The sequence below is a fragment of the Rosa rugosa genome, chromosome 2, assembly GCF_958449725.1.
Source record: "Rosa rugosa chromosome 2, drRosRugo1.1, whole genome shotgun sequence".
Taxonomy (NCBI): Eukaryota; Viridiplantae; Streptophyta; class Magnoliopsida; order Rosales; family Rosaceae; genus Rosa; species Rosa rugosa.
The window spans coordinates 53,241,232-53,309,452 of NC_084821.1; the positions used below are offsets into that span (position 1 = coordinate 53,241,232).

General features: G+C 40.4%; 9 protein-coding genes across 26 annotated transcripts; 4 read left to right on the top strand and 5 right to left on the bottom strand.

The window, feature by feature from the left end:
* Positions 1-6,436: 6,436 nt before the first annotated feature.
* LOC133728302 (receptor-like cytoplasmic kinase 176) lies at positions 6,437-10,306 on the top strand. Of its 3 annotated transcripts, none has more exons than XM_062155698.1 (9): positions 6,437-6,559; positions 6,722-6,787; positions 7,073-7,317; positions 7,610-7,661; positions 8,092-8,378; positions 8,642-8,777; positions 8,891-9,033; positions 9,124-9,286; positions 9,698-10,306. In XM_062155698.1, exons 3-9 carry the CDS (start codon positions 7,084-7,086, stop codon positions 10,039-10,041), a joined length of 1,359 nt encoding a protein of 452 aa, XP_062011682.1. In that variant the 5' UTR covers positions 6,437-6,559; positions 6,722-6,787; positions 7,073-7,083; the 3' UTR covers positions 10,042-10,306. The 3 variants fall into 3 exon arrangements, with proteins under 3 accessions (XP_062011682.1, XP_062011680.1, XP_062011683.1); XM_062155696.1 differs by having other exon boundaries at positions 6,443-6,587; XM_062155699.1 differs by having other exon boundaries at positions 6,443-6,587; positions 9,124-9,280.
* A 540-nt stretch (positions 10,307-10,846) lies between these two features.
* On the top strand, positions 10,847-25,382 carry LOC133728303 (receptor-like cytoplasmic kinase 176). Of its 2 annotated transcripts, XM_062155701.1 has the most exons (8): positions 10,847-11,115; positions 11,299-11,535; positions 16,089-16,312; positions 16,615-16,750; positions 16,878-17,020; positions 17,112-17,235; positions 24,333-24,741; positions 24,934-25,382. In XM_062155701.1, the coding sequence occupies exons 3-8, from the start codon at positions 16,253-16,255 to the stop codon at positions 24,935-24,937; spliced, it is 876 nt and encodes a 291-aa protein (XP_062011685.1). In that variant the 5' UTR covers positions 10,847-11,115; positions 11,299-11,535; positions 16,089-16,252; the 3' UTR covers positions 24,938-25,382. The 2 variants fall into 2 exon arrangements, with proteins under 2 accessions (XP_062011685.1, XP_062011684.1); XM_062155700.1 differs by having other exon boundaries at positions 24,333-25,379.
* Positions 25,383-27,046: 1,664 nt separating this feature from the next.
* On the top strand, positions 27,047-31,478 carry LOC133728305 (E3 ubiquitin-protein ligase CCNB1IP1 homolog). 6 transcript variants are annotated; one of them, XM_062155702.1, is made up of 10 exons: positions 27,059-27,216; positions 27,347-27,501; positions 28,354-28,455; positions 28,582-28,654; positions 29,167-29,212; positions 29,356-29,386; positions 29,549-29,804; positions 29,897-30,060; positions 30,254-30,557; positions 30,631-31,478. In XM_062155702.1, exons 3-10 carry the CDS (start codon positions 28,386-28,388, stop codon positions 30,635-30,637), a joined length of 951 nt encoding a protein of 316 aa, XP_062011686.1. In that variant the 5' UTR covers positions 27,059-27,216; positions 27,347-27,501; positions 28,354-28,385; the 3' UTR covers positions 30,638-31,478. The 6 variants fall into 6 exon arrangements, with proteins under 6 accessions (XP_062011687.1, XP_062011691.1, XP_062011689.1 ...); XM_062155704.1 differs by having other exon boundaries at positions 30,293-30,557; XM_062155706.1 differs by having other exon boundaries at positions 30,323-30,557.
* Positions 31,479-31,610: 132 nt separating this feature from the next.
* On the bottom strand, positions 31,611-34,285 carry LOC133728307 (NADH kinase). Its single transcript, XM_062155708.1, has 5 exons — positions 34,115-34,285; positions 33,253-33,495; positions 33,002-33,082; positions 32,267-32,418; positions 31,611-32,138 (listed from the first exon to the last, which is right to left on the bottom strand). Exons 1-5 carry the CDS (start codon positions 34,205-34,207, stop codon positions 31,763-31,765), a joined length of 945 nt encoding a protein of 314 aa, XP_062011692.1. The 5' UTR covers positions 34,208-34,285; the 3' UTR covers positions 31,611-31,762.
* Positions 34,286-34,946: 661 nt separating this feature from the next.
* LOC133728308 (zinc finger BED domain-containing protein RICESLEEPER 1-like) lies at positions 34,947-39,518 on the top strand. Its single transcript, XM_062155709.1, has 4 exons — positions 34,947-35,222; positions 36,966-38,960; positions 39,048-39,112; positions 39,207-39,518. The coding sequence occupies exons 2-3, from the start codon at positions 36,992-36,994 to the stop codon at positions 39,101-39,103; spliced, it is 2,025 nt and encodes a 674-aa protein (XP_062011693.1). The 5' UTR covers positions 34,947-35,222; positions 36,966-36,991; the 3' UTR covers positions 39,104-39,112; positions 39,207-39,518.
* Positions 39,519-44,956: 5,438 nt separating this feature from the next.
* Positions 44,957-46,894, bottom strand: LOC133734674 (receptor-like protein EIX2). Its single transcript, XM_062162293.1, has one exon. The coding sequence runs from the start codon at positions 46,006-46,008 to the stop codon at positions 45,262-45,264; it is 747 nt and encodes a 248-aa protein (XP_062018277.1). The 5' UTR covers positions 46,009-46,894; the 3' UTR covers positions 44,957-45,261.
* A 622-nt stretch (positions 46,895-47,516) lies between these two features.
* Positions 47,517-49,048, bottom strand: LOC133731000 (receptor-like protein EIX2). Its single transcript, XM_062158484.1, has 2 exons — positions 48,880-49,048; positions 47,517-48,562 (listed from the first exon to the last, which is right to left on the bottom strand). Exons 1-2 carry the CDS (start codon positions 49,046-49,048, stop codon positions 47,517-47,519), a joined length of 1,215 nt encoding a protein of 404 aa, XP_062014468.1.
* A 780-nt stretch (positions 49,049-49,828) lies between these two features.
* On the bottom strand, positions 49,829-52,114 carry LOC133732348 (uncharacterized). Of its 10 annotated transcripts, none has more exons than XR_009857063.1 (4): positions 51,800-52,114; positions 51,500-51,580; positions 51,256-51,422; positions 49,829-50,050 (listed from the first exon to the last, which is right to left on the bottom strand). XR_009857063.1 is itself a non-coding variant. In XM_062159883.1 (3 exons), the coding sequence occupies exons 1-3, from the start codon at positions 51,959-51,961 to the stop codon at positions 49,912-49,914; spliced, it is 423 nt and encodes a 140-aa protein (XP_062015867.1). In that variant the 5' UTR covers positions 51,962-52,113; the 3' UTR covers positions 49,829-49,911. The 10 variants fall into 10 exon arrangements, 1 of the variants encoding a protein (XP_062015867.1); XR_009857061.1 differs by having other exon boundaries at positions 51,256-51,404; positions 51,500-51,675; XR_009857064.1 differs by having other exon boundaries at positions 51,256-51,377; positions 51,500-51,617; positions 51,800-52,113.
* Positions 52,115-60,063: 7,949 nt separating this feature from the next.
* On the bottom strand, positions 60,064-61,668 carry LOC133734296 (adenylate isopentenyltransferase-like). Its single transcript, XM_062161917.1, has one exon. The coding sequence runs from the start codon at positions 61,364-61,366 to the stop codon at positions 60,413-60,415; it is 954 nt and encodes a 317-aa protein (XP_062017901.1). The 5' UTR covers positions 61,367-61,668; the 3' UTR covers positions 60,064-60,412.
* Between the last annotated feature and the right edge of the window lie 6,553 nt (positions 61,669-68,221).

Genomic DNA, 68,221 nt, shown 5'->3' on the forward strand with positions numbered 1-68,221 from the left:
ATGCATTCAGCCGTAATCACATATTTCCTCTCATAGCGATTTGAGGAAGAATTGGTGGATCAAATCTTAGGTATGGCTTGGAGAAGATCATCAAATTGGTGGAATCTGACATTGATTGGAGAGGTCGGGATTTGTTTTCTTGATTTTGGGAACAAATCGCATGAGCATCAGTTTGCTTGGATGGGTATTTTGGGAATATTTGCTGGGTTTAATAAATATTTTAAATATAAATAAGTAGCTAGGTATACATAGAAATTTGCTGGGTATATTTAGAAAGACCATTTTTTAAGTATTGTTAGAGAGAATAGTGCAGTGGCTACAATCTAGCATCAGTTTTGATTAGTTGTATATTTGTTGTAAATGCATATCAGTTTCTGATTTGCTGTAATTACTATTTATTCTCTTTGTGTAACATCAGCAAATAGGCTGTTATATAACTGTATACTTGTAATGAGAAAGATAATGAAAATCATATTCAACATGGTATCAGACTAGGATCCTTACCTGTTTCTTCTTCTCTTTCTGCGTCTCTATCTTCTAGTGTCCTCCTTCTTCCTTTTTTTCCTTTTCCAATATTCCTGCTTCTTTCTTTTCCAAAATTCCATGGCTGCCACACCTCCCACCATTGCTCCTTCTCAAACCACTGCCCAATTATGTCAGCCCCTTCATTCTCCTCCATGGGCCGTACGGCTTCCTTGGGCTCAAGGACTGCTTGGTCCAGCACCCAAATGGTGTCACAATTGCCACACCTCTCAACATGGGCTGCACCAATGTCCTCACAAGTTTAGCTTTCATCCTACCTCTCTTTTTGTTGTGCCCACTTTTCTAGTGATCCAAATTGGTATCCTGACACTGGAGCAACGCATCATATGACAGCTATGCCTGTCAACAATCCACAATCTTATGGTGGGCCTCATAATATATATATGGGTAATGGGGACTCCATGCCCGTTTTCCATACTGGTAACCTCCCATTTTCATTAGGTTCTTCCAATTTTTCTTTACAAAATGTCTTTCGCATTCCGTCAATTCGTAAAAATCTTCTCTCTGTTGCTCGTTTCACGAAGGACAATCTTGTTTTCTTCCTATTTGCTCCAGATTTCTATCAAATCTATTGTTTACGTACTGGTCGTTTGTTGTTTCAAGGCCCATGCAAAGATGGTCTCTATCCGCTTTGCTTGTCTTCCAAGTCTACAATCCCTCATGCACTCTCCTCTGTTTACTCGTCTCTTTGGCACAATCGCTTAGGTCATCCATCCTCTTTCGTTTTAGCTCGTTAAGGATCTACTCTTCGCTCCACACTTTCTTCTAATTCCTTTTGTAATAATTGCGCACTTAGCAAGTCCCACCAATTACCTTTTCCACCCAAAATTTTTTTTGCTTCTTCTCTATTTTCCATAATTCATAGTGACGTATGGATGTCTCCTACCTTGTCTGTAACTGGTTTCAAATATTATGTTCTTTTCACAGATGAATACTCTCGTTATACATGGGTTTACCCTATGCGCTGGAAAAATGAGGTCCTTACTCACTTTCAAAAATTGGTTGCCATGATTAGCAATATTTTCCACAGTTTTGTACAATACCTCCAAAGTGACAATGGTACAGAATATGTCAACAATGCCTTCTCCCAGTTTTGTGACTCTTCGGGCATCCAACAACGATTTTCTTGTCCATACGTACACCACAACAAAATGGGTTTGCTGAAAGAAAACATCGACATATTGCCACTATGGCTCGCACTCTACTTCTCACCTCGGGTGCTCCTCAAAATCTTTGGGTTGAGGCTGTTCTCACATCTGTATATCTCATTAACCTTCTTCCCACTCCTACTCTAAATTGGGATGCTCCTCACACACGTCTCTATGGTCATCCTTCTTCTTATTCCTCTCTTCGTGTTTTTGGTTGCTCATGCTTTCCTTACCTAGGTGCAAATGTTCCCAACAAATTGTCTAGTTGTAGTGTCGAATGTGTCTTCCTTGGTTATAGTCCCCACCACAAAGGTTATCGTTGTCTCGATCCAAACACCGGTCGTGTCTATGTCTCGCGTCATGTTTTATTTAACGAAACCAATTTTCCCTACAAAAACTTGCAGGTACACACTAATTCATCTTCAGATCACTTCGAGTTCACTCTTCTCTCCAACCGAGTTAACATTGCACCTCCACAGGCCATCCTGCCGAGCCCATTGCCATTACCCAAGCCTAACTAATCACCAAATTGAGCAATCTGCCCTTCCTTCTCGCACAGATCAAGACATCTGCTCTCCTCTACCTTCACCCAACTCGTCCACGATATCATTGCCTCCTCTGCCTATCATCGCGGCTCCTAATCATCAATCTCCGACCACTGCATCTCCATAGACCACAACCGCTCCAAATTCAATCCCAAAGTTTAGGTGCACAGCCTTGTCTCAACCTCCAGAGGTCGTTCTCAATCTGTCGCTCCCTGCGACTTCGGCTCCGCCGCCACAGTCCACAGCCTGTTCCACCTAGTTCGTCCCCATCCATTGCTGCGACCACATCAGCAGCTGCTCCATCCTATACCCTTTCGCTATCAGCAGCTGCTCCATCCTATACCCTTTCGCTGTCAGCGCGCAGCTGCTCCATCACAGACCTTTCCGGCGTCGTCTCCACCTCAACCGTCTTCTCCAGCACCGGCCGCCCCTACTCCGGCCGCTTCCCAACCTGCTGCGACTCCACCGGTCACTTCCTCCACTCACCTCATGACAACTCGGCTCCATGATGGCATCACACAGCCCAAAATTTGAACTGATGGCGTAATTAGGTGCCCCATTCCTCGAGCTCTTCTCACTGTTATTGAATCGGCTGAACCTACATGCTATACTCGGGCTTCTAAACATGAGGTATGGCATGCTGCAATGACCGATGAGATTAATGCCTTGCTCAAGAACAATACATGCACGGACTCTGGTTTCCCACTCCCCTTCACAACATGTTGTTGGCTGCAAATGGGTATTTCGCATCAAGCGTAAATCCGATGGCTCAGTGGAACGGTACAAGGCATGACTTGTTGCCAAGGGATTCCATTAGCAGCAAGGAATCGATTACAGTGAAACCTACAGCCCTGTCATCAAGCCAGCAACTATTCGCACAGTTCTGTGTCTTGCTGTATCTCGGAGTTGGCCTCTTCATCAGCTTGATGTGAAGAATGCATTCCTCCATGGCTATCTCCAAGAAGATGTGTACATGTCACAGCCACCTGGGTTTGTTGATCCCTCTCATCCCTCTCATGTTTGCAAGCTCCATAAGGCACTATATGGCCTCAAACAAGCTCCTCGCGCCTGGTTTCACCGCATGAGCTCGTTTATATTATCAGTTGGTTTCTGTATTAGTAAGGCTAATTCTTCTTTGTTCATCTATCAACATGGCTCGCATATCATATATTTCTTACTATATGTTGATGATATTGTGGTTACGGGCAGTAATGATCGGATTCTACAGCACTTCATTGATACCTTAGTTGTGGGTTTGATATCAAGGATCTTGGTCCTCTGCATTACTTTCTTGGTTTACAGGTCACATCTCATTCCAACAAAATTCACGTAAATCAAGTCAAGTATGCCCATGACATCCTAGTCAAGCATAATCTGTTACTCAACAAACCCATCATCACACCCATGTCTACCAAGTCTCTTCTCCGCACCAATGATGGGGTTTTACTTGACAATCCCACTGTGTTCCGCGAGATGGTTGGCTCCTTACAATATCTCACCATTACTCGCCCTGACATAGCCTTTGCAGTCAATTCAATATCTCAATTTATGAGCAAGCCCGTGTTCCACATCTTATCGCTGCCAAACGTATCCTTCGTTACATCAAAGGAACACTGGTTCATGGTTTGTCTTTCAGTTCTCAACGACAACCTGTTCATCTCTTGGCCTACTCGGATGCAGATTGGGCTGGCTGTCCGGACTCATGTCGTTCCACCTCTGGCTACCTCATCTATCTTGGCAGCAACTTAATCTCATGGTGCTCCAAAAAGCAGCCTACCATTGCGCATTCGAGTGCGGAATCTGAATATCGCTTTCTTACTCATTCCAGTGTCGAAACCACCTGGTTAGGCTTCTTATTATATATATGAACTTGGTGCTCATATTCAGTTTCCTATCTTGCTTCACTGTGACAACCTTAGTGCAACCTACATGGCATCGAACCCAGTTTTCCATGCCTGTACAAAACATATTGAGTTAGATTATCACTTTGTCCGTGAAAAAGTAGCACTTGGTAGTCATCGTGTTAACTATGTCCCTTCGGTGGATCAACCTGCTGATCTTCTCACAAAACCACTTCATAAGCATCGTCATCTTCTCCTCCGTACCAAACTTGTGCATCCAGAACTGCCCAGTTTAAAGGAGGGTGTTAGAGAGAATAGTGCAATGTCTACAATCTAGCATCAGTTTTGATTAGTCGTATATTTGTTGTAAATGCATATCAGTTTCTGATTTGCTGTAATTACTATTTATTCTCTGTGTAACAGCAGCAATTAGGCTGCTATATAACTGTATACTTGTAATGAGAAAGATAATGAAAATCATATTCAACAAGTATAGATATGAAAGTTAATAGTCCAAAAAAATTCAGACACTGTTTGAACGATTTTTCATTTCTTTTTATACCAGCAGAATTGTCTTACTAATTGATGCAAATTGTCATCAGACGTCAGACATTGAAGAATTGGTCGTGCTTGACTGCTTGTACAGCTTGTATTTATGAATATTAATATTGTTTTTGGGATGGAAAAAAAAAAGGGAAAATTACTGGTCCCCCCTTTAACTTTTGGTGTGTCGACAGTTCAGTCCCTGTTATTCCAATTTTAACAGATAACTCCCCAAACATTCAAATTTCACACAATTTGATCCAAAATTACCATTTTACCCCTCACTTATTTTTTTTTGTTTTTTTTTTTATTCTTCTCTCTCTCTTTTATACATATGTATATATATGTGTGTGTGTATGTATATATATTTTTTATTCTTCTCTCTCTCTCTTTATATATATATGTATGTGTGTGTGTGTGTGTGAGTATATATGTATGTATATATGTATGTATATGTGTGTGTATATTTTTATTCTTCTCTCTCTCTTTTTATATATATTTATATGTATATATGTGTGTGTGTACATATACATATGCAGATATATACATACACATATGCATATATATATATATATATATATATAATGTGTTTATGTATTTGGTAAGTCTATATACTATGTTTATGTTTCATATTATAAAAAAAATTCACAACTTTTATATATCTAATGTGTGTGTGTATATCTATATATATATATATATATATATATATATATATATATATGTATATGTAGATATATACATACATATATATATATATATATGTATGTATATGTATGTATACATATATATCTAATACTATGTTTATGTTTCATATTATAAAAAAAATTCACAACTTTTATATATCTAATGTGTGTGTGTATATCTATATATATATATATATAGGGTTATTATCACAAATGGTACCTGAACTTTTCCTCTATTTTATCGATGGTACCTGAACTTCAATTTTGATCACAACCAGTACCCGAACTTTTCGATTTCATTTTAAATGGTACCTAAGGTCACCTTCGGTCACTATTCCGGCCAAAAAACCCAAATCTAAAAAAATAAAAAACAAAAAAACAAGTTCAAGGAAAGTTTATTACCAAAAAATCATCACTATATATGATCGCAACCCTTGAAATCATCAAAAATCATCACTATGATCGCCTCCCTTGCCGTTTTTAGTCAGAATAGTGACCGGAGGTGGCTCTAGGTACCATTTAAAATGAAATCGAAAAGTTCGGGTACTGGTTGTGATCAAAATTGAAGTTCAGGTACCATCAATAAAATTGAGGTATAGTTCAGGTACCATTTATGATAATAACCCATATATATATATATATATATATATATATATATATATATATATATATGTATGTATATGTATGTATACATATATATCTAATGTGTTTATGTATTTGGTAAGTCTATATACTATGTTTATGTTTCATATTATAAAAAAAATTCACAACTTTTATATATCTAATGTGTGTGTGTATATCTATATATATATATATATATGTATGTATATGTACATGTATATGTAGATATATAAATATATGTATAATTTTATACATATGTGTGTGTGTGTATATAATGTATGTGTGTGTGTGTGTGTGTGTATATATATGTATATATATATATATATATATATATATATATATGTGTGTGTGTGTGTGTGTGTGTGTGAAAAAAGTAAGTGAGGGGTAAAATGGTAATTTTGGATCAAATTGTGTGAAATTTGAATGTTTGGGGAGTTATCTGTTAAAATTGGAATAACAAGGACTGAACTGTAGACGCACCAAAAGTTAAAGGGGGGACCAGTAATTTCCCCAAAAAAAAATCATTCTTTGGTTGACGTCTGGACCTCTTTCTTCTCCGCTTTCCAAGAGCTTTCTGTGTCTGTTTTCGATCTGGTTCCATAGTTATGAAATGTCCCACATTCCTAATCATCTTTGTAAGACTTGTGTTCATTCATCAGCCTTGTAAGTTTGTACTGTGCATATTTACAGATTTCTAAGCTGGGCTTGGTAGCTTTCTAGTACGTTTTATTATATAATCATCTCATCCTTGGTTTAATTTACCTAATTATAGATTTTTTTGTTCTCTTCATTTCCAGGTTACTGTCCCTTATTGAAGTACCGGAGCTTCAGTACTCAGTGTTGTATTCTGAAGTAGTTACTTGGTAATTTTCTTCTTTTGTTGTACATGTCCCGGTTAAATAGATGGAAACACCGGGTCAAATTAATGGTTTCATGTAGTATAATTGATTTGCGAAGTAAATGAATCCTGATATATATAGCCTGCACTTTTAGTTGTTTTTTTTTATTAACAGCTCTATGTAGCCTTTATTACAAGCTTCTGATACTGCTATTGCCTACTTGGTAACTAGTTCATTTTCTGATCATATTGTTTTTAGCAAACATTTTGTGATGGATTGGTTTCAGTTGTTAACGATATTGTTTTCCAGCAACTGAGACTATGAGCGGAGGGATTCGGACAAGCGTGAAGGGGTACCTTTTAGCGCAACGCCTCACTTTGGCCTTGGACCCATTGTTGGAAAATGAGAACATCAACAACAATGTCACAGCTCCCCTAGATCCACCTCCACATCCAGTTGAGGACAGTCAGGAGACGACAATGGATTCAACTACATATGGGCTCGGTATCTGTGACGGTAACATTCCTTGCTTCCCAATGTTGAACTCTGCAAAGGTACTCAAATTAAATCAAACTCTAATTTATGTGTTTTATATGCATGTTTATGCCACATATTCCAGCTGTCCTTGATTTTTGTAGTAGAGCACTACATAAGTGAATCAGTGTTAGTATACCTGTATTATCCCTAAATTCTTCATAAAGAAGCTTCTTATGATATTCCAACTTGGCTACTGGTCTGCTGACAGAACTGTTGTTCTCCAATTGATCTTCATTAAAGAGTTTTCAGTATATCACTATTCTGAACTTTCCAGCAGAACTTTAATGGATTGTATTCGTCGACCTGCAGAGCATGGCTTCATACAGGACTAGAACCAGAGCTGAGAGCCCCCCTCCCCAAGGTTCTTTGGCACTTCAATATTTTCAGTAGTATGTTAAAACTTAAAAGTTCTTAGCTGCTGAAGTTAGCTTCTTTCTCCTTTGATACATGGCGGGATATCAAAAATTTATGAATATCAAAAATTTATGAGCTTTTCTAATCAAACCGCAGCCTTTTATCCATTATCATCTTTAATTCAGATTTTGCATGAAAAGTCGGTTTTCATTCATTGCACCCTTTAATTGTTACTGCCACTACACCATAGACGGTATATCAACTTCGTTATTCTGCTTCGTGCAAACTAAAAATAGTATTGCAATACTGTGTTACCGTAATGGATACTATAGAATTCTTTCTCTAAAACTCTGTCATATTATGAGGGTTGACTATGCACTCCATTTTAGGCATTGCCAATTAATACAAGTTATCTGTAATTTACATTACATGTCTAGGTGTGAATTTGAATAGCAACATACCATCTGTGTCGGTGCCTTTATCTCCTCAGACGGAGGGTGAGAGATTGCAGTCCTTCAACTTGAAGAGCTTCCACTATAATGAACTGAAAACAGTCACCAGGAACTTTCGTCCTGATGGTATTCTGAGTGGAGGTTTTTGTTCTTTCTATAAGGGGTGGATCGATGAGCGATCGTTCACAGCTGCCAAGCCCGGTTCCGGCATGGCCGTTGCAATAAAGAGGCTTAACCAACAAGGCACCCTGCAGAGTCACAAGGAATGGATGGTGAGTATCACTTCTATTCTTGCTCAAACGCACTTTTATTACTTAGCACTGCTTCAGCTAGTTGAGTATTTGCACAATCAAGCAGTTGAGAATCTAAGTCACATTCACGTTTCAAAAAGCTCCTCAAGGAATTGATGATCAACATTGAAAAGGCCTAAACCTTGATAGAAACTATCTTAATGGATATTCCTCAATTGTTTCCAAATAGATATTGTTTTTCCGGAAATATATAGTTCATTGATGGGGAGCCTCTTGATTTATAGGAAGAAGTTAACTGCGTTGGACAGCTGAGTCACCCAAATCTTGTAAAACTTATTGGTTACTGCCTAGAGGATGACAAGCGGCTTCTGGTGTATGAATTTGTGCCTAAAGGCAGTTTGGAAAATCATATTCTTAGAAGTGAGCTACGAACTTCCCTAATTTTTTTACCATATATATGACCTTTTAATTGAATCAATTTCATAAGGAGCTCCTTAGGGACATTTTTTTTTTTTTTTTCATATTTGCAACAGAGGTTTCTTCTTGCTTTCAAATACTGTCATGGAACCTGCGCATGAAGATTGCACTCGGTGCTGCTAAGGCTCTAGCATTTCTTCATGATGAGGCAAAATGCATATATGTGGACTTTGAGACATCTAAGATCCTTCTTGATTCAGTATGTGAAACATTCTGCTATTGAATTTTTTAACTCCCAGGAGAGTTGTGTTACATTTGCTCACATCATATCTTCATTTTGAAATAACAGAACTATAATGTCAAAATATATGGTTATGGTTTAGCCCAGGAAGGGCCTGAAGGTTATAGAACCCGTCTCTTGGATATGGATAAACTTCCTTGGTATGAGGATAAATTGATTGAGCACAACGGCGGGCCTTATACAGCTCCTGAGTATATATTTGCAGGTGCAGGTAATCTTCTATCACAACCCTAGAAACTGAGTAACATTTAGACAAAGCATATATAAGAGCCTCTTAGCAATATTAAATGAAGACCCCATTCAATTTACTGGAACTTTTGAACTGTCCAGTTATATATTTAACTGCCACGTAACTTTGTCTACCCAGAACAATGACTTATCATGATCCTCAAACTGTCAAATTCACTAGGGAACTTGACCATACCTGTTTACTAAATCCGTGGCATATAGCTTCTCTATAGCCACAAATGTGTACTTTGGATTGTTTGCTGTTTTTTTATTTGCCAGTAAGTTTCAGCCACTTTATATCATCGTCACCAATAGTACTATAGCATCCATGATGTGATCATTTCATGCACACTCTAATTACCCTATCTAACCTCTGTCATCTTTTCATGTGAAGATCACTTGACCCCCAGAAGCGATGTGTACAGTTTTGGAGTTGTTCTGCTCGAAATCTTGTCAGGCCGACGAGCAATTGACATAAGCCGGCCAGTGGCAGAACATGATTTAGTTCGGTTTGCTTTTACCAAGGTTCCCAGGAAACAAATAGTTCACCAAATTATTGACATTCGTATGGAAGGCCACTACTCTAAGTCTAGAGCTGTCAAAGCACTTAAACTTGCAAGACAATGCCTGTCAGTGGACTCCAAGCTTAGGCCAGACATGCATCAGGTGATAGAAATATTGGAGAACCTTCAGTCCTCTGGTGACAGGGAAGCCAGCCTCTGGGACCTCTCAAACTGAATCTGGCCAAAATCTTCATGGAAATTCTTGCAATGATCCCAACTATCACCGGAGCAGAATCAATCGCAGGCCCAAAGCAACAGCTGCTTCTCCTCCCACGGCATCTGTTTCGTGAACTCTTTATTTCCGGTTTTCAGCAGTTTCATCATTCAAGTAAAATGGGAATTGAGGCAAAAAGGAGGGAATATAATTAAGAAAAAAGATTAAGAAACAATGCATTACTGTAACGAATACTACCGCAACAAATGATTCTTGGTTTGTCTAATGTCTTGATGATTACTCTTTTCTGTAGCAATTTTCTTTACTGCATGGAAAGAGCAGAGGAAACATGATGCTTAACCTCCAAGATGAAACCACTCAGCACTGTAATAAAGACATATCTCAAAAACTGTTATGGGCTTGAAAGAACTTGGGCCTAGGCCCATAAAAGTCCAACAATTGTAGTCGACGTTTCAGCTATTCCCTCGCTGCTCTGTTTCTTCATCATCTTCTTCAATTCTTCATTTGAAGTAGCGCCAAAACCAATCATTACAGCCAAAATAACGACGCTTATTCGGCGCGTGTGCTCCCCCTCGCGTGGCAGCCAACACCATTATCACTCCAAGCATGAACCACCGGACTATAGTTAGGTAAAAGAAACTAGCTTTAGTTGTTCTGTTTTCTGTGTGCCTAAATTTGAAGTATGTATGTGTGCCCTCCAATCAAATAAAGTCACTACCAATCAATTGAAACACCCAGTTTTGAATTGGTTGGGACTATACTAGCTTTATCAAGACGTAATCGAAGTGTTAACTTTGATCCCTCACATTTTTTTCCCAGAACTTTCTCCGTGACTAATTTGAGCTTTTACAAATATTATTCGTTACAAAAGCGTGTTAATTTGGTCAAACACCCGCGTTAATTTATCTCTTCTATTCTTCTAGAAGAGGGATTTGCCAGGTTTCTTTTAATTTTGTTATATCATCTCACATTTGATGAAAACCTCCTTAGTTGATGAACAATTCTCTGTTGTCTTCATCTCGGGATTTACTTGAAGAGCGGAATCAGCTTTCGTGCTCAGAAGCTGTCAACTTGGTACTTTTCTTGCTTCAATGGCTTCATACTTTCCATGATTGAATTGAGTGCATGGTTAAATACTTAATAGTTAAGTTCATGTTTTGGTTAACAACTTTATGGAATTCATTACAAGCTTATGAGATATCATACTATTGTTGCCTACTAGTACTAAATACTTGAGCTTCTCATGGGTTTAACTAGGTTTCAGTTGTTAATCATACAATTTCTTGGCGGCGGATACCATGAGTGGAGGGCTTCGTTCAAGCGTGAAGTCGTACCTTAATGCGAAACGCCTCCCTTTCTCTGGGGAAATAGATACAGTGAATGAGACAAATGAGACCATCAATCGCAATTTCAGTGCACTCCAAGCTGCTGTTGATTCCGTGGATAAGAAGAAACCGCAAGAGAAAAGCATTGCTTCGACTTCATATCAGCTCAGTATGTATGACGGTAGCTGGCCGGCCAATGTTGAGCTCTGCTCCAGAGCTTTGTTTTTTTTTTTTTTTTTTGAAATAAAGGGCTGGTGCGGCTGCCCTCAAGCTTTGTTTATAGGCCTTGTTTTTTTGTTTTTTTGAAAAGAAAGGAATTTATTAATGAATACGATGAAGATCGTACATGAGGGCATCCAGTATTAAGTCTGGAGCATTTACAAACCATTCATGATGAACATTAGAATCGAAACTATGACTAGCAAGCCTATGGGCTACTGTATTAGCCTGACGAGAGGCATACCTAATACATATATCATCACTAGAAAGTACCAGACCCTTAACCTCAGCGATTAAAGCACTAAGAGGAGATAGGTCATCCACATCGTTGTTGGTAGCCTGCACTGCTACTAGGCAGTCACTTTCAACCACTGCTTTTGTTACTTGCATGACTTGCAGGAATAGCAAACCTTGTTTTAAAGCCAGCAGCTCGGAATGTAATGCAGAACTAACAAAGTTCATCCTGTAAGAGAAAGCAGCAATGAATAGCCCTTGCGAGTTCCTAAGGACACCCCCATTGCCACCATAAGGAACAGAGGGCATAAAAGCACCATCTACGTTTAGTTTCAACGTGTCACCAACAGGAGGGCTCCATTTTTTATCTAACCTCTGTCGACTAGGAGAAGAACACACTAACAAATTAGCTTGCAAATATTCCTCATACCAAGCCAAGGAAGAGGCCACCAGACTTGAGGTAGCTTGAGCATGATTCCGCCACAGAATATCATTTCTATTTCTCCAAACACTCCATAGGAGAATGAGCAACTTATCGAAAAGAGTGGAGGCTAGAGAATTAGCCCTCTCCAGGAACCATTCTTTCCATGGTAGACTTGATGACTGAATAAAGAAAGGTGAGGTACTCCACATAGCACGAGCAGGATAACAATCACAGAACAAGTGTTCAAGTGTTTCAACTGCCTGTGAACACACGACACAATTCAACTCACCCGTATAGCCTTTCAAAGTCAAAGCCACCCTAGTGGGAAGAAGGTTGTGAGCTGCTCGCCAACCAAATATAGCCACCTTGTTGGGAACCTTAGCTTTCCACAAGGCCTTCCATAGTGGGGCATAAGGGTCGCCAGTTGATGATGAAGCAAATATGTTACCAATGGAAAACTCACGAGCAATCGTGTACGCAGACTTAACTGAGAAGTAACCTCTCTTGTCAAGTTTCCATGCAACCCTGTCCGAAGCAAAGCGTCTACTCAAGGGAATAGAAAGAACATTCATAGCTACATCATTGTCAAAACAAGCATGAACAGCCACAGGCTCCCAGGACCATGAACTTGTATCCAACAGGTCTGAAACTGTCTCAAACACAGTATCAGGCGGTCTAACTAGTGAGTAAGCTGCAACATTTGGAATCCACTCATCATCCCAAATTTTCACAGAAGTACCATTACCAATTCTCCAAAATAATCCGGCTTGGAGTATTGGTCTTGCCTCCATAATGCTACGCCAAGAATAAGAAGGCCTATCTCCCATATCAGCAGTAAGGAAAGACCCATTAGGGTAGTAGACCGCTTTGAAAACCTGAGCTATAAGTGAATGAGGATTAGACAGTAACCTCCACCCTTGTTTTGATAACATGGCTAGATTATGGGCAAAGAGATGCTTAAACCCCAAGCCACCCTGTTCTTTGGGGAGGCACATTCTTTCCCAATACCTCCAGTGAATCTTTCTTTTATCAGTACTGCCCCAAAAAAATTGAGAGCAGAGCTGCTGAAGATCATCACAGAGAGATTTGGGAAGCAAATAACAATTCATAACATAGTTAGGTAAGGCCTGAGCAACAACTTTAATGAGAAGTTCTTTACCTCCAGCACTGAGGAGTTTTGATCTCCAACTTATTAGTTTCTTGGTGAGCCGCTCCTTCAAATAGGCAAAAATGGCTGTTTTGTTGTGTCCAACATGTATAGGTAAACCCAAATACAGACCATGTTCCTTGACGCATTTAACACCCAAAACTGTTGCTAAGTGATTCCGAGATTGCAAGTCCACATTACCACTGAAAACCACACTAGATTTTTCCAAATTAATCTTTTGACCTGAAGCCCGAGCATAGATAGCAAGAATGTTCTTATAGGCTTGGCACTCTCTAACAGAAGCTTCCCCGAACAAAAAGCTATCATATGCAAATAACAGATGGTGTATGGTCGGAGCAGAAGGTGACATAGTAAGGCCTCTGATAATCCCATTCTGAACAGAAGAAGAAATCAAAGCATAGAGACCCTCAGCACAAAGGATGAAAAGATAAGGGGATAAAGGGTCCCCTTGTCTGATACCCCTTGTAGGCAAAATAAAGCCAGTAGGAGTGCCATTTATTAGAATAGAGTAGCTTACAGACTTAACAGTAGCCAAAATCACGTCCACCCATGCTCTGCAGAAACCAAGTTTCCGTAGAATAGCCTCCAAATAACTCCACTCAAGTCTGTCATATGCCTTAGAGATATCCAGCTTTAAAGAGAAAAAACCGTCTACCTGACTTCGAAGCTTCTTCATAAAATGTGCTACCTCAGTAGCCACTAAAGTATTGTCAGAGATAAGTCTTCCTGGGACGAAAGCACTTTGTAATGGAGAAATGATATCAGGGAGTATCCTTTTCAACCTGTTGGCCAAAACCTTAGAGGCAATTTTATAAACCACATTGCACAAAGCAATTGGTCTTAAGTCAGAAGCTAACTTGGGCTCTTTTATTTTCGGAACCAGAGTCAAGTGAGTGAAATTTGATTCCTGGGAAATATGTCCCGTGTTGAGAACCTCTCTAACTGCCTTACACACATCAAACTCTACAACATGCCAAAACTTCTGAAAGAAGCAAGGAGACATACCATCAGGTCCTGGGGATTTTGAGGGATGCATCTGAAATAAAGCTCTTTTGATCTCTTCATCAGAGTAAGGAGCTAAGAGCTCATCATTCATACTGTCCGTAACTCGAGGTTGCAGACAATCAAGAATTATTCCTGTAGCCAAAGGATCAAACTGTTCTGAATGAAAGATAGATTCATAGTACCGGATTAGAACATTAGCCACTTCATCCGGTTCACTGGTCCACTGTCCATCTTCAGTCAACAAACCCTTCACTCGGTTACGACTTCTTCTGTTGGACGCTCTCCTGTGGAAGAAGGCCGTATTGCGGTCCCCCTCCCTGAGCCATTGAATTTTTGAGCGTTGCCTCCAATATGTCTCATTGATGGAGAGCAGCTCATTCAGTCTATATTGAAGTGCTTTTTGCTCATCAAAATGTGAGTCCTGATAGTCTTGCTTCATCAAGTCATCCAACTTACCTTGGATTAATTTCAACTCAACCTGTCTTTGCTGAAATACTCCTTCATGCCAACTAAAAAATAAGGTGCCGGTATGTTGGATCTTTCTGCTGACCTGTAGCATCGAATCACCAGTAGATGGCAGCATCCAGCCTTGTTGCACAATATTACCACAACCAGAATGGTGCAGCCACATTTCTTCAAACCGAAACCGTCTGGGGGATCGACGTAGTGTAGGTAACTCTGGATTAACCTCGATAAGTAGTGGACAATGATCAGACCTGCTGAGAGGGAGAGTGATAACCCGGGAGAAAGGATACATCTCCCTCCACTGTACATTCTGACAAGCTCTGTCCAGCCTTTCCTTTGTAAACCGGTTAGCCCAAGTGAATCGAGAACCAACAAAACCCATGTCCATCAGTTCACAGTCAACCAGAGCTTGTCGAAATCGCGTCATCTGAGCTACACACCTAGCCGGACCACCAGATTTGTCCGCCAAATACAGAATTTCATTAAAATCCCCAGCGACTAGCCAGGGGAGATTGATCTGTGCTGCTAGGGTTCTTAACAGATTCCACGTAATATTCCGGTTTGAAGTTGTAGCCACCCCATAAATCCCGGTGAATCGAAATACACCTTCAGAACCGATAGCTCCTACTTCTGCATCAATATGGTTTGCAGAATAATTCCGGAGACGCACCGGAATCTCATTCCTCCAGAAGAGTCCCAGACCACGACAATCATCTTCTCTCGGTGAACAAAGAACACCATCAAACCCTATACGTCGACGAACCTCATTTAGCAAGTCTGGTGTGGCTAGGGTTTCAGATAGGAATACGATGCTAGGGTTTTGTTGTCTAACAATATTGACAAGGGCATCTTGCGTCTCTATATTATTAAGACCACGACAATTCCACGTTAGGATTTTGAATCGCTGCATGGAGTAAGCGAAAGCCGCTGTGGATTTCCGGAAAAATGGAAATGAAGAACACCGAAAAGGTTCTCAGATCTAGCTAGGGGTTTCTAGGGTCGAGAGGGAGGCTCTCTCTTGGGACAACCAGCCGAGTTCTTATTATGGCCTTGTTTTTTTGTTTAATTATGTATAACCAATTTAAACATAGCCTTCCTGCAATGTGATATTATAAATTTTTTTTTTTTTTTAAACTCTTTTTATTCTTGCAAATTTTTGTTACATGTCTAGGATCAATTCTAATAACAACGCTGTCATCTGTCTCAGTGCCTTCAACTTCGCGGAGAGAAAGGATCTTGCTAAAAAGATTCCTCTTTAATGAACTGAAAGTAGCAACCTAGAACTTTCATCCTCATAATAAGCTGGGTGAAGGTGGTTTTGGTTCTGTTTTTAAGGGGTGGCTTGATGACAATACATTCCCCGGTACTGGCATGTTAATTGCTGTGAAGAGGATTAACCGAGAAGGTTTACAGGGTCACAAGGAATGGTTGGTGAGTTTCACGCATACTTCTTTTGCTTACATTCAATTTCAATATGTCTTGCTGGTTCGTTTTCAATATGCTGAACCTGGCCTCTGTTCAAATTAGTCGAGTATGGTACACATTTGAGAATCTAATACACACTGATGTTCAATTCCTGAAAGTGAAGATTAAAATGGTTAATTACCAGTTGTCATAGAGGGCATCGTTCAGTTTCATGAACAAGTTCTGTTACTTAATATGTGTTACAGATGAATGATGTTACATATTTTATATTCACAGAAATTTATTTTGTACTGCCTCTTGAACTACAGACAGAAATATACTACCTAGGAAGGCTGCGCCATCCAAATCTTGTGACATTGTTGGGTTATTGCTTCGAGGATGATTGCCGGCTTCTGGTGTATGAATTTATGGCTGGTGGTAGCTTGGATACTCATCTGTATGGAAGTGAGTCACAAATGACCTTCACTCGTTAGCCATTAATTTGACCTTTTAAATGAAGCAATGCCATTAATATTGAGATCAATATTTCTGTATGTAACATAGTTTTGGTGCCTAAATGTTGTTGGAACAGGAGCTTCTTCCCTTCAACCACTCTCGTGGATCCTGCGTATGAAGATTGCCCTTGGTGCTGCCAACTCTCTAGCATTTATTCACAGTGGTGAGGGAAAAGTGATCCATCGTGACGTCAAAAGTTCTAATATCTTACTGGATTCAGTAAGTGAAACATTTCATTAGTGAATCTTATGGCTTCTAGAAGAATTCTGGTAAACTTGCTCACACTTCATATTTTTCATTCAAATGACAGAACTACAGTGCCAAACTCTCTGATTTTGGTTTTGCTAAGGATGGACCAGCAGGTGATAAAAGCCATGTCTCAACATGGGTGATGGGGACACATGGGTATGCAGCTCCTGAGTATGTTGCTACAGGTGTGTTAATTTTACAGGATTTTGGCAAGAACCAAGAGATCCTGGCAAAGGAAGAAAATGTGTTTATTGAATGCCACTTTTTATCTATTTCTAGCAGAAGAACTTTTCCTCTATCATTCTTCAGTTTAGTCCAATTTGACCACTCAATACAATAAGCTAAATTCTCTAGTCTCTCAAACCTGCTATATATCCCCAATGAATGTCGAGCTTTTGGTATTAGTTTACGAGGCCAAATTTTGTTGCACTTTTCTTTTGGATATATTATATAGGACTCCTCTTTCAATATTTCCAACCAACTCTCTAAGAAACTATAAACTTTCCAACTATATGAACCATGTGAAGTGCTATTGACTTAGAGCAACTGGGGTTTTCCTCCTTAGTGAGAGCATGCTAGCGTGAGAGCAACTGGGGTTTTCCTCAATCTCTCGTTAGCCATCATTTGGTTTTCTCTTTTCCAGTTGACAATTTCCATTATACTACCTTCTCATTTGGTTGGTTCCAACAGCTTTTACTTCATACCCATCTCTTCTTCAATCTTTTTCAGCTTTTCATACGCATACCCACTTCTCTACCTACCCCAAACCAGTTCATTTTCATAACCATAATCTCTACCTACCCCAAACCATCCCATTCCCTCTTACCGACCCAAACCTCCAACAACCCTGCTTTTAACTTCCCGTTTGTATTTATTTTCATCACCCTTTGCTTATGTACGCTGTTCTGTGGTTATTTAAAGTGTGGGAACTGGTGTTAGTGTGGTTTTTCTCAAGAATGGAAGACTTAGTTGGCCGTTTTGTAAACAACCTCGCCCTCACCGAAGAGGAAAAGGTTGAGTTCGTTCTGGATTCTGACGTTGGTGCTGCTAGACAAACCAGGCATTTGTTGGTAGGTCTGGTCCTCAGCCCAAAACCCATCTGCAGAGGAGGACTGCTTAAGATCTTCAGGAATGTCTGGAAAGATAATGGCCTTCGTGTGGGTGGCCTGGGTGAAGGCAAGTTGATTTTTGAAGTCTCCTCTGAAGAAATCAAGTCTAGGATCTTAAGGGGGGGTCCTTGGTCTTTCGATAAAGCTCTGTTGGTGTTGGCTGATGCAAATGGAAGGGGTCCCCCGACTTCAATCCCCTTAACAACGGGTTATTTCTGGGTACAAGTTCATGGTCTCGACCCTGAAGATATGACTGAGGTTGTTGGTCAACTTGCAGGGAGTTGTCTTGGCCATTACAGAGGGACTGATCTTGGTGAAGCTGGAGTTTGTTTTAACTGATTACTTACGAGTCAGAGTGGGGATTGACGTCTTCAAGCCTATCAAGCGCTTTGTCAAGCTCAAAATCAATAATAGGTCGATGTTTTATGAAATCAGGTATGAAAAACTCCCCTTTCTCTGTTTCATTTGTGGGCGACTTGATCACGTTGAAGGGGATTGCAATAAACGAGATAGTTCTTTGTGTATCACCCAACAAAGGCAATTTGGTGATTTCCTAAGAGCAGAGCATGAAGGACCTATGTTCAACAACCGCCATCAACAACGTTTCTTTGAGCCAATGAAACCAGCTTGGTCGTTGAAGGCACCGGAGTTTGTTGATTCTGTCTCTGGTTTTGCTAGACCAAGAGAGGATTTCGAAAAGGACCAGGCTCATGAGTACTGTTCAACCGGTGAACTCCCCAATAGTGCTACCACTCAGCGGGAAACCGGAGACGTGTTGACAAATTCAAGGCAAAAGAGACGTCGCATGGAAACAATACATGCGACAGTATCCGAGGTACCCCTTGGGTCATACTTGGAGATCTGCAACCCTGAAGTTAGTTTTGAGACTAGTAGTGGGGTCGAAGTTGACCTCAAAGAAGAAGCCAGGGTGGAGGTTAGATACAACTATGCCTCATCTCTGTTTTCGGCGGCGGTAAGGGGTGCTACTGACTTGACAAGAAAGGCTACCCCATGTGACCCGGGTACGATTGACAAGCTTAAGGTATGTAATTCCTATGTTCAAGAAAAGTCATTGTGTGACCTCAATCTTCGAGATATCGAAATCCAATGCTCTCCAGACCTGTCGAAAGCATTAATGGGGGATGGGTCTGCTAAAGGAAAGGGTGGGGGTGATTGGGAGCAATCTGTGGAGGGGAGCAGTTTGACTGACATTTCCCTGTTTGGACATCATTGTCACTTCCCACCTAATAAAGTTTTGAATAGGGTGGATTGGAAGTCAACTTTAAAAGAGGTAGCTACAGGTGGAAGTGATGGGGTTGGGCCTACGGCTAAGAGGGGTAGAGAAGGTATGGAGGTTGATAATTTTCCGAGAGAAAGTGGTGAGTTTTTGTTGCATGGGATGCCTACGTTGGAGTCCAACGAATTGGTGCCACCTGGCAATACACTTGGGTCTCTGCATGGGTCTGAGTTGGACGTGTCTGATGTTGAACCGATTATTGTGGAGCCTGAGCCCTGTGAGTTACCGTCTATGGATGGTGAGAGCTCCTCGGGTGGACCGGTTGGAGATCATGGGGGTCAATCACAGGCCGGGATGGCCCCAGAAATTCAAGGGCCTAATACAAAGAAGGAAGCGAAAACTAAATGGGGAGTAAGGGTTGGTGGCAATAAGAAGAAGGGGGTTCCTAGTGTTGCAAAGTTCCCAAAAGACACTGGTATGAGTAATGGACGTACTCTAAATCGTTCCTCCGTGATGGGCCCGGTCTTGACCCATCACGAGCCATGAATATATTGTGTTGGAACTGCCAGGGGATAGGGAACCCCTGGACAGTTACTGGGCTGAAAGGGATAGTTTCCCTCAATATTCCCAAGTTAATTTTTCTTAGTGAAACTAGGTGTACGGCAGGGGAGATGACTGGGGTTCGGAATCAACTGGGGTGGAAGAATGCTGTGTCGGTGGATTGTAAGTTTGTAAAGAAGAAACGTGGAAAGGGTGTAAGTAGGGCAGGGGGTCTATGTTTATTATGGAGTGATGATGTCAAGGTGTCTGTCCAGTCCTTTTCGGAGAGCCATATTGATGTCGTTGTCGGCAATTCAGGTGACCCAGGTTGTTGGCGTTTTACTGGGTTGTATGGGCAGCCTAGGGCTGAGAACCGTCAACACACTTGGAACTTATTGAGACATTTGAGTTTACATGGCAATCTCCCCTGGGTTGTTGGGGGGGGATTATAATGAGATTTGTGTTGCTGCGGATAAATTGGGGGGTGCCTTAAGAGGTGCTACACAATAAACACAAATGAAGAATATGCATGATGCTTTGGCCTTCTGTGAACTAGGGGACGTAAAGTTTGTGGGCCCTAGATTTACATGGAGAGGCAAAAGAAGTGGTGAGGAGGTGAGAGTCCGCCTTGACAGGTTCACGTCTACTCTACTGTGGAGAGATTTATTTCCGGCTTCCCGAGTCCGACATTTGGACCCTAGCTCCTCTGATCATCTTCCCATCCTTCTTGAGATTAGGGAACAAAGGAAGCCAAGGAAAAAAAGGAAAAAACGTTTTAAATTTGAAGAATTTTGGTTGCTTGAGGATTCATGCAAGGGGATTGTTCGAGAAAGTTGGGAGAGGGTGGGTAGTGGTAGGGCTCTCAATAATGTGTGTCATAATCTACGTAGGACACGTGAGGCATTGGAGGATTGGAGTAAGGAGAAATTTGGAGGTTTAAAGCGCGAAATTGATAAGGTTCGTAGTCAACTTGCGGTCTTTTACGATGGGTCCCTATCAACTCCACGCAGTGAAGATAGAGTTGCATTACAGTCCAAGTTAAATGATCTGCTTCATCAGGAGCATGTTTTTTGGCGTCAAAGAGCTAAGGTCTTTTGGCTTCGGGACGGGGATCTTAACACGAAGTTTTTTCATCAGAGGGCACGTAATCGTCGGAAGAAGAATGCTATTAATGGGTTGTTTAATTCGGTTGGAGAGTGGTGTACGGAAGACACTGATATTGAAGAGATTGTGCTTCAATATTTTGGTGAGCTTTTTTCCTCTTCTCATCCTGAGAATTTCTGGAATGTTCTGGAAGCTGTGACTAGGGTGGTGTCTGCGGAGGATAATGCTGGGCTTACGCGGCCTATTGAGAAGGATGAAGTTTTTGTTGCTTTGAAGGGTATGCACCCATCGAAGTCGCCAGGTCCAGATGGTTTCTCTCCCTGCTTCTATCAAGCCTTCTGGGATTTGATCGGTGATGATATTGCTGGGGCCATACGGGAGTTGTTTGGGTCAGTAGAGGGGCTGCGAGCGGTAAATAATACGTTTGTTGCTTTAATACCTAAAGTAGAGATTCCTCAGTTTATGCATCAGTTGCGTCCTATCAGTTTGTGCAATGTGATATATAAGATTGGATCCAAGGTTCTAGCGAATCGTCTGAAGCCATTACTCGATTCAATGATCTCTCCATTCCAGAGCGCGTTTGTACCAGGAAGACTAATCTCTGATAATTCACTTATGGCTTTCGAGATCTCTCACTGCCTCAAGCGAAGAAGAAGTGGTAAGATTGGGTATTGTGCTTTGAAATTGGACATGATCGAGCAAGGCCTATGATAGGGTGGAGTGGTCGTTTTTGGAGGCGGTGATGCGGAAAATGGGGTTTGCCGAGGAGTGGATGCAGTGGATCATGAATTGTATCTCTACGGTATCTTATTCGTTCATTATCAATGGAGAGCCCAGAGGAAGTGTTCGTCCGTCCAGAGGGTTGAGGCAAGGGGACTCAATATCACCTTACCTTTTTCTCCTATGTAGTGAGGTTTTTTCACGATGTATTTTGCAGGCGGAAGAGCATGGCTTAATCCAGGGTGTTCGAATCTGCAGGGGAGCCCCGAGTATTAGCCATCTTTTTTTTGCTGACGATTCTTTTATTTTCCTCAAAGCGGGGAGGGAGGATTGTGAAGCCATGAAACTGATTCTTACTGAGTATGAGCACGCTTTGGGTCAGCGGGTAAACTATCAGAAAAGCTGCATCTCTTTTAGTAAAAATGTCCATCCTTTTATGCAGGAAGGGATCGCTTTTATTCTTGGGGTACAGAAAGTTGAGAAGCATGATAAGTATTTGGGCCTACCGACAGAGTTAAGTTACTCCAAGACTGAGGCTTTCGGTTTTTTGAATGAGAAGATTCGTACCCGGACTCAGGGATGGCGTGAGAAGACATTAAGTGTGGCAGGAAAGGAGTTGTTAATCAAGGCTGTTGCGCAGGCAATCCCATCCTATGTTATGAGTTGCTTTGAGCTCCCTAAGCACTTATGTCAAGAAATGCATCGATTGATGGCTCGGTTTTGGTGGGGTGATGTTGAGGAAGGTAGAAGGATTCATTGGGTTGCTTGGGAGAAATTGTGTCGCCCTAAGAGTGAAGGTGGTTTGGGGTTTAGGAATATGCATTTCTTCAATTTGGCTTTACTAGCGAAGCAGGGGTCGAGACTATTACATCAACCGGATTCCATGATTGCCAGACTCCTCAAGGCTAAGTATTTCCCGAGTTGTTCTTTCTTGGAGGCTGACCTTAAAGGGGGTGAGTCGTACTCTTGGAGGAGTATTCTCTCGAGTCGTGAAGTCCTAAAGTTGGGTTTGCGGTTTCAAGTGGGGACTGGGAGGAGCATTTCGGTTTGGAACGACCCATGGGTACCCTTTCCACAATCCTTCCGGCCTTATTCTCCTATTATGGAAGGCATGGAGGACTTGATGGTGGCTGATTTAATTGACCGGGATACAATGACATGGGCTACTGATTTTATGAGGGAACTTTTTACGGAAGGTGAAGTGGAGAGGATGGCTTCTATCCCTCTTAGTACTCGGGGCGTCGAGGACCGCGTGGTTTGGCACTATGACAAGAAAGGGCTATATCATGTTCGAAGTGGTTACCATGTGTATAACATTGCCATGGAACGTAAAGAGTGTGCATCAACTTCATCTGGGGACGGTGGTGGTGTAAGTTGTAAATACTGGAGCAAGGTGTGGGGTGCATGCATTCCTCCTAAAGCTAAGTCTTTTGTATGGAGACTCTTGAAGAATATCCTTCCTACAAAAGCTGCCCTTTTACAACGTAAAGTTGCTTTGGTTAATCATGAGTGCATGTTTTGCATGGCAGTCACGGAGACAGGTACACATTTATTTAAAAATTGTCATGATTTGCATTGCTTTTGGTTGTTGGGTCCCCTTAGATTACATGCAAAAACACACCCAGCCAAGAGTGTTCATGAGTGGGTGTTGGACATGATTGATTCTCTGGAGGTGGACCAACGTGACTTCTTCTTTATGGCATTATGGACCATCTGGACTGAGCGTAACAACTTGGTCTGGAAAGGAGCCAATTTCCAGCCAATGAATATGATCCACTGGGCTACCAAAAGGTTAGAAGAATTTCAGAAGTATCATCCAAAGCCAGTTAGGAAGCAGAAGAGACCGTTGTCTAAGTGGAAAAATCCTCCTAGTGGCCGCCTTAAAATCAATGTAGATGGAGCCTTCAGATCGGATGTTGGGCAAGGAGGCATTGGAGTAGTGGTCAGAAATGATGCTGGTATGGGTATTGCTGCTTTGGCTAGACCTTTTCTACATGCACACTCGGTCCTCAATATGGAAGCGGAGGCATGTAGGGCTGGTCTACTTCTTGGAATCCACCAAGGTTGGGCTGACATAGATATTGAAAGCGACTCTGCCATTCTGATTGCTGCGCTCAATAGCGGAGGGATGAATCTCTCTGAGGTAAGTCGAGTTTTAGATGATTGTAAGGAGTATCTGACTGCTTTTCAATCAGTTAGAATTCGGCATATTTACCGTGAAGCAAATGGTGTTGCCAAATAGACTTGCTCACCTTGCTAGTGTTGGTTTTATGGATGATGTTTGGTTAGATGAGACTACTGCTATTATTCAGGACGTTCTCTACGAGGACTATTGTGTTTGTTTTCCTGTAGCACGGGGTTCAGGTTTTATGTCCCCCCCGTTGCAAAACTCTACTATTAATATAATAAATGGAACCGGGCGTGGGGCTGAGCCTCCCAGCTAGGCTGGGTTCCAAACCCCTTTCAAAAAAAAAAAAAAAAAAAGTGCTATTGACTTTGTTTACCAGTAAAACATATTACTGTTCTCCCTTCTGATGATTCTTTCATTTTCATTTTTTTCTGTATGTTGTAGGTCATTTAACCCGCAAGACTGACGTGTATGGTTTTGGAGTTGTTATGCTCGAATTGTTGACTGGAAAACCAGTTCTTGACACTAGCCGGCCAACCAGGGAACGCAATTTAGTCGAATGGGCCAGACCTTACTTTGCTAGCAAACGCAGGGTTCTTAAAATTTTTGATGCTCGTATTAAAGGCCAGTATTCTGTGGCTGCAGCTCGTAAAGCAGCTAACCTTACAAATCAATGCTTATCAACAGAACCCGAGTTGAGGCCAAACATGAATGAGGTGGTAAAAGCGTTGGAGCAGCTTCAGGAATCCGGTAACAATGAGGGTTCAGGAATCTCTCACAACGAGCCTCGCCAATCTCCTTATTCCAATTCAAACAGTGCCAAATCAAGCTGGAGAAGCTGGATCAGCTTCAGGTCATCTTCTTCCCACAGCTACATAAGATAGTCATGCATGTGTTATATACATTGATTCAAAGGAAAATGGGGCAGGAGGGAAAGAAAGTAAAGGAGACATGGCTGTCATGTTTATATTGAAATCTATATCTTGTAATTTGTACTGCTGCATTTGATTACTGTCCATGAAGCGTTTTCATTTTGTGCCTGAAGATGAGTTTCAGTTTAATTCTGAGGAATTATCGACTTGTTTCGATCGTGCTGTACTTGGTGGAGTTTCAGCTAGTTCTGATAAGATGAAGACATTAGCATATCAAAAGCACAAGATTACAAGCCTGCACAAGAGAACAAGTAACAACACAGTATGGTAGCAGAAGACAATATTGGAGACAACTCGTGCTCTCTCACCCAAGTACAATTGACAGAGCTTGTTGCTACATTGCAGACTAAGAAGACCAAAATGACCACATATTGAACTGCACATCTGACATCTCTGTTAACTTTCACATGTGATCTTGATGTCTAATAGCAGCTAGGCTTGCTCAGAATTGTAGTATAAATATGTGTTCTTTTATGTAATCATCATCCACTTCGATCAAGCAAATTCCATTTCTCCTTAAGTTCGAGGAGAAAACTTATTGTATTCGGCTATATATAGTAGCCTGACAGACTTTTCAACACTGTAATGATCGAGGCATAGACATATCTCACAAACTGTTATAGGCTTGACTGCTTGAGAGAAGTTGAGACTAGGCCCATTAAAAGTCTAACATTACAACTCCACTGCTCTGCTTTTGTTTGCTCAAATTTGAAATATGTATGTGTTCCACCAATCAAATGTGCTCATAGCTTTATCACAACCAATCAACCGTGGCACTGATGAGTTCTTTTAGTACAGAATTGTTATCAGAAGTCTCCTTTTTCAGAATCGGTTGCGCTTATACTAGCTTTATCAGATATTAATTATCAGTTTCTAATCAACGTGTGAATTTGATTTGGTCAAAACGGCTTTACTATTTCTCCTCCTCTGCTGTAGTCTCCCTCTATCTTCATCTTTCTCTTGTTAATTGTTGAACTTCATATTCATCGCTTTCGAGTTTTTTTTTTTTGTTCGTATAATTCATCATCCTTTTACTCAATATTTACTTATTTATATATCCGTAAACTTTTCACTTCATTCATTTTTACGTTTTGCCTTTTAATTATGTACTTTACAAAGTTCCCTCATGATTTGGCTGTTTTCTGTATTTCCAGCTTACTGAATCGGCTCCAGTTCTCAGCTGTTATCAGAAGTTGCAGCTTGTTATTAACTTTCTTGCTTTTTTTTGTGCATATAGCCTGGTAAATTTAGTACATGAATCTGTTTTACTGTTAACAGCTTTATTGCCTTTACTACAGCTTATGACATATGATACTGCTATTGCATGCCTACTGCTACTAATTACTTGAGGTTCGATATGGTGGTTTGGTTTCACTTGTTAACTAGATACTTCCTTAGGGACTGTCATGTCTACGAGTGGTGGGCTTCAAACAAGCGTTAAGATTTACCTTAACGCGAAACGCCTCTGTTTGACTGGGGAAACAGATACCATGCATGAGATGAATGAGACCATGAATTGCAATTCATGCTGTTTTATGTCTTGTTATCTTTCATATTATGATATTAAAGTTCCTTCTTTATGAATGAGACCATCACCAAAAATTTGTCTAATCATGATTCAGCATTTGTTTTGCTAAATGTGTTTTTTTTTTTTTTTTAGAATGTTATACCGTTTTTATCTAGAAAAAAATGAGAATTGATTTTTTAGAATGCTCACCAAAGTCTGTCTTTTTAATACGTCTTTTGAAATGAAGGGTTGGAACCAAATCTAACTAAGAGGCTAGACATTGATACCTACAATATTATGTGTTGAAAAATAATGCAAATCGGGCCTCATCCAAACATAAATATACAAAGTATAGTTAGAGGGTAGTGCTACATGATATATTTAGTATTAGGGGTTTTAGGACAATTTTAGTCAATTATACATTTGTAATGACTCCAAAATTGTTCGAATGGTTATAATTTCTTTTTTAATAATGAATTTTTGTTACTTTTGGAAAGCGTTTTACTCAATAATACTATTTCATGTCCAAAAAAAAAAATCAATTACTTTACATTTCACCAAAGAAAAAAAAAAAAAAACATTTTCACACACACGGACACAGTTCTCGGATATGGAACGCTGCGTTCTCGGACTTTCAAAATTAACCCGACTCGATTCTATACCAAAACAAAAACCCGACCCGAGATTCACGAGTTTAAAATAGAGAGCGTTGCTTTCTCACATAAATAGCTCAGAAATTCTGATTCAAATCAGAAGCCGTTCACCATCTTCCAGAGCAAGAACTTTTCCCGCCAAAACGCCTAGGTTTTCTTCGGCTCGCTCTCTCTGCATTTCCTCCTAGTTGCGCCGACCTCATTTCTCCGATCGGAAACGACGAAACAAAGAAAAGGTTCGATTTTTGTTTTCCTCTACAAATCTTCGCTAGGTTTTCGTCCCTCGTTTTTTTTTTGGCTCATCGCTAATTTCTTCATCCTATGATCTTTGATTTTTCATTTTCTTTCTAATTTCTGGAATTTCAGGAAGCTTAGTGTACGAATCGGTGCACAATTCGAGAAGCGGCGAAGTTAGTGAACCAGAAAATCATAATCAGCCGGTCTAGATTTTGATCATCTGAGAGCTTTGGTCACTAGCAACGAATTCGAAGCTTTGGCACCGAGTTTTGATTGTGATTCAGGTACGATTCCATGTACAAGTTTAATTCGAAGCTTTCCTGTGCCTGTTTGCTTGCTCGTTACAGACTTAAACGAACTTGAAATTTTGAACCGCTGATTGTTTATTGATGAGAATCACCTCTGAATTTTGCTCTCAAATGAACTTGAAAATATTTTCTTTCTCTGATTTTGTTTTCTGTCGAGATGAACCAAAGGTCTAATTCCAGAACATTATTCATTTCTTTGGTAGTATTGGTTATAATATGCATCTCATAGTTAAAGTATTATCACTATTTCCTTGTCTTGTTTTGTTGAACCCTGTGGATGTAGTGATTTATCTTTTGTCACACTTTGAGAGCTGTGGAATTGTCAGATAATAGTTGTTTTTAACAGCACCCAATCTACACTAAATCCAAGAATTTGTGGCAAGTTTGATAATGTTGATTATAACCTAAAGTTACGGAACATTTAAATTATTGACCAAAAGCTCCATGGAGATGAATTTGAGGCCTATTAGAAAGATTATAGCATCTTCGATTCAGAAACTGTTCAATATTTGGAAATTTCTTGTAAGAAGCTTTTGAGAATTCATTGCTTTTGCAATAGTTATGAATGTCTTAGCATCTCCTTGTCTTCATTGGACATTTTCATTTGCATTCTGGAAATTTCTTAGTATCTCTGAGTCACACTGCACAAGCTTGTTCCTTCTTCAAGATGGACAAGCATCTTGGTATTCTCATAGTATAATTCGCTCTTACTTCATAGGTCACACTGGTTTCTTATTTGAAACTCATACCATGAGGCATAGAAGTATATAACGTAGTTGGAAACCCTTGAGATGTGTGTTTTTGGTTAATATGTTCTATATGCCCCAGATTTGCCATGTCATTAGAGATTGAAGGTTGAAATGAGATGCAATGCGTGTTGGCGTGAACTGGAAGGCCGGGCCATCTCAACAACCTGTGGCCACCTTCTCTGTATCCTTTGTAGAGGAAATTTCTGCCTCTAAAGTTGTGTGACTTTAATGTTTCTTTCTCTTTTTTCTTTTGGAAATAGGGGTCACAGGTATTTTGTTATATGAACTTCCTTAACATTGTGAAAAGGCACAGAGGATGCTAACAAGATCCTTAGCAATGATGGAGCATGTCCCATTTGTGATCAAGTGCTCTCTAAGAGGTAAGATATTAATATGATCTTTGAAACTGCAGCATATTTTTAGGGATATAGATCCTTCGGGCCTTGGGTTTCGTAAATGTACAACTGTGCCAAGCATAGATGAAAGATAACCAACAACCTTACTTGAACAGACATAAGTTATAGGTTGTACTTCTGTGTCCTTGTGTATTACCATGAATGATAAATGCGTATACTATTACCGTCATTTTATTAAGTATAATGATACTGTAACTAGAAGTATGCACTATATGGACTTGCTGCTCGATGATCGAACTTTAGTCTCTTTCTAGCACTGATGGTACTGCAGTATTTTTTCTGCTGCTGCAAGCATTCGATTCTTTGAGAACTTCCTTGCTAGAACCACAAAACAGAGCTATATAGTTCCAGCCAGACTGCCAGTAGTGATACTTGGGTTTTAGATAGAAGCAATGTGGCAATCATTTTTCATTGTTGCCTAGAACAGATTTTCTATTTCCACTCTGCCTTTCTCATTTTTGCTTTCCTCTTGGCAGTCATATGAAAGTTGTGGATGTCAATCCAAATGATGAATGGATAAATGTAAGCAAGTGTTTGTTATGAACATACTTAATCTTATCTTATTGTAATCTAGTGAAATCTGCCCCATTTCTCGGTACTGTTGCTTTCCTATTTCTATTGTTTCAGCTTCTGTACCTTATCTTTCTGCCTTGCTAATGTTGCAGATGGCCATGACTGGAGTGTCTCCAGATATATGTATCCTTTTGTTTTTTTTACCTTCTTCTTTGCATATGATGATTGCTGCATCTGTTTTCATTTAAGGGAGTGACCAACCTATATCCATTTTATATTGTCAGCAATTTTTCTCCATGTTTGTGACAACTTTCTGTGTATATCTCCCTTAACAATCAATCCTAGTAATGAAGAGTGCACATAGAAGTGTCATGTTCTATATTGGGCAAAAGGAATTGATAATGCAGCGCAAGTTGAGCATGGTAGCAGGTCAATACCGGCAGAAATGTGAAGCAATGCAAGAAAAGTTCATGGAGCAATTGCAAAAGATGCAGTCTCAGTGCCAGAAATATGCCAAGAAGTGCGAAATGTTGGAGCAAGAAAATGAGAGCTTGTCCAAGGATAAGCAGGAGCTCCAGGAAAAATATTCAGAGAAATCCAGGTCTGGTGTCCATACTCTACTGATTCCATTTCCTGGGGCATATAGTTCCAGTATTGGGGATGAGTATTGTTTTTTGACTATTTATGTTGCAGACAGAAGAGAAAGTTGGATGAAATGTATGATCAATTGAGGAGTGAGTACGAATCAGTTAAACGAAATGCCATCCAACCTGCAACAAATTTCTATTCCAGAAATGAACCTGATCTTTTCTCAAACCAGGCTAACATTATGGATCGCAGAGAGGCTGTTAGAAAAGGTAATTCTTTTTCTTTCAAAGTTGCATATACTTCAATATTTGCCAATCAAGGATTTTATTCCATGAGGTACTAATAATTATATTGCAAAACACTAAAGAAAAATCATGTATAGAAAATAATACTTTTGGACCCACAAGTTTTGACATTTGATGGTATAACTTGAGTTATATAGCCTTTTTTTTTTTTTTTCAGCTCAAGTACTTCCAAAACCAGTTGACTTATTTCTTGCAGATTGGCGGGTTCTTACTCCTGAAACTCCAGGGCCAAAAGAGGATATATGGCCAGCAAGACAGAATAGTTCAAACTCGGGTGGTCCTTTTGATGTCTCTATCTCACCGGCAAAACAAGCTGCCATGCCAGTCGATGCTGTGAACAGAAGGCCTGGTGCTAACCCAATGTTTGGATCTGGAGCTAGCAACCCCTCAACGACTTTAAGGAACATTTTATTCTCCCCAATAAAGAGGCCTCAGCTCTCCCGTCGTCCTCAGATGTTCACGTAAGTTGCAATCTTAGTTCCATAAGTTTACATAGCCTACTTATTGCTGAATCTTCATGAACTGATTTTGCAGGTTCTAGGCTTGAAGTTGAGGGTTTGCGGTTCACAGAAAGTCATGCTAGATAGTAAATACTAATCCTACAATCATCAGTTCATAAGAATCAAATGCTGCAACAGAAACATGAATCAGCTATCCTGACATCATTTGCTGTAGACTTTCTCCAACTTCAGTCGTGTGTTTTGGGTGAAGCAGCCTTAACAACATGGTTTTGGGCATGGAAATGGTGTCCCTGACGATAATTCAGCTCTAACTCTGCCCCCTTCTTTTCTCCACAGAAAACCCTTATGTAATCACCTTAATTGGCAGATATAAGTAGTACTATCAGTACATAGAGGTTGCATTCTATCTTGTGACGAATTATATGAAATACAAGAGCCTACTGACATACTGTTCGTGAAAGCAGACTTTGATGTAGTATGTCGATATAAACTGTGGATGTCTTCAAAGAACATTACTGTCATTTGCTTCAAATCTACTTTGTCAATATTAGTGCTTATGGTGGATTTTAAATCAAACTTGATGCTAGCAGTGAAATCCTAGTGTATCTGGTGGTCACTACATATGAATTGTCTCCGTTTACATCATATTGTACCCTAAAATTCAAGGAAATTTAGGCATCTAGCACTTCTGTTACAACCAAAATGATCACCAACCTATTTTATACACTATTCACAAAAGCGAATTAAACTCTTGTTATTGGATCTTCGTAGAGGGGCATTTGAACTTGGAATCTCATACAACATAGTGGATGACAGATACGACTAGAAGTCTAGAACAATAACTAGTTGCTGCAAGACCAAACTAATTTGGACTCCCCTTCTTTTTATTGCGACTTATAGGTTGTCTTACAGATCACGGGGCAAATGTTTTTTTGCTTCTCTTTTATGAAGGCAAATTCAAACAATTTCATCTGCACGCATCCATCTTGTCTACCGGATTTCTTAAACTCATTACTCCAAAAGTTGTAAATGCCAATATTGAACAATCTACGATGCAAAATCATTCCAAAATTAGTAGATTTCCCTTCAGAAACGGAGAATCAAAAGGTAAACGTGGACTCATGTCTACGGAAGTGCCCCATATATGCACCAGCCATATTTACAAAATGTTTCTCTACTATCTTTTTCATTGTAACTTGGCCTCCTCATAAACCACTAACGTGCTGTACACGGTGAGGCAAGAAAACCTTCAAAACTGGGGCCTTGGAAGATATCTCAATGCGATCCCCATTTTTTACAGAACAGCGGACATGAGTACCATCAATGTATATGATTCCCTCTTTACAAAACCATGTAGCTTCCATGGACTGTCGAGGATTAATAAACCCATGCATTAAGCTTGAGGCTGCTCCTAATGCAATGGGCTCTCTTACCATATACTGGAGGTCCTGAGATAATATGGGCATTGGAAATCCGCCAGCTGAAAGCATTGCAGCTGTTGCTCCCGCAGCTGTTGAAACTCTTAGACCGCTTGATCGAGAGCTCACTAAAGGAGAGCATGGCTGGTAATCACTTTTAATTCTGCAAACAAAGACCTTCAATATATAAATATATTTTGTTTTAAAGAACGCATTTAACACATGCTAATAAAAAATAAAAATAAAAGTCAAATGTATGGCTATTTGTGTGAGACCAAGGGGGCGCCTTACTTGAATGAGAACCGTGAAAGTGTTGCTGGACATGGATGTGCAATTAAAATATCATTAAGAGCATAAGTTGAGATCACTTGTGAGTTTACACCTATGGAGATCCTTCTCAGATCGGAAGGACTAATTCGATCCTCTATGATGTTGTCCAGTATCTGGAAAGAGTAATTATCAAAAGATTAGTTCTAAAATTTGCAAGCAAAATGGAAGGTCTGCCCTGGGCTGAAGAACACTGATTTTTCACAAAGCATCGATTCCATAACTCGAAAAACAGATAAATGGTCTGACTTGAGGTTGTGCAGAGCAACCTCATAAGTTCATAACGAAAAGACTTAACTAAGCTTTGCACCTGAGCAATTGGGCTTCCGCTACATAGAACCCACCAATATGACCCAGTAAGAAACATCATTTTGTGCTACACTCTAGATGCCTTTAAGACCACAGCAGGAAGGCTTTGGCAGACAACGAGGTTTTATTTGAGTACTCTCCCGTAAGGCAAGTGAATAATGGTGAGAAGTTGCACTACAAAACATTTTGATGGAAATATTTCTTGACACTAAAAGGTTGAGCATCAGTTAAAGACTTAGACTGGAGATTAATTCTTAACTTTTTGTTCATAGATCTTTTCTCCAAATGACTGCTTTTATAAACCTCACAACAGAGAAGCCAAACTACAGCCTGGCCTCCATTCTGATTTTCTTTGGGTCAAATTCATAAAATAATCTTAGAAAGTCTTGCCTGTTCAAAGTTGTCAACAGTTGCAGCACAAAGATAGCCTGTGCTTCTCGTCGCATCATACTCATTGCTGTGCCTGAACACCTAATCAAATGAAATACAGTAAATAATTTATGATATTCTAATCTATAATCCGCAAAAAGAGAAAAGGATGAATTGATTACAAGAAAAGATTAAGTAAAACGCAGGAAAGTAATATGCCCATACAAAGGCTAACCAACACTCTATGGGCTTAGCCAAAGCAAGAAACTAACCTCTTCAGGTCGGGTAGGGTCAGAATTCACTCCTAGAACTGGAACAGAGTCATCAATATAATGGCTAGCATGTAGTAAGGTGCCATCACCACCAACTGTAATAACAAGGTCCACATCATGGATGGGCTGCCTTATATCGTTACGCAGTAGAGCTTTCCACTCAACAGGCTTGTGCCGCAAAATATTCTGACAAAAGTTCATTGCATCCTTGTGCACCTTTCGCCTATTGTCCAAGTGCCGTAGCTGAAGAAATGGTCTCAAGATTAAGCCTAACTGTATTATTTCCGGGCACACAGTTTCACAACCAAGACATATTCTACAGAACAGATATTATGATCTTAAACTTGTTATCTCTTATACAATCATAAAGCCAGAGCTTTTTTGTGGGAAAAACTTTTAGAATAACTAATATGTCATCGCCTTCTTTTTCTTTTGTGGGTATTAAATACTCTTACATACTGGATTGAACTAGTGAAATCAGGCTTACATATTTGCCATAAACACATGAAACCTTGACCATGTTTTCCATCTTGAAGCATAATAACTCATTTCAACTGCAACGAACTTTACTTTTATCATTTCTAAGTCCCAACTTCAAATCAACCTCAATATCAAGGTCTTGCAAGCATTAATCTTTGGACAAAAAACTTTTTTTTTTTTTTTCCTAATATTTTCTCATTTCCCCCTTGTAATTTACAAAGCAGAACAAAACAAACCAAACCCACAAAGCATTCAAATCAAAGTTTTCAACTTTAAGCATTTCACAAACAATTAAGGGAAACAGTTGAAAGGTGATGATCCGCGGAAAGGTTTCATATTGTAGCGAGCATTGAATCAAACAAAGAGGAAAGTGTGATATTACCTGGAGGCTGGTGATGCGAGACAGGCCGTCGGATTGGGAAGCTGGGTAAACGTCGAACGGTTTTAGCAGCACCAACAATCTCCTCCTCGCCATTACTATCTCCCTCTCTCTCGCGTTCTTTCTCACAGAAGGGTATATGGCGGTTGGTTCAGTTTAAGACTCCAAGTAGCGGAGGCCTCGCGTTACTTTATGTTTAATGTTGAGGAGGCCTACTCCATTTTCATTATTTACTCTACTACCCCACAGTTTTACACATTATTTTCTTTTTCAATAAGAGAAACTATATTAACAATTCACGTATCTTTTTAATATTTCGCTTAAGTAGGGGAGTAAAATGAAATCCAACATTCATCGACCAATTATCAACCCTTTTCTAGTCAAGTCTGAACCAAACCAACCTACCATGAAACAATTTGATTTGGTCAGTTAATTGGTTTCATAACTTCCGAGTCTCTCTTTTGCTCAATTTCTTGACTCTACAACCAGCTCAGCCATAACACAACTGCTTTCAGGTAACTCACTTTCTCCTCTTTCTCTCTCAATTTACAACAAACGTTGAACTCTAGTGACGAAATACTCATCTGAGATGAACCGCGAGATTTGGCAATCAGACGAGATCGGATGAATGCTACCGACAAAAAAGGTGATAGAACAAGGGTTATCAAACCGAGTAACCGACCTGTTTGTACATACGAAAAACAAAAATAAGAGGGCGGAAGTTCAACTCACTACCCCGATTAGTCATTTAAGGCCCCAATGTGCAATTTTTCCCCAATTACAAAGGTGTAAGATGCAATTACTGAAATCTCAATATTTTGCATTGTTGGGGCGGACTTGACCTCATAACCCCGGATGGATGCCCATAGGTGTGCCAAACGGACCAATAGGATCCATACCCGGGTCCAACCGGTTTCGGTGCAATAAAAAAAGCACGTATCTCAAAGCTTAGTTTATTGACCCACAAACCAAAATGGGTGGTATAGTCTTATCGGATCCAACCCATATTCTCTCAAAGCCATATCGGGTTCAGTCTCGCCCTCTCTAGGATCTCTCACAATCCAAACCCCCAATTTCCCGATCCGATTCAATTTCTCAAATTACAATTGCCGTAAGTCCCAATTTCTAATTCTTTTCAATTTGTTTCGCCCTTTTTTTTACTGTTCGGATTTTAATTTGGGGGTTTCTGATGTAAATGGGAGTATGTTTGGGTGTGACCCCAGATCCTAAAGTTTGAGGCTTTGATGGATATGATCGTTTTGGGTTTGGGAAATTGAACTGAAATGTTGAAAATCCCTGCTTTTCAAGTCTGTGATTTTGTTGTAGTTTCTTGTTGAATTTGTAGTTTGTTTACATGGGTTTTTTTTTTTGGGTGTTGATGAATTTTGAAAACATGGGGTTGAGGTTTACCTTGTGATATTGTATGGATTTGATACTAGTGTCTTCATTAGTAGAGTAAATAACCAAATGTTTTGTTGTTTTGTTGTGAAAGTCTTTTCCTTTACTTTTAAGTTTGGCAATGTCTTTATGCACTTTATTATTCTTATTATTATTATTTTTTGAATAGGTGCACTTTATTATTCTTGAAGATGCATAAAAGATTTAACACTTGTTTGAGTATTGATGAATTTTGAAATCATGAGGCTGAGGTTACCTCATTAGTTTTCATGATCAAGAGGAGCATTAGGATTCGACACTAGTTTTAGCATTAGCAAATGATCAAATGTTCCTTCAGAAAACAGAAAAACGAAATGTTAAGGGTTTTTCGTCTGAGTTTTTATTTCTTGACCAAATGATGAATATAAGAGTGCAAAAGTTTCAGCTTGAGATTCTTTGGCTTCTTGCAAGGTTGTATACCCTAGAAGTTAATTGCACCATCGTTCTTTCTCTGTGATTGTTATGCTATCTATTTCTCAATTTAGTGGAGTTGTAAATCTCTACTGACATGGGAGGTTTCATGTATGTGTATGTGTGTGCATGTGAAGAAGTATGCCTAGTATAAGCAATATATGCATGTGTTATATCTGTAGATTACACATAACTACAGATATATCCCCTGTGGTTTGGTTTCTCAAAGCTTTGATATGATTTGGCTTACCAACCCCTTGATACAGTGGAAACATAGGAACTTTCCCAGAGAATATGCTAGGAGAGGGCATAAATTAGATGAAGATGTCTAATTAAGGGAAGGGGAAGAAAATCCTGTATTTCCACAAAACTGCAGTTGAATGGAATATAGAGCATCGATGCAATGTTTCAATAATGAGCCAGAGGAAGAAGTCAATATATTTTGGAATGCTTTTTTCTCGAGTTGGACTATGTCTGTGTAAAACTTTCTAGTGTGTTAGGGTGCGAAGTGATCCATATTCGAACTTCGGTACATTTATCAAAAGGAGGGAAACAACTTTTGAATGCCTGTCGTGGGGTTGTAGCATTAATTCCCTAGCCCAGAAAAATCAGTAGAAAACATTTTAGTATGTAATTTTGGTTCTTACCTTCTGGATTTTCCAGCTAGATATAGATTGATGGGATCCAGTCAGATTCTTTGTGTTCTTAATGAATTTTTCCGTTCAATTTATTTTCTTGTTGTGCAGCGTGGACCATGATATAGGACCTTGGTAATCGGCTAGTATTTGTTCTAGTCTGGGATATGTGTTTTCAGTAGTGCTGTAATGATGGGCTCATGCTTATGTTTTGATGGAGTTGTTGTTGTTTATGTTGTTTTTGTGACGTTATTTTCTGAGATATTGATGTTTGAGGCTCTGCAATTTTTTTTATTTTTTTGATAAGAGGCTCTGCAAATTCATCTTGTTGATTTATTTGATTTAGTCATTATATCTCATATGACCTGCAGACTTTGGTGGATTTCATGCCTATGTGATGGAAATACCAAATGAAACAGCCATCAAGAAACCAAAGCGGTTGACATCTGTTGTATGGAATCATTTTGAAAGGATTAGGAAGGCTGATATATGTTATGCTATTTGTGTACACTGTAACAAGAAACTCAGTGGATCAAGTAATAGTGGGACCACACACCTGAGGAATCATCTAATGCGATGTCTGAAACGATCAAACTTTGATGTTTCTCAACTACTTGCAGCGAAGAGAAGGAAAAAAGATAATACTGTTAGCCTTGCAACTATCAATGGTGATGAAGCACAGAGACAAGACACATATATTAAGCCAACAATTATGAAGTTTGATCAGGATCAGAAAAAGGATGAAATTGTTACCCTTGCAAGTGGGAAGTTTGATCAGGACCGTAGTCGGTTTGATCTTGCTCGCATGATTATATTACATGGTTACCCATTGCCAATGGTTGATGATGTAGGATTCAAAGTGTTTGTCAAGAACCTTCAGCCTTTATTTGATCTTGTGCCAAATAATGATGTCGAGAATTTTTGTATGGATATCTATAGGAAAGAACGAGGTAAAGTGTATGAGATGATAAATAGTTTTCATGGCAGAATTAACCTCTCTGTTGAAATGTGGTATTCTCCAGAAGGTGTTGAGTACCTGTGTTTGACTGCACACTTTATTGATGAGGAGTGGAAACTGCAGAAGAAAATTATGAATTTTGTCACACTTGATTTGTCGCATACTGATGATTTGCTTTCGGAAGTGATTATCAAGTGCCTGATGGACTGGGATATTGACAGTAAGTTGTTTGCCTTGACATTTGATGATTGTTCCACTGATGATGACATTGTTCTAAGAATTAAAGACCAGATCTCCCAAAGTAGGCCTCTCTTGGGTCATGGTCAGTTATTTGACATTCGCTCTGCTGCACATGTTATAAATTCGATTGTGAAAGATGCGTTGGAAGCACTGAGAGAGGTGATCCACAAGATTCGAGCAAGTGTCAAACATGTAAGAAGTTCACAAGTGGCCCAAAGGAAGTTCAATGAAATTTCCCAGCAAGTTGGGATCAACAGTGAGAGGAGATTGGTTGTTGATTGCCCAGTTCGATGGGATTCAACATGCCTTATGCTTGAAACAGCTTTAGAATACAGGGGTGCATTTTCAGTCCTGCAAGAGCATGATCCCTCATATACATCAGATTTAACTGATACAGAATGGGAATGGACAAGCTTTATTGCTGGTTATATGAAACTTCTTGTTGAAATCACTAATGCATTTTCAGGCAACAAGTATCCGACTGCAAGTATATACTTTCCTGAGATTTGTGATGTTCACATTCAATTAATTGAATGGTGCAAGAGCCCAGACGACTTCCTCAGGTCTATGGCATTAAAGATGAAGGATAAGTTTGACAAATATTGGAGCAAGTGCAGTTTGGCTTTGGCAGTAGCCGTAATTTTGGATCCCAGATTCAAGATGAAGTTGGTTGAGTATTACTATTCTCAAATTTATGGTAGTCAATCTTTGGAGAAGATCAAGGATGTCTCTGATGGCATCAAGGAGCTTTTTGATGCATATTCAATTTGCTCAACAATGGTTGATCAAGGTTCAGCTTTGCCTGGAAGCAGCTTACCTAGTACCAGCAGTGATCCCAGGGATAGATTGAAGGGTTTTGACAAATTTCTCTACGAGACATCTCAGAGCCAGAATGTGACATCTGACTTGGAAAAATATCTACAGGAGCCAAACTTTCCTCGTAATTGTGATTTTAACATATTGAATTGGTGGAAGGTCCACACACCAAGGTACCCTATATTGTCCATGATGGCACGTGATGTTCTAGGAACTCCTATGTCAACTATTGCACCAGAATCTGCATTCAGCATTGATGGTAGAGTGCTTGATAAATGTCGAAGCTCGCTGAATCCTGAAATTCGAGAGGCTTTAATATGCACGCAAAATTGGTTGCAGATGGAATTAAAAGGCAAGTGCATCATACATTAGAATTTTGCTGTCTTCAATTTAACCTGTATGTAGCAGTAATCTTATTGCAATATCTCTTTTGTATCAGATGTCAATCGATTCTCGAGTTCAGTTAGACCAATTGCCATTGTTGAATCAAGTTAATTTTGAATGGTACGTGTCTGTTGCACTGGCTCTCTTTTCCCGCTAATTGGCTAATTATATATGTAACAAACTGCTGACTTTTGACGTTATCTTGTTATGCAAGGTTGATGGATCCTGTATTAACATTTTTCCTTGGTGTCGAATTGCCATCTATACACTGAGTCCATTCCTCGGACTGTTGTGGGCAATGAACATCACCTTTTCTCTATGTATCTATATCTCCACATGAGACTACTTGTTAATTGCTTATAGTTCTTTAGCAAGAAAGCTTAAATGTAAATTTTAGGACTTGCATCAACTAGATTCTCTGATTTGTGCTTATATTATCGGGACCTGTTTCATGATTGTAAGTCATCTCTTCAATGTACCCTTGTGTGATGAGATATGGTTGTGTAATGAAAGAATTCCTTTGTCATTTACTGCGTTGTATAGAATATGGCGTTCCCTTATTGTTTGGGAACCCAAAGTGAACCTCTGCTTTGGCTCAGAGAAATCAATTAAAGGGACTTGGTTCTAGCTAAGTAGCTCTAAACTTTTTTTTTTTTTGGAGATCAGAGTGAAGTTTTATTGACATGAGATACAAGTACATGGGATAAGTAAGGGAGGGTCAACAATGACATCTAGAATCGAATATGAAAACTAAGAAACAAAAGCACACTCTTTACTAAGTTGCGTTGCCTGCAACTTTCACAAAAATATATATTTATGACCAAAAATCAGAAGTGAATAAATACCTTCACTTCCTTTCAAAAAAAAAAAAAATACCTTCACTTCTTCTCAAACCTAATCTAACGGCGGCCTACGATTAAATTGGGGGACACCGTGACCAACAAAATGAGTTTGCATCAATGAAAGTAGAGGAAACTAAATCTCCATTTCTGTTGGCTTTTCACTACTTACAATTTACAATGAAACTGAAATCTTTTTGATAATCTCTTTGCAGTATTCTTACTCATTGACACATAATGATTTTGTAATATGGAACTTGTCAATTTCATAGTCTCTTGCAATGATAACCTGATCGAAAAAACAGTCCTCAGAGCTCTAAGTTGTATGCCAATATCGATTTTCCAATACTTCTGTTAGAGAGGAAAGATCGCACATTGAAAAAGTGACAAATAAAATATAACTTATAAGTGGATGGATCACACCCAATTGTACCGAGACCTTTTGTGATTAAAACCCAACATCTAATGGGTGGTTAAGTTGGGACAGTATCGGTACAATGGTGGGCCACAGACCACGCTTGTCGCTGTTTAACAACTTCTGGGTGGTAGTAATCATGATTCATGATCATCCACACAGTTTATAGTGCGTATAGAAATAACCTTTTTTTACCGAATTTCTTTTTTGTGTCTGTCTTTTCTTAATCTGGCTTGCCATGTTGTATTGCACTCATGTCTATTTCAAATTAACTATGAGAACATGGTATGTGTGTGTGTGAGAGAGAGAGAGAGGCGCCAGAGACTTCACGTTAATAAAGTAAATGCATTTATGATTTACATATATTAAACGTAAGTATTAATTGTGATAGTTTTTTTTTTTTTTGAAAAGAGGGCGGTGCGGCAGCCCTCAAGCCCTGATAGCCTTGATTAAAGAAACTGTCGAATACAAGGGGGGGGACATTGAGCCTAAACCCCTGATTACAAAAAGTAGTCATGCGCAACAAACGGGCTCTCACCCGGCTTGGTAACATGCTGGGAACCTTTGTCAAGGCGGATCGTGTGGCGCTACAACAAAAGGAGGCTATCCAGAGGATCCGGTTGATCCATGATGTGCGCCACCGAGTTTGGGCTTGGCGTACGATCCGTTTCTCGCCGGAGGTTTCTGTGGTCCTTGAATTCCGGTATGAAAAATGCCGCGGAATCTGCAAGGCTTGTGGTTTCTTCACCCATGGCTGAGGGGAATGCGATCGGAAGCTGGTGAAGGAATTGGTTGTGGAGGAACTGGTTCTGTCATCTGATTTGCAGAAGGCGGCGGGTCCGCCGTCCAATGCCTCAGTGGAAGACTCGTCGACGTCGGTCGTTGCTGCAGCCTGGATTGACAGAGTTAGCACCTGCGCTGGGGGCTTTGGTACCGTGCAGGAGGTTGATGCTGGGAAGGAAGCGGCGCAGCTGAGGACGGGCTCCATGTTGGCTGCTCCGTGTTTTTCGGCGGGAAACCCTAATTTCAAATTAGGGTTGACCGCTAGACCGGGCTTGAATATGGGCTTGACCAATTTGAGGGCTAATGGGTCGAATTCTGGACCTATTGGGCTGGCAGGAGATGGGGCTTTAGCTGTTGGTTGTTTTGGACACCCATCTAGGGTTTTGGGTGTGCGAAGGCTTCTTGAGGAGGAGTGGCTCGATGATGGAAAGCGTCTGAAACTTTCTGATAGCTTAGTCGAGGTCCCAGTAACTGATGGGAAGATTCTGAAGAAGAAGGGCAGACCTCGAGGTCATCGGAATAAGCCCAAGCTTATGTCTACGCCCACCTCAGTGGGGGGTGCTAGGGAGCCGGCTTTGGAGGAGCTGAATGCCCTACCTCAAGAGGGATAGGGCTGCAGGCCTGCACTGTCCTTGATGAAGCTTTGGCTATGATGTTTGCAGCGACGTACACCATTGGGTCTTTAGGCGTTAATGCTTCGTTATAGTTGCTTTGTTTCGGATTGTGTACGTTTGTGACCGTTTTTTCTTCTGTTTTTGGTTTAGTTTTTGTATTTTATTTCCAAATCCTATATCTATTTCTTGAATGTTCTCATTCTTGGATGGTGTAGGATTAGGAAGTTTTATTTCCTTGCAGTTCCTTTAGGTTTTTTAGTCTTTGGTTAGGAGATTTGGGCTGCCTTCCGCAGTCTGTATTGTGCTTGAACTTGTACTATGAGTGGTTCCTTATAACCCTCTAGCTTGACGCAGTGACGTCGTAATATATTTGGAACCTGATTCCATTTCCCTCAAAAAAAAAAATATGACATTCTCTTATTATGGAAACACCAAAACATCATCTGCTTTGGCTATAAGAAATCAATTCAAGGGAATTGGTTCTCAATAAGTAGTACTCAACTTGAAATTGAATTGGGCGACACTGTGACCAACAAATTGAATTTGCACCAAAGAAAGCGGTGAAAATTAAATCTCATTTCTACCGGCTTTTCACTATTTATAATTTACAATGAAACTAAAATCTCGATAATCTCTTTGCAGTATTCATACGCGTCGATGATTGACTATTCTACACATAATGATTTTGTAATATGGAACTTGTCAATTTCACAATCTCTTGCAACGACAACTAGGGCTGTCAATGGGTCGTGTCGGGTTGGGTTCGTGTCGGGTCAAGGTATTTGTCGTGTCGCAAGATACAAACCCAAAGCCAACCCATTTAATAATCGTGTCAAAAATTTAAACCCAAACTCAACCTATTTATTAAACGGGTTACCCGTTTCCAACCCGCTTAACCCATTTAATAAATAGGTTGTGTCGTGTTTGACAAAATGACCCATTTAAGGGTTAACAATGCGACCCACTTAACTAAAAAAATGCATAAATTGATTAAATTCACTAAAAACTCCACAAGACTAATAATATAAATAATTATATATAATTCATAAATAATTAAATCCAATAATTATAAAGCAAAACATTTCAAATTGTCTAATCCTATGATCAAATACTCTCAACGTCTAAAATTTCAGGATGAAGTATAGCATAATCGGGTTATACGGGTTCACTTCGTGTTGGCGGGTTGACCCATGACTGACCCGTTTTTTAATCGTGCGGGTTCAACCCGCTTTATTTCGTACGGGTTTCGAGTCGTGTTATCGGGTCGTGTCGGAATTGACAGCCCTAACGACAACCTGATTGAAAACGGTCCTCAAAGGTCCAAGTTGGAAGACAAGATTGAATTTCAATACTTCTGGGTGGCAATAATCATGATTCATGATCATCCAAATGTTTATGCTTATAATCTGTGTGGATGATTATCAAATCTGATTAAAAGAAATACCTACTGCACAAAGAACAATCATCTTTTACCGAATTACACCCAGCTTGTCATTATCGAATTCCCTTTGTGTCTTTGCCTTTTCCTAATCTGGCTTACTATGAGTACATGGTAAATGTGCGAGTGTGAGGGTGTGTGTGTGTGTGTGTGTGTGTGCGCGCGCGCGCGCATGAGTGAGAGAGAGAGAGAGGGAACCTTGAAACTCCACGGTAATTGGATATAAATATACCTCTCACGGTGCTACATTTTTTCCCATACCAACCATTTCTACAATGGAATAAGAGTTTATTTTCAACATTGTTTTTCTCATTCTTGATTCTTTCCAGTTTAGCCTCCTCTTCTTTCTCCCTCTTCCCCTCACCCTAAAACTATCTAAATCGGTAACCATGTCGCTAGGAAAAAACAATGAACAATATATAACTTGACTACTAATATATGTTTTGGAAAAAAGTTGTTGATGTATTTATAGCCAAGTTTGGGCAACAAAACCAATTTGTTTTACTAATACACAAATTTATTAAGAGGTTTCACGTAAAATACACAGATCTCAGAGATGTCGCGTAAATAAAGCTAAATGCATTTATGAATAAACATAAAAATTGTGACTAGCTTATAACTTGGGTTCTCACATGAAAATACAAAAGAGTTCAGAGACTTCACATGAATAAAGTGAATGCATGTATGATTTACATAAATTAAAGCTAAGTATTGGGACAACTTATAACTAGCATTAACTGAATTCTCACATGAAAATACAAAAGCGTTCAAAGACTTCACGTGAATAAAGTGAATGCATTTATGATTTAAATAAATTAAAGCTAAGTATTGTAACAGCTTATAACTTGCACATTAACTTGCATTAATTTGGGCGAAGAAACCAATTTGTTTCACTACAATACAAAAATATTAACCAGTTTCACGTGAAAATACAAAAATTTCAGAGATGTCACGTGAATAAAGTTAATATATTTATGAATAAACTAAGTATTGTGATAGCATATGACACATAATAACTTGCATTAACTAGGTTCTCACATGAAAATATAGAAGAGTCCAGAGACTTCATGTAAGTACAAAAGTTTGTACGTCTTGAGTGTTGGCATTCCCATACAAAAACAAGTGGAACATTCCATCACACTTCGTCATTGGAAGTTGGAAAAATGAACTTCAATACTGATCTCGGAGAAACCCTAAAGGTAATTGCTTCTCTTGAGTCCATCCTAAGTTTTAGGAAGTTCGCTTTAGGGAAGTATCTTTTTGTTTCTTAATCTTTATCGTGCAAAGATATTTCCAACATGTTTAAGTCTCACTAAGGTTTGTTATCTTTAATTTGCAAGATGAATCATGAACCATTTGTTACTGTTTGTGTTATTTCCTCTGGTGTATAGTTCTGTTCTCCAAAAATATGAACAGGTGGGTATGCTTTTTGTCCGCTGTCGAGGAGGCTCAAGTCACTCCACTGAAGAACATGTATTGGATGATGATGTTTGGGCATTTGGTTTGGCAATCCTGGCATTCATAGAGACTCATCTCTAGATTGGGACATTTTTTTCGACATTACTGTATATATAATATAGGAGAAATCTCAATAATGAGTATGTGACAATTGTACATTATCATGATGGCTCTTATATGTGACAATTCTTTTGTCAAGTACAAACCTAAAATCAAGGGATCATATTTACTCTGCAATGTGAAGCCACTGCATTACTGATTTGCAGTCACCATTTTGGCTAGCCATACGAGTCTTTTTTTTTTTCTTGAAAAAATAAAATACATTATGTTTCTCATTTTACTAGTACTGTGACATTTTTCATTCTTTATTTATTGATAATGATAGAGTATTAAACTTACATATGCCAATTAGCCCGTACGTCACTCCCACTAAATCATTGCTGCCGTTATCAAAATAACAACAGCAACATCTAATCAAACAACAAAGTTCATAAGGAAATTTACATCGTACATTACTGCATAGATAGTACAGATAAAAATCAGCAAGCATATTATATAACTACTATCTTTTTGTTTTGTTTCCGATCACTACCTTGCTTTCAAACGAGCTACTTTCAATGCAATTGCTAGTGCTACTTTCTCTTTGATGTGGTCAAAAAATTGAAAATAAGCATACCTCCATGACTTCTTCAATATCAATGTGCCACAAACACTCCAAAAGCCTATGATAAAGCCAAGCACCGCGCTAGTATATAAACCAAGCTTTTCATCATCAAATTCAGCTTCATGAGGCCCATGCATGTAAGCATGTTGTCTCCATCTTCTGGGCATTTTGAGAGAGGAAATCCACAGAGTGAAGGATTGCCCTCATAAATAGATGAATCATCGAGCGTCTGAAGTTGGTTGCCCGAAGGAATTCTTCCGGTCAATTTGTTGGAAGACAAGTTCAAGTGAGACAAGAAGGTAAGAGAAGCGAGACTTTGTGGGATCTGTCCTGAAAGCTGGTTCTGGGAGAGGTCAAGTGTTTCGAGCAAGTGCAAGTTTCCAATTTTTGAGGGAATATTTCCACTTAATTGATTCATGGACAGGTCTAATGTACCTAATCCAACGAGGCTGCAGATTTCTTCAGGAATTTCACCTTCTAAATCATTACTTAAAAAATCAATAATGAATAGAAGCCTCGCATTGTTATTGAAGTATTCACTTGCTCTTCCGTTTACAGTCACAGTTGTTACCATATGACCACCAGTGACCATCCAGATTCCATAGCCACCATAGCCGACTCGAGAAGTCCAAAACGTCCAGGCTCCATAACCGACTTGAGAAGTCAAGAACGTCCAGGCTCCATAACCATAGCCGACCAAATTATTCAAACACTTGGGAATAGTCCCTGAAAATCTGTTGTGACTAAGGTCTAGGATCTGAATGAAAGGAAGACTGCAAAAATGATGAGGAATATTACCAGACATATTGTTGTTTGAGACATCCACAAGGCCTATCCTACTCCACAAACTCCATTCTTTAGGGAATTCTCCGGATAATTGATTGTTATTCAGAATAAGGACATATAGAGATTGAATGCTACAAATAGATGATGGAATAGTGCCATCAAATTGATTATGGTTCAAAATTATCCAAACTAGATTCGGAAAAGAGTTGAATCGGAACGGAAGCTTTCCGCTTATTTGATTGTGAGATAAATCCAACCATTTAGGGCTGGGCACGGTCCCAGACCGGCACTGGATTTGCTGGAACCGGGACCGGGACCGGCTTTTTTTTTTCGGGCCGGGCTTGCAGTTCCAGAGAATAGGGACCGGGCTAAACCCGGACCGGGACAAGCGGGCCTGTTTTTTCGGGCTTTCGGGCCCAACCCGTCTTTGAAAAAAAAAAAAAAGATTGATAAGAAAAGAAAGCCAGAAAGGTTTTTGGCTTTGAAAAATCAAAGGGAGAAGAGATTTGGATTGCTGGGAAAAGAGAAGAAAGATCGTGGGTTCTTTTAGTTCCTGATGTCGTGCACGACTTGCGGTGACTGTGGCGACGGCAGCGGAGGAGGACGAAGAGAACGAGCACGATGACGGCGCCGGAGTTGAACTTGAAGAGCGAGAGGTAGAGGAAATGAGGAATAATGGACGGGCTGATCTCTAGTTTTTGGAGGAGGAGCAAAGTTGGGGGCTTGGGGTTGACTGGCTAAGGAAGAAGAAGAAAGAAGAAGAACTGAAGAAGAGAGAAGAACTGCAGAAGAGAGAAGCAGAGGAGAGGAGGGGAATCGTGAAAGAAAGAAGAAGAAGGAGAGAGAAGAATGATAAAAGAAATATAAAAGAAGAAGAAGAAGGAGACAGAAGAAAGAAGATGCAGAGGAGAGAGAATAAAGAAGAATAAAAGAAATATAAAAAAAGAAGAAGAAGGAGACAGAAGAAAGAAGGGACTTGGCTTCTCTGCTATAATATGACATGCTATAATTTGCTTGGATTCTATCACAACCGTCAGATATAGTTTTAAGGGTCAGCTGATGTCACATCAAGAAACATCAAGAAGTTTTAAGGGCCAGATGATGCACTTTTTTTTCTAGCAAATTATAGTTATAGCAGAGAAGCCAATTTCCATGCAGAGGAGAGAGAATAAAGAAGAATAAAAGAAATATAAAAAAAGAAGAAGAAGGAGAAAGAATAAAGAAGACGCAGTGGAGAGAGAATAAAGAAGAATGATAGGGATAGGTAGAGTGAAAAGTAGAAGGATAAGTCAAAATAGGGAGAGGGTAAGTACAAAAAATAAAAAATATATTACTTGTATAGTCAAGTTCGGGTTCTTCGGTCCAAAAGGTCAGCAAAAGTCAGGGACCGGGACCGGACCGGAAAGAATGAGTTTGGGACCGAACCGGCCCGAAAACAACTATTTTCAGTCTAAAACCCAACCCGAACCGGCCGGTCCGGATCGGTTCCTCCGGGTTTTTCGGTCTTTCGGTCATTTATGCCCACCCCTACAACCATTGGATTTGGGAAGATATCTTAAAGACCCATTCCTCTGGTATTGGACCTGAGATTCCAGTATTCGTAAGTGAGACCCGCACGAGCTCAGTTTGAGATTGAAGCCATAGAGGGAAGCCAACACCTACTCGGCAATTGTAAATGTAAATTTCACGGAGCTTGAAAGCAGGAATCCATTCATAATCAGTCAAATTGAAAATGATGGGCACAAGTCGATCAGTGCTTACTTGAAAAGACTTTAATCTTGTGAGATTTATGAAATGGGCTTCCGTTAAACTGCCATCCCATGAATTATCAGACAGATCAAGGATAACCAGCTGAGTGAGTTTTCCCAAACTTTGAGGAATGGAACCGTTGAAAAGATTACCACGGAGGGTGAGATACTGCAGGCTTTTTAGGATTCCCAACGAACTAGGCAATTTGCCTACCAGCCCACAATAAGACAAATCTAGTGACTTCATTCTATTAAATGAACAATCTGAAAAACCACTCAAAAACTCTTGAATCCCCCCATCAAATTTGTTGACTGCAAGACTTAATGACTTCAGCTTGCACAAACTTCCAATGAATTTGGGAACTTGACCTTTGAGTCCCGTGAAAGATAAATCAAGGTGTTCTAGAGATTTGAGGGTTGCAAATTCATCAACAAAGGGGTCACTGAAAAAATTATCACTTAGATCAAGTTTCGTAAGGCTAGAAAGATTAAAAATCCATTTAGGAAATGAAGAAGTGATAACATTATTCAATGACATATCAAGGACGGCAAGTGATGTCAAGTTAATGGATTGCAGGGAGTGTGGAATGCTTTGAATTTGACAAGATGACAAATGCAACTCTAAGAGTGAAGGAAGCTTGTTAACTGCATGTAGCCAACTTACTCCTGTGTTGTTAAGGTTCACCTCTCTAAGACTGAGGTATTTGAGGGAAGAGAGATGAGAAATCCAATTCAAGTTTTTGGAAGAAACATTACTAAGAGAATAAGAATCGAGGTCCAAATAGTTCAAGTTTGTGAGGTTACCAAGAGAAGAGGGAATCTTTCCTGAAAAGTTAGAATATGAGAGATTGAGATAGCTTAAACTCGTAAGCTGCCCAATGAATTTTGGAATGTGAACCCATTTGAAGTCATTGTTGCTTAAATCTAAGTAACTCAGATGTTTCAAGCCAAGCAAAGAAGGATTAATTGACTTACCCTGCAAAAAAGAATCTCTCCATACTCCGTGGAGTTCCACTGATCACCATCAGGGGTGTATGGATATGTATTACGGAGGTCAACCATTGCAACATGACCAGTGCGATTGTTGCATGAAATCCCTCTCCATCAACAGCATTGATGACCCACCCAAGAAGAAAGCTTACCAGACGAATCAGTGAGATCTTGTTTAAAGCTGAGAAGAGCTTGTCTCTCTTCCTCCATGCATGATTCCATAATACTGCTAGTGTTTAGGCATGAAGAAGCCAAAAATAACAAGAGCAGCAAGTGGAGAATGAGGCGAGAAATAGGGTTGAAGTTAACACAGATATCCATAATTAATTTGAGGCTCTGTTTGTTTGTGAAGTTGAATAGAATGCAGAGCACGAGTATATTTATAGCCGAATTGTGGTGAGGTGTCTAGATATTTTTAAGTCATCATTCTCAAGTCTCAACCCATTTTACGAAGTCCTCACTGACTAATTAGCTGAGAAAGATTGGTACGAGATGTGTTCTAGATTGGTAATCCAAGAAGTAAAGACTTTGAAGAGTCTCCAACCACTAGTGTCACTATGGGTCCTTTCTGGGACTTTTCTCACTACTAGAATTTACAGATTTACCCAATGAGTGACATAAGTGGTGACAAACCACTTATGTCACCTATTCTTAAAATTATGGGTGACAAAAAAAGTTCGTCACTAGTTTCGTCATCTATAGTGCGTGACTGATTCCTTTAGGTGACGAAATGCTAAGTTCGTCACTAAAATAGGTTTGGGTGACGAAATTAATTTGTCACCTAATCTCTAATATTTCATCACCCATTCTTTTTCAAATCTTATCCTTTTTTTATTTTTGCGCCCAATTTTTTTTTTGCTGCCAAATTTAACTTTATTGGTGACAAAAATAGTTTGTCACTATTTTTGAATCATTTTTAAATTTTGGTGCCAAAAAATGCAAATACTATTGGTGAAAATTAATTTTGTGTCTAATTATAAAATATTAATTTTCAATTTTGGGAATAGGTGACAGACAGACTTTTTTCTCCAATATATAGTATATACGAAAATTAATTTTAAATTAATAATTATAATTATCAACACTTAACCACAAGTAATAGGCAAGTAAATAAGTAGCATAAATATATGTTACATGCTTATCAGCCAGTACTTTATAAAGACAGTAACTTGAAAAGTTACATATCAGGTACTGAAAACTTTTTGATCACTAGGAGCACTGGCCTTGTTGATCCTCAATGGTGAAGAAGATGGTTGCTTGATGGCTAGGACTCTGCAATTCATGAAGTTGTTTGCAGTATTGTTGCCTTGGGCCATTGCCAACCTATATAAACCAGATGGTGAACAAAAACACTGTCATTATATCATTTTCTGTTCCTAATTGAACCTTACTACTTCATAAGGATCCAAACATTGCAGTCATAGTAGAGCTTGTCTCAAATGAGATTCCCAATCTTTTCTTAATTATTTGAACTAGTAAATGACAAGGTTCTGATATATTTGGGGAAATTATTAAGAAAGAATTTGTGCTCTGCATGTTTACTGTAATGCATAAGAAGTCAGTAGCATCTTTTTATATGATAAGTATGTAGCCTTAAACAATGTCTCAACTTCCATGGAAATGTTTTTTTATCAGTACTAAAGCCATTTTTTGAAATGAGAAAGTCAAATCTAGCAGGTATTATTTATTAATTAGCCTATTTTAACTTGTTTAGAATAAACAATACATTAAGGACAAAAGATTTCAAGCAAAGCAAGGAAATATTCCAAAGCTATGTTAATTCCAGAACAGAGGACATATCTACTCATCTACCTAAACTCCTGACTTATAATATATACATGTATGTGTCTGCAAACATTGAGACATTATATGGTTTGATGGATAAAATAAAAGGGGACCATTGGTTAAAATTAAAGAATCAAATGAATGAACAACAAATAAAAGAAACTCCTCCTGCTTCTATCTGTAAATAGCTGGATTTAATATGAAGAATCATGAAAAATGAGAATGGCACTATGAAATATGGGATCTGCCTCACATTTTCTGGAATCAATTGGTCTATGATCCATTGTCAATAGCCAAAAGAGGTATTTTTATTCATTGAAGAAGATGCTATATTTTACAGAGTCACCCAACAATACAACGTATATGTCTCAAACTATTTGCTACATGGAGCCCTAAAAACTTGTGAGTAGCTATCCTATATCACCAACATGTCACATACACAGTGACTCAGATGAACCATATAGGGTCCCCGTTTCCCACCAAGACCATGCTATTAACAGAAACTTTCCTCAAAGCTTATTAAGTAAAAAGTACATTCTAACCACTAATTAGTTCTTTCTTGTAGAGCAGGACTTTCCTAGGAAGCTCACCTATTTCTGATTGTTTCATTATGCATTGAATTCTTATCCCAATATGAACAACCCCAAACATCTCAACCATAATGATGAAAATCAAACACATAATCAGTCACCTAATCAATGATTCTAATCAAATTTGCTAACCAATGTCCATTCAAAACTTACTTGTAAAGAAAGCTGTGATCATGGAGTCCAAGAACAAACTTAGAAGCCCCAATCTGCCTCACCATTGCTGCAATCTTCTTCCCTTCTTCATCTCCTTGTGTCACAACCATTTCAACCTTTGTCTGTATTGGCATCAATCATCACATACACTGGTTTGATCATAAAAACTAATCAAATGGGCGGCTATATATCTGAATTGGGTACCCGAATAACACATAAAGTTTGAAACTTTTTGAATTAATACCTTTCCTTAAATTGAGATTGAAAGCCCTCTTCAGCCTCCTCCGCAGGTAAGAACAAAAATCAAACCCCTAGATCTGTTTTACTGAAAGAACCCAGAAAAACCCAACTTGGAAATGAGGCTGCTGCCACACACCGAAATCAACCCCATTGCCAAAATCTCCAAAAGGAAAACATAGACTAGCAAACATATATACAGCAACAACCTTATAAACTACCAGTAGTTACCTCACAAAAACAACAACAAAAAATCTGCGACTAGATCAATTTCAGAAACAAAAGAACAAAATTGAAATAACTTTACCTTATCAATGAGAAGAAGGTAGCAAACAAGGGAGAACAAGATTGATTTCTGAACACCAATGCTAGCTTTTGCCGACAATAGTACCCTTATTAAGGGATTTCGTCGTGAGGATCTCCCCTGCCAGAAAGTGTCGAACACGATCAGGATTAGTTTCAATCCCATCAATTACAACTTCTTCTGCCGCCGCAGACAGGACTCCTCGCACAGCCCGGCCAGCCATATTCTCCAAGTTACACAACTGAGTTTTGCACTTTTCGAAACTCTCACGGGATTTTGATTTCTGGGTTCAGCTACTTTTTAGTATTCTAATTACTATTATTTTTTTCTTTTCTGTTTATGTGTAAGGAGAGCCGGAAGATGCAATTTACTTTTTTTTTTTTTTTTTTGAAGCCCACCGTTTTGGCTAGTCCCAACTCCCAATGGCGGTAAATTTCCCTCCCAAATCCCCCTCACATTTGGCGGGGGTTCTTGAATAAAAAAAAATATTAATTTCAGTTTACCCCCCTCAGATTTGAGGGTGTCATCATTTCACCCCGTTTACTTTCAATTTTAAAATTTTACCCCCTCCCGAGCTTTTCAATTTTCCTCAACCATGTCCAATGTCTCATTCTCCGTCCAAATTGGATGTTAAGTTCGACAATAGAGCTCACTTTAAGGGCTTAAAGGGTCATTTCAAGAAGAAAAAAACCTCGACCAAAAGAAAGAAAAAAAAAATTATGCTTCTTCCTCCTCTTCTCTCCCCAACGATCTGAACCTCATCAATTTGGCCTTCCTCTTCTCATCTTCATCGTTCAAATTACCACCCGCCACCTCTTATGCCCTTGAGGGAATGGGATGCCGGGGTGCATACTCACCATACTTGATTCTGACCTTGTTTGGGTTCTCGACCGAGAATAGCATGCGAATGTTAAGGGAGAGAGAGGCAGAAGTGGTCAGGTTCAATTCGCCATCCAGATTGGGTGAGTTTATGCCCAATTATTGGATCACGAATTTGTGGAATTAGAGAAGCAATTCGAGTCGGCACATCAAGCGAAATCGAGTATCAGATTGTTCGATCGAAACGTCGTCGAATTGGTCCAAAAGCTTCACGAGCTCCACATCATCGACTTCGACCTTTTCCACACCGTCTCCGGCAATGAGTACATCACTCCGGTAAAGCATTCTTCTCTCTGTTTATTTCACAAGAAATCAGAAATATTTTGGTCTATGGAAAGTTATATTACAGGTTGCAATTGGCTCTAATAGTGAAGAATTTACAGTCAAAATTCGTGAAATGCACGTTAGTAATTTTTTTCGGGTGATTAGAGTCGTGGAAGCGACAGAAGTCGTCAGGGGATTAGATGATTTTTTTTTGGGGGGGGGGGGGGGGGGTTGGGTTTGGGGGTTTGGAAATGGAAGGGGGGTGAGATTGGAGGGACGGACTTGGCTTGAAGGACAAGGTGAGGATTATGACTTGTTGGTTTGGAGGGAAATTGATGGCAGGGGCTCGAATGGGGCGGTAGTTTGGGGGTGGGGAGGTGTCAGGCCACGACAGCATCAGAGGAGGTGCGGCCATAGCAGAACAATGGGTGCCCAGAGCATTTTTGGGTATTGATGAGATCAGCGGGTGAGCTGGTTTCAGGCGTCACTGGACGACGAGGAGGCCGGACAGGATTTTTCGGAGACTAACGAGCATGGAGATGGTGGAGGTGAGTTGCAATGTGTAGCTAGGGACCAGTTGGTATAGGAGAGTAGTTTTGGGGTGGAGGATCAGAGGAGGAGGAAGAAGAAGAAGAAGAAGAAGAAGAAGAAGAATAATAATTTTCTTTTTGTCGTGGAGTTTTTTTTTTTTCCTTCTTCAAATGACAATTTTACCCCATAAATTGGGTCTCATTGTCAAACTTAACGACCAAATTGGACGGAGAATGAGACATTGGGCACGGTTGAGGAAAATTAAAATGCTCGGAGGGTAAAAATTTAAAATTGAGAGTAGAGGGGGTGAAATGATGACACCCCCAAATCTCAGGGGGGTAAACTAAAATTAATCCTAAAAAAAAAAAAAAAAAAACTATTCAAGTAAATCCAGAATATCTAATCAATGTACGATTATGTTTCCATGTACAACTCTATCTTTATGCTTGTAATCCTCCATATAAAGAGGCCCCTATTATCAATGAAAGCACGACTCTATTCTCTCCCATATTTCAGTTTTCCTTAAACACGTTATCAGCACGAAGCCCTAACCCTGAAACCCTAGCAACCACCGCCTCATATATTGAAGCCCTTAATCCCAGAATTCTAGAACCGGCGGCTGAACCACCAGAACCGGCCGGAAAACCACCGAACCGGCCACCGGAAGTATCGAACCAGCCCTCCAAGAAGAAAAAAAAAAGGATCCCTGCACCGGTTCACCACCTTCCGGACCTCCGATTGCTACCAAATTTTGCCACCAGCAGCGCATCGATCCCAGGATCCAGGAACTAGAAACAGAACTCTAAAAACAGGTCTAAAAACTGCTGAACCGGCCTGCAGAAAAACCGACAGAAGAAAGAAAAAAAAAGGAAAAGAAGGCAGCCTAGAGGCCCAATGACGCGGCCCACTACTACATCATCACCGGGACCCACTGCCACGTCAGCTCGGCCACGTCAGCACAAGGACCCACTGCCACGTCAGTACCAGACCCCACTACCACATCAGCAACCGGACCCACTACCACGTCTGCAACCGGACCCCACTGCCACGTCAACAACTGGATGTGGCAGGTTCAGCAACCGGACACCACTCCCACGTCAGCACGGACTCCAGCGCCACGTCAGCACCGGTCAATGCCTGTTGACCGTTCCGGTCAACTTTCCGACAACCTATTTCGAGGTTTTTTTTTTACTAAAAGTTCCCATTTTTTAAGTTTTTATTTCTTTTCTCTTCTTTTTCTCGCGGACTTGCAAACTCCCTTCTTCTACCTCATTTCTTCATCATAGGAGAGACCTAATTAAGCCGAACTGTGGGGGTTAGTGCTCACTCCAAGCTTGAAGCTTGTTGAGATCTCCAAACTTAGAGTTTGTAGAGAATTTATGATCGACCACTTACGCCATTGTTTCGATCTAATCCAATACCTCTTGGAATTAAATTTCTTGGAAGCGATTACGCTCACGAATTTTATATGTTTTCGTAGTAGCTTTTTCACTCCGAAACTAACCCTTTTTCTTGTTATCTTTCAGGATGAGTAACCTAAACAAATTAGACTTTACTCCATTGGGAACAACTAGCTCTGGATATCACAGGTGGGTTCGTGATGTCCGCCAGCATCTCAAGACCGATGGAATCCTGGATATGATTCTCGAGCCTAGCTAGGACGTGCTAACTATTGAGCAAGTTCAAGCTTTGGAAGCAAATAGAGCAGCCTTAGAGGCAAATAAGGCGAAAGTCATCATCCTAATGACTCGTCATATGGATGATTCGCTCCAGTACGAGTGTATGAATGAAGAAGACCCCAGAAGGCTGTGGGTCTCACTCGAAGAAAGATTTGGCAACATCCGTGACTCTCTGCTTCCTGACCTAGAAGTGAGATGGCATAGCCTCCGCTTCTGTGATTTCAAGTCAGTTCTTGACTACAACTCGGAAGCACTTCGCATTAAATCCTTAATAGAATTATGTGGTAAAGAGATCACAGATGCAATGTTGATTGAGAAGACTCTCTCTACCTTCCCTGTCTCTGCATTGATGGTTGCTAAGAACTATCGAATCGATGTTACTGCAGGACGGATCACAAGGTTTTGTGAGCTTATTGGAGCTATGAATGTCACTGAAAAACATGACAACATCCTTGTGAAGAACTATAATTCGAGATCCGTAGAAACATAGCTTATTTCGGAATCCAATTATAGTCGCGCCCCTAAGATAGGGCGCCAAGAGCGAAACCCTAATCTTAGGGATACTACATATTGACACAAGATATACCTTCCTCTTAAGGAAATGATGATGCGATCTGGACTCTCCAAGAAGTTGGACAACTTTTCAAGATTCCTTTTGTTATCCAGTATAATGATTCCTCTTGTATATGACTCTGACTGCGTACTTGGCATAAAAAATGCTCTACATGAGACTGAAACTTGCTGATATAGAAATTGCATAATTGTAACCGGTGATATCCCCTTCTCAACATTCTCCACAAGTGGCACATGGGCCACCCCTCCTATATCCATGTCATATCCACTCCTTTCAGAAGGATTGCCAATCATCTCTGCTAAGTATCTCTTGGCAGGGGTATTCTATAAAGGGGCCGTGACCACTTACCCAATTTCAGCTTCAAAATTGCCCACTTACTCCAGTAAGAGATTATTGTGCCCACTTACCCATTTAAAAATAAAAAGACTATTTTAGACAAATTTTAATTATAAAATTAAAAGCATGCCACACTCTCTCTCTCTCTCCTCTTTCACGCTGACAATGGCCTCTCTCTCTCTCTCCCCTCCTCTGTTTCCCGAGGCCGTCGGAGGAGGCCTGCATACTCGCCACCGGTGCTGGTTCTCCTTCTCTTTCTCCAGATCATCCTGCCTCGCCTCTCCGCCTTCCTCGGAGACCTTATCTTCCGGAAAAGGAGCAACCCGGGCCGGGTACGACACCGGGCTTATGGAAGGCCCGTCGTTCACGAACCGGGCGTGTTCTCTGGTTTACGGCTAGGCTGAGGGTCTGGTGATGTGGGCACGAGCTGTGCTGCTCTATTACTGTGGTGCCGAGCACGAAGCCGGACGGTGCGATATGGCTGTGTGTTGCAGGCTGCAGAAGGAAGACTGTGCTTGCAAGGCAGGGGTCTGGTGCTGCAGGGATCACCGGATCGGTGCTGGGATGGGCTGCTGGGCGCAGGTCTGCAGCGAGGTCTGCATGGGCTGTGGGATGGGCGCTAGAGGCCGGTAGGGAGCAGCGTTGTTACAGGCGTTAGACTGCTGGGGGATGCCGCGTGCAGGTGGGTTGGGGTGGAGGCCCGTGTGGGCTGGCGGCAAAAGGAAAAAGCCGGAAAAGTAAAAGTAAAATTGAGATTGGAGGCCTCCAATGGTTATTTGTTTTCTTCTTTTCTTTTTTTTTCCCCTCTTTCTGGTAAAATGCGTAGGAGGCCTCCAATGGTTGTTGCGGTGGTTTGTTTCTCCAAAAAATTGGCCGATTTCAATATGGGATGTTGCTAGCAATGATTGTTTTGTTTATTATGATTTGGTTGGGCAATAATAAGATCATTAGTGGGCAATAAAACAATTATTGGAAGATAATAATAAGATTATTGGGGGGCAGTAAACAGATTATTGGGGGGCAATAAAATGTTTATTGGGGCAATAATAAGATTATTGCGGGGCAATAATAAAATTATTGCGGGGCAATAATAAGTTTATTAGGGGGTAATAATAAGATTATTTATTTGGATAACCCTACTAAAACTTTCAAAATTATAAGCATCTTCATTTTTCATTAATTATTGATCCCTAATAAACTTGTTATTGGGGGGCAATAATATGATTATTGAGGGGCAATAATATGATTACTGGGTATTATTGGGGGGTAATAAAATCAGACGTCAGAATCCGGTCACCGGTCCGGTAGCCGGATTCGGGAATCCCGTCACCGGTTGCCGGAGTCCGGTCACCGGTCCCCGGAGACCGCGGCCAGCCACTGGTCACCGGAGCAAAGCAAGGTGGAGGATGACTTCCCTCTCTAAGTGAGAAAGAAGGAGAGGGCAAAAAAGTCCCAAAAATAAATAAAAAGAATAAAAAAAAAGAATTAATTGGGTATTAGGGAAACTGTTAGTGGAGCAAGTGAGCAATTTTTAAGTTGAAATTGGGTAAATGATCATTTCCCCTTCTATAAATAGGCAAACTAGCATTAACAAATTTGTTGCGAAAACAACCACATGAAAGAAGTATCCTAGTAACTAGAGAGAGGGGGAGCACATGTACATCAGAGCAAATTTGTATGCATATGTGACATGTCCACAGAATAGGTGGAAAAAATCCACTTTTGACTCTCAATTTAACACACTCCCAACTCCACAAATCAAGTCCATCGCACTCAAAGTATCAAGTGTCTTCCAATCCACTCTTGTTATTTCTGATAATCTTGTACACTTTCAAGCAAGTTCTGACGGTATCTAAGCTTAAAGACTAATAGGATGATTATCTAAACTTAAAACTTTAATAGGATGATTTAATCACAGAAATATCAAAACTTTCCAGCACCAAGGCATTACAATTCCCAATAATTCTCAAAATTAAGCATTATCCAAAATTGACACACTTAATTACCTTGCTGAATCCTAGAGCAGAGCTTGCCTTGAACCTCTTTCTGGGCCTACTAGTCCCTGAATCACAAGAACCTTTCTCAACAGAAGTCCTAGTCGAATTAGAGAAAATGCTTTCAATCTTCTCCTTGGCTCTGTCGAGAAATGAGCTCAGCACTGGGCTTATTTCCTCACCAGTAGTAGGCAGCTTAATTAACAGCCTGCACTCGGCAACTGTCCTCAAGTGCTAGAGTAGTTTGAATCCCAACGTCCGGGCCATTAGTCCACTCCACAACGAACCTACAAGTACACACTTCCTCTCCTCCCTCATACCTATGCTTCTTCCTCACAACCTAACCATAGCAAACCACAATAAACAAACCTCAGTAGAGTTTCACAAACACATAGAAAGCAACCAAAAAAAAAAAAGGACAGAGAAACAGAGAGCTCACCCTGTCGATTAAGGCGTCGTAGAAGCGGCGGTCGTCGGGTTGAAACGAACGGGCGGCGCAGACGACCAAGCGCTTTTTCACTTTGCAGCACTCGTAGTCCTGGAGCTGAATAGACACTTTCCTGACCCGGGACCTCAATGCGTCGACGTAAGTCTTGGAGCGACTTCAGGTCCTTGGCATTGACCAACTCGTCCTCTTCGTCGGAGAAGGTGGCGAACTTGATTCTGAGACGGCGTACTCCGTTAGTAGATGGGCTTCGTACCAATCGCCGTCCTTGTGTGACCGGAACTCTAACGCCATTTTCAGTGACGGAGTGAGTGTAGAGTGGCGCGCGGATCAGTATATTCTGAAGTGGGTGTTTTGTCTTCTTCTACTTTATGGCAAAGCCTCCTAGGATTGAAACAATGTCACCTGTCACCATGTGACGAATTTATACAGAGGAATGTCTTTTACACATGATGTAAAGGATCAAAGTTACTGTTCTGCCTTGGATATCTGTGATGTAATCTTTATGACAATTTACTCTACTTGCATGCTTTATTTTCCAGAATCTGTTAATCTAGACTCTTGATAAAAATCTTTAGATTATGTAATGTACCGAAGATTTCATTCAACTTTTCGTTGTCGAATGATGTTGCACTTACGTGTCTGCTAAAAATTCCACGATTGATTACCAATTTTAGTTTCTTGATTGAGTGCGGTACATGATTAGGCAATGTACTGAAGTTTTCATTCAACTTCTTGTTGAATGATGATGTTGCACTTACATGTTCGCTTTGAATTCTCCAATTGATTACTATTTTTGTTTCTTGATAGAGGTTGGTACATGGTTTTCATTCATTTAGTTTTATGGTAGAAGTTCTTGGTATTTCGTATTAGAAAAAGGAATGCGAAAAATCCGGATACATATTTGGGTTATATTCTACAACTAGCATCAACCTTTCACGTTTAAATTTGGTTGAGTATGTATAATATTTGAAGACAATCCAATGAAAAAAAAAAAAAAAAGATACACATCAATTGCAAATTTGCAAGTCACTTCAAAGAAAAATATCCACTAATTTCTTACGCGTATAAGAGATAAAAGTAGTTGTTGAACATCGCTGGTGCATGCTTACAAAACTCTTAATAATTATAATTTTGTGAGAATATATTGGCATTAATTTAAAACATATGAGTGGATTGATATACTAATAACAACAATACATTTTCATTTCAAAACTCTGCATATATAGAAAGAGGTTAATTAGAACCACTAGGGATAGTGGAGTGGTAGAAGGTCCTAGTCTGAAACCGTAGGTATGGCTTTCGAATCTCCATGAAGCCTTGGTGGCCAACTAATGAGTGCTTATTGCCCTATGGCGTTCGGAAGGGATTAGTCCGGTTCTGCTGGGATACCCTCCGAAGAGTATGTGTGTTGCTAACTTTCTAAGCTTAATAGAAAAGAGGTCAATGACCCTCCTCTAATCAAAAATAGAAAAGAGGTCAATTAAGCTTAATAATTTAAGTGGCGGCGAATTCAAAGAGGAACAGTTCTCTAGTAGTCTAGTATGACTGTATGAGGTCTTCATTCAATATCTACACTTTAAAGTTTTACTCAGCTCTATCTAGTATCAACATGAGGAACCAATGAAGTTAATTTTACAACGGTAACTTTCTTTTACATTATCTCTTGAGTACCTTGGGGAATTTCCCTCCCAAACCCAAAATTTGAAATCTCCCCCCTCCCAATTTCAACTTGACCCGTCCTTGGTCTTCCTTCGTTGACAAACCTCGACCCCTTCTCCCAAAATTTTCCAACCCCAATTAGAAAACAAAACACAAAAATTAGTCATCAAAAAAAAAAAAACAAAACACAAAAATTCAAAATTACAAAAAAGAAAAAAGAAAAAAAGAAGAGTCTGGAAAACGCTGGAAGACCTACTCCTCCTCCACCAAGAAATGCGTCACAATCTTCACGCTTGGCTCAACCACCTCTCTCTCCCAAATCTCCGACCACCTCTTCCCCTCTTCCTCGTCATCTGACGTCACCGCCGCCCTAAACGCCTCCGTCGCGTCCAGCCTCCGTAGATCCCACCCCGCCTTCCTCAACCTCGCAATCTTTCCCATCTGCCTCTTCGCCAGCCGACACGTGTTCTTTTTAATCTCTCCCACCGCCTCATCATATGCTCCCCGCCGCACCGGATCTTCATCCTCCGCCGCCGGTGGCGGCGAGTACTCCTTAAAGTACCGGCTGAACTCCGCCACTCCGATCGCCTTTCTCAGACCGGTTCGACCCGCCGAGTTTTCCCCGTAGAACTCGGCCAGCTCGTGGAACATCCCCGAGTCGAGCATTTCCTCTACTCGCTGCGACAAGTACGCCGTCAACACCGGCAGCGACACGTCGACCCAGAGAAAGCAGCAGTCGTACCTGAGCTCCGACGAGACCGCTACCGTTACAGACTCGCAGTTAAATACATCACAGTCCGGTTCGAACCGGTCGACTACGAGCGCGTGGATGAACGAGTTGGACCCGCCGACAAGCACAGGTACTTTCCTCCGGGAGACGACGCTAGACACCGCCTGAGCCGCGAGTCGGCGAAACTCGGCTGGGGTGACGTCGCCGTCGCGGGAGTCGAACTCGCCGAGAAGATGGTGCGGAACGACTCGCCGTTCGGGAGCGGAGAGCTTGTTGGTGGTGATGTCGAGCCCCTTGTAGACCTGCATTTTGTCGGCGTTGATGACTTCGAAGGTGGCCGGAGGGAAGCGGGCGGCGAGGTCTAGGGAGAGCCGCGACTTGCCGGCGCCGGTGGCGCCCATGATGACGAGGAGCTTGTCTTTAAGTTGTGGGCCGTTTGGTTTTGGGCCGGAGAAGTCCATTTTGGGTTTGAGCATCGGCGAGGAGAGGAAGAGTGTGTGTGCGCTTTATGTGGGAGGGAGAGAGGGGGCTGAGCTGGGAATTAGCTGTAGCTGAAGTGACGGACACGCGCGGGGTGTACGGAAATGGAGAGACTGGGAGTGGTGGTGGTGATATCAGTGCTAGCTAGCTGTGCTGGTGCGTGTGTGGCTAAATTGATCGAGCTCCTGAGTCTCTGGTTCAGTTTCGTACCCTATTATGAGTGCGAATAAAACGAAAGGTTTGGGGAGACGTAGGGCAATACGACATGGATGAGTGAATAAAACGGCAGATTGGTGGTTTTGTCCTGGCCGGGGCTGTGGGGAGTACAACTCTACCCACTTCTTATTGCCCATGCCTGTATGGGCTTGCATATCAGTTTAGTTGTTTCTGTGCACAATGAGTTGATGGGGGTGTGACCCCGGGATCAATCTGTCGAAACAAAACGGGAAAGAGAAATTAATGGGCATTGAAAAAGAAAAGGCTCATGTTGAGCTAGGTCACATCATGCGTAGAGAAAGACTTCAAAGTTTGGGAGTGCATGGTGTTTGAGCCCAAAAGTAATTTTGGCAAGATCTTTTAGTGGATTTAGCATAGTATGGCCGATACCTGCGGCCCAAAAATAAATCTGCTTGGGATTGGGGTACAGCTTCACCCATTCCGAAACCCATAAGGAAAACGAGCCCTTATGGGAGTCAGGTAGCGGAGATTGAATAGGAAACTTCAATCAATAATCCTTCTATGACAAGGAGCAGTCGAAACCCTAGGTATAAATACCAGGTTTCAAGGACAAATCAAGGACCTCTCTACAATCAATTAATCTCTACGATTATCAAAGCCTCCCCCGGAGCAAACTTTCAACCTAGTTGAAACCCGGCGACCGTGCTTCCAGTCCTAGTCTCTCCAAGAGCCGACTGTTAAGTGCTACTGCCACCGATACTACCAGCAAAGCAAGGGTAACGCCCTCGCAACCCAGCGAAGCTAAAGTCATGCTTTAGCAAAACCCGTGCTTTCTCCAACTTCCCAGTGATTGCTCTGCTTAGTCTACAACACTAAGTATCGATTCGGTGTCGCGAAGAGATCACAACCAAAGCCCTTACCCGTAAGGCAAGAAGTCCTTTCTCGGAAGGCAGAGAAAAGAGCCTTGTGACGAGGTTGGTGCTCTCCTCGTCCACAACGCTTGAAGAAGAAGTCAGTTCAAGGGACTCCCCCGACGACTGCACCCCACGGTGCTGGCACGCCCGCGCAATCACGCTCAAAAGAGACAGTTTGCAAGCCAACTGGTTTTTGTGTCAAACACATGGCATGAAGAAAAAACTTGAAAGTGATATGCAAAAAGGAGGGCTACAATGGACATAAGGGGAGATGAACTAACTCGGATTAGGGGTGAGAAAGGATCAAAGAATGGGAGATGAAGATTTTGGAGGATATATGTATAGAAAATAGGAGGCGGTAGAAATCGTTTTTTAGAAAGATTTTAACATATTGATCGGAACAAGAGTATTTGTCAAATATAACGGCAACCACATTTTGATAGATGCGTTAGAGATGTTCTTTTTCTTTCTTTTTCTTTTTTTTTTTGAAAAAATGGCCAGTGCGGCTGGCTGCCCTCAAGTCTCGATTAATGAAACTGCATAATATATGGGGGGGACATGGTGCCTAAACGCCAGATTACAATAAGCATCATGAGAACTTCATGAGATAATAACAAGAGTCTCAACTAAAATAATGTATTTTACCAAGCACCAACTAGCGAAGAGTGCTCTACTGTACTGACAACTCTATGTGTTAGAGATGTTCTTAGTGTGTAAGATATATGAAGAGCATTGTTGACTTATGAACACTACACGCGCCACTGACAAAACTTTTATAGAAATATCTCAATAGTCTAATTCTACCATATTTATTCCTCTTAAGTTGTACTTGAATAAAAAAAATTCCCAATAAATCTATATATATATTTATTTTTTTTTGCATTCTCAAAAAAATAAAGTTTTACTAACCTGACCTTTGAGAGAGAGAGAGAGAGAGAACCTGACCTTGAAGCTTCTTTGAATCTCTGTAATGGAGTTCCAGTTCTGATATCGAACTTTTATTGACCCTCAATAATTTTTTTATTGAAGATCAAAATAAAAGAAGATAAAGGTCAGTAATAGTTTTACTAACCTAAAATAATTCTTTACCAAGAAGAAACATTAGATCGACCCCGAGCATGAAGAAACACACTAAGTAGATTGCCGATGTCTTTTGAGACCATCAAGAAAAAATTAATTAAGGATTTAGAAAATCTGTCCACCTCATCGATCCTCTTCACCTTAGCCATCATTGATTCACTCCTCATCTACATTGGAAAATTTTGTGGAAGATCACAATCCCTATATTATCGAAATTTCAAGAGAACCCACAAGTGGATCAAGCTACAACACTGAGCTGGACCAACAAAGAAACCCATTGCAAAACAAAAAAAGTTCAAAATTTAGCAAACGACAATGATGGAGATCAGGAATGACTTGTTTTAAAATCAAAATCTTCATTATCTCGAACTTGCAGCTCATTGTTGAAAAGATCAAGCTGAAGCAATCCACTGACCCGGCCAAATTCCTCCGCCAAGAAACATAAGCCTTGATCCGAGAGGTTGACCCGATCCAGCCCAGCCCCGGCTAACGGCTGCTGCAGAATCCGAATGAAACTTGGTCGCTAACGCCATCCACCTCCTCCTCTTCTACCACTCCGGCCTTCACCAACCGATAAATCCTTACGAGCCTCTCCTCGACATCCTTGAGTAGCTTCTTGTAGGTGACTTGCAACTCTTCCAGCTGAAGGATAGCATGCACTCTTGCTCTTATCTCTCCGCCAATTCCCGCCACCCTGTCTCCTTCACGTCAGCACGGCTGTCATCGACGCCGGCGAGCTTGGCCTTAGCTGAGTCAATGGAATCGTGATCGGGTTGGTCGCCGAATGTGGTGAGGACAGATTGGATATAAGCCACGTCTGCCATGGCATACGACATATCAGGTCTGAGCCATGTCCGTCATGGAGTACACTCGTCAGATTTTGGGGGTCAATTCAGACGAGCATGGGGAGGGAGGAAGAGAGGTCTAAGAGTGAGAGTAATGGAGACATGAGAGAGTTGACAATGGCAGTGGTGTAATTTGATAATTGAGTATATTAGCAAATAATAATTTTGCTCAATATTAATGGACCGGGAGGGAGCCTCATGTGTAATTTGGATATGAGCCACGTCTGCCATGGCATACGACATATCGGGTCTGAGCCATGTCCGTCATGGAGTACACTCGTCAGATTTTGGGGTCAATTCAGACGAGCATGGGGAGGGAGGAAGAGAGGTCTAAGAGTGAGAGTAATGGAGACATGAGAGAGTTGACAATGGCAGTGGTGTAATTTGATAATTGAGTATATTAGCAAATAATAATTTTGCTCAATATTAATGGACCGGGAGGGAGCCTCATTTTCTTGTTGGACTGAAGGAAAATGTTTTCCCTATATTCGTCCTTATGGTTCAAGGACCCCTTTTTCTTTTTCCCCCTTGTCTTAGGGTTTTTCCTAGGGCTCTCGTTCTCTTTTTCACAGCAGCAGCGTGTCTTTGGGTTTTCAAGGGCCATCTTGTGGCTAATTTGGCAACTTCTCCACCTGTTCTAAAAGGGTGAACCATTGAGTATAATCTCTCAAACTCAATTGTGCTCTTTGTTTTCTCTTAGTCAATTGCCAACTCCTTTGTTTTCTCTCAAGATCAATGAAGCTCTTTGAAGCATTTCAAAACTAACCTTATTGGTCGATTGTTGTTGCGTAAGGCTTCTATCCCTTTGAAGCCAAATATCCTTCAGGCCTTGCTTGTTACTCTTTGGCGGTCTTTTGCCCATGGTATCTGGTGCTGCTTAGGAAGGGCTATTTTGACATCCAGTTTTCCACAGAAGACAACTTGAGGAGGGTTTGAGGTGGTGGTATTTGTACTTCCTGATGGAATTTTGTTCCTCTGCATGACTCAGTGGAAGCCATATTTAATTTGTTCTTGGAGACACTCTTCCACAGACACACGCTCAAATTTAGGTAAACTTATATGGGTTGACCAAGAATATCGGTATCCACAGAACCTTATGGAGATTGCTGGGGGTGTGAGCACTGCATTACAATTAATAAAGCAACAAAAGAACAACAGTTTAAGTATTTGCATGAGTTTTAGTTGATATTGATCTTGCCAATTAGTTACCTTCATCATTGTTGGTTGAGCGTGAGACTCACTGTTTTCCTTTTGAGGTTATGTATGAGAATATGTGTATCCATTGTGGGATGGTACGTATAAGCCACACGGCTAATCGTAGCAGGCAATTGAAATTATTGAACAGTACTGAGGAGCCCAAGGAAAGTGGGCTGGTCAATGGTCATCATGAGCGTGAGCATGGCGGAAATTCCACTCAAATTTTACGTCAAGAACATCGAAGCTAAATTTTAATAAGAATGCTAGTGCTTCTAAGCTTCCAATTGATCCACAAAACCCTATTTTAGCAAAGACTAGGTACATACGATTTTCTCTCCTACTGAGCCCATTTTAGATGTTGAAAATTTGCATCATACTTTCCAAGGTTCAAGTGAACTTGGAATTCAAAATTATAAGGCTCAATTTACCAAATTAGTTATTGTAAAGGCTGTTATGGAAGAGTTTTGCTGTCATTGTTCAGCATATGATGGAGGAGCCTTCTGAGAAGTTGTTTGTGTACAATTCGAATAATAATGATGAAGATGATATATATTGCCTCTGAACTAAGGAACCAATTGTTAGTTCTCTAGTACCCGTTACTTAAAGGGGGGATTGGAATGATATGATGGAGAAGGATCTAGCTAATGATACTTCTCCTTGAAGTCAGTATGTCCTAATGAGTTCTCAAGACGTAATGTTAATGTTTGCACTGCTAATAGTTATGAGATTCTTGCTTAAGTGGAGCAAGGTGAGAGCATTATTGTTCAGGAAAAAGAGATAATTAGGGAGTGCATTGACACTTTGGTTGGCAGTGATAATATAAATTTTGTTTTGGTAGAATCAAATGTTCAAACTAAGCTCTAGTGGGGTGATTTGGGAAATGAAGCTAGAACCCCTTGGGTATCGCACCTATGTTCAGGCTGAGATAAATCTTTTAGTTCTTAGTTTGATTAGGGTGAAGCAATTATGGAAGATGAGAATCTTCTTAAACTTTCCCAAAGTCTCAGAACAAAAATATTGAAGATGAAACGAGACCAATGAGTTCATGAGACCCTTACCCTACCTACAATCGGATGCTGATCGAATATGTGTCTTGATTGATCTCTCATTTGACTCTGCCTAATCTTGTTTATGGTTTGGTTGTCTTTTGGTTCTACTATTTTTGCTAAGGGATTTTAACTTCATATCCCCTCTCTTTTTGTGAGTAGAAAAGGTCATCCATTCATTATAATTTAGCAAGCAGTACAAAAACGACATACCCCTAAGGGTCGTCATAAAATGTCATTTACAGAGTACTCTAAAATCCTATTCTAAAGACAGAATAAGAAGCCAAATACCCCAAGTACACCCACCTTTTAAAGTTAAGCACTTTTATTCTAAACAAGAACTAAGAACTCCGAAGGTTTAAATAGACAACAGAGTCAATGATTCTTGCGACCTGAAGAAAAAATTAATAAGTATTAGGAGAAGAGGATAGGACTCCACCCTCAACTCCTTCAACTGAGAAAATAAAGTCTTGAATTGCATGTGGAATACAAAGTCCAATCCAATCACTGAACTCCATTAACCAGCAGATGGCCCAAGCATATAAAAAGGCCCAAAAGACCTTAAGGCCCCAGGTCCGCTTTCCAGGCCAATGAGTCCCATTCGAGTAAACCCTAGGTGACCAAATTCCTGCTTCCACCAAGTTGCCTCCACCAAAGACCAATCACCGCCTCGGCCGGCCAGAAAACACCAGAAGCACCTTCCACCGCCCCTAACGCTGTTAGAGCCACTCGTCGTCAAAACCGACCTTGACAGATCACCACCACAACACTGCTGCCGGTCACGCCAGCCTATTACCCAGCCTTCAACGCTGTTCCCTTTGCCAAACCAATAGCTAGCGCTACCGCGAGAAAGCAACCACCTACAGTTCAGAGCCCTCATCGCCACTGCCCTAGAGAATCCAACCGATGAATAAACATAATCTAATCCCACATTACCGTGGCCACCCTTTGTTCCTGACGCCCAAACACCATCAGAGAATGACATATCCTCGATAGCAATCTGATCCAGTATACCCGGATCCTACTCACCATCGCCACCAACTGCTACCTTGCCAGCGAAACCAATGAGAGCAAATAAGATGAGGTCAAAGCCGGAAAATTAAAGGACTCCATGAATGGAGAAGATATAGGTCTTGCCGGACTGAAACAACCTGCCGCACCACAAACCCTAGAGGAGAACTCTAATTACTTTCCTTAACCTTTGAATCCGGTCCTATATGGATTCACTCATTCAGAGTAATGTTGACAAAGAAAGTCTAGTCTGAGAGGCTAAAAGCTTGTGAACACCTCTAGTTTTAAGTTTGTATTCCCCCTCTCCTTAGTTGTTATCTTTTTTATTTAATAATTTATTGGATTACAAAAAAAAAATCATGTTATGTTTTTTGTATTTTGAAAATTAAATTACATATAGCATTTTCACCTTATGTAGTTCAAAATCAGAAAATCATAATGTTGACTCAGCTCCTTTAAAGCAAAATTATTACTAAATTTACCAAGTGACATTTTGGGAACCACGTGGTGTGGTGTGTTGGTCGAATGGCCTAGTCTGAAACCCCCAGGTCTAGCGTTCGAATCCCAGCTCCATCCCGTGG

What these genes read in the sequence shown, in the direction of transcription:
- LOC133728302 (XM_062155698.1), top strand. Translation starts at nt 7,084, where the DNA reads ATGAGCGGAGGGATTCGGACAAGCGTGAAGGGGTACCTTTTAGCGCAA. An exon ending in CAATGTTGAACTCTGCAAAG is followed by an intron (nt 7,318 to 7,609) that starts GTACTCAAATTA and finishes GTCGACCTGCAG; the next exon opens with AGCATGGCTTCATACAGGAC. An exon ending in GGAAAATCATATTCTTAGAA is followed by an intron (nt 8,778 to 8,890) that starts GTGAGCTACGAA and finishes TATTTGCAACAG; the next exon opens with AGGTTTCTTCTTGCTTTCAA.
- LOC133728308 (XM_062155709.1), top strand. Translation starts at nt 36,992, where the DNA reads ATGGAAATACCAAATGAAACAGCCATCAAGAAACCAAAGCGGTTGACA. An exon ending in GTTGCAGATGGAATTAAAAG is followed by an intron (nt 38,961 to 39,047) that starts GCAAGTGCATCA and finishes CTTTTGTATCAG; the next exon opens with ATGTCAATCGATTCTCGAGT.
- LOC133731000 (XM_062158484.1), bottom strand. Translation starts at nt 49,048, where the DNA reads ATGGATATCTGTGTTAACTTCAACCCTATTTCTCGCCTCATTCTCCAC. An exon ending in AGATCTCACTGATTCGTCTG is followed by an intron (nt 48,563 to 48,879) that starts GTAAGCTTTCTT and finishes CTAACTTTTCAG; the next exon opens with GAAAGATTCCCTCTTCTCTT.
- LOC133734296 (XM_062161917.1), bottom strand. Translation starts at nt 61,366, where the DNA reads ATGCTCAAACCCAAAATGGACTTCTCCGGCCCAAAACCAAACGGCCCA.
- LOC133728305 (XM_062155702.1), top strand. Translation starts at nt 28,386, where the DNA reads ATGAGATGCAATGCGTGTTGGCGTGAACTGGAAGGCCGGGCCATCTCA. An exon ending in TGGAGTGTCTCCAGATATAT is followed by an intron (nt 29,387 to 29,548) that starts GTATCCTTTTGT and finishes AATCAATCCTAG; the next exon opens with TAATGAAGAGTGCACATAGA. An exon ending in AAATATTCAGAGAAATCCAG is followed by an intron (nt 29,805 to 29,896) that starts GTCTGGTGTCCA and finishes TTTATGTTGCAG; the next exon opens with ACAGAAGAGAAAGTTGGATG.
- LOC133732348 (XM_062159883.1), bottom strand. Translation starts at nt 51,961, where the DNA reads ATGGGATTGAAACTAATCCTGATCGTGTTCGACACTTTCTGGCAGGGG. An exon ending in ACCTTCTTCTCATTGATAAG is followed by an intron (nt 51,378 to 51,799) that starts GTAAAGTTATTT and finishes ATGCCAATACAG; the next exon opens with ACAAAGGTTGAAATGGTTGT. An exon ending in GATCACAGCTTTCTTTACAA is followed by an intron (nt 50,051 to 51,255) that starts GTAAGTTTTGAA and finishes TGGTTTATATAG; the next exon opens with GTTGGCAATGGCCCAAGGCA.
- LOC133734674 (XM_062162293.1), bottom strand. Translation starts at nt 46,008, where the DNA reads ATGTCTGGTAATATTCCTCATCATTTTTGCAGTCTTCCTTTCATTCAG.
- LOC133728303 (XM_062155700.1), top strand. Translation starts at nt 16,253, where the DNA reads ATGTTAATTGCTGTGAAGAGGATTAACCGAGAAGGTTTACAGGGTCAC. An exon ending in CTAATATCTTACTGGATTCA is followed by an intron (nt 17,021 to 17,111) that starts GTAAGTGAAACA and finishes TTCAAATGACAG; the next exon opens with AACTACAGTGCCAAACTCTC. An exon ending in TCCTGAGTATGTTGCTACAG is followed by an intron (nt 17,236 to 24,332) that starts GTGTGTTAATTT and finishes TGTATGTTGTAG; the next exon opens with GTCATTTAACCCGCAAGACT.
- LOC133728307 (XM_062155708.1), bottom strand. Translation starts at nt 34,207, where the DNA reads ATGGCGAGGAGGAGATTGTTGGTGCTGCTAAAACCGTTCGACGTTTAC. An exon ending in CTCGCATCACCAGCCTCCAG is followed by an intron (nt 33,496 to 34,114) that starts GTAATATCACAC and finishes CCATTTCTTCAG; the next exon opens with CTACGGCACTTGGACAATAG. An exon ending in CTTTCACGGTTCTCATTCAA is followed by an intron (nt 32,139 to 32,266) that starts GTAAGGCGCCCC and finishes CTTTGTTTGCAG; the next exon opens with AATTAAAAGTGATTACCAGC.